This window comes from Hemiscyllium ocellatum, chromosome 2 (assembly GCF_020745735.1).
Source record: "Hemiscyllium ocellatum isolate sHemOce1 chromosome 2, sHemOce1.pat.X.cur, whole genome shotgun sequence".
NCBI lineage: Eukaryota > Metazoa > Chordata > Chondrichthyes > Orectolobiformes > Hemiscylliidae > Hemiscyllium > Hemiscyllium ocellatum.
The window spans coordinates 7495395-7567483 of NC_083402.1; the positions used below are offsets into that span (position 1 = coordinate 7495395).

The following is a 72089-nucleotide window of genomic DNA, read 5'->3' on the forward strand; positions in this document are numbered from 1 at the left end:
CCAGATTGTTTTGTATATAAATTCCACCATTCCCTGTGGAATGATTCAATTCTAGTTCCCCAGAACATTACCTGGTTCTCTGGATTAACCATCCAGCCAATTTGCCATGATGCCCTCACATCCTCTTTTCCCTCATTCTCTTCCTGACCGGGATAAACATACTGGGAGAGACAAACTGTTGACCGACGGTCAAGTACCATCTAATAGGATAGGGGAGAATCTGTTTGCCTTCTGATTGGTGCAGAAAACCAACACCCCAATGAAGATGGGCAGGTTGGCAGACCAATGCTAGAGCACTGGGATGAGGAGGTGGGGCTTGGAAGTCATGGGATCAACCCCCAGTGATCTGACTGAACAGCATTAGAGATGCCAGGAACAAGGAACTATATCACACAGCCCCAACTGGTTCTATCCAATACATGGGAGAGTGGGATCCTGGAGCCTGGGAGCAGGTGGAGTGTCAGAGAAAAAGGGAGAGGAAATTAGAACTGGTGTTGAAATGAAAGACTGATTCACTCACGTCTGAATAAGCAACTCAGAGAGTCTTGCTGTTTGAACTGAAGGAGAATTGTTGTTATTGAGGAGGATTACTTTTAAACATTTAGATTCATCACAAAATGGAATAGTATATAAAATATGCTGAAGAACAATTATCGTCACTTACCATTTTCTGCTCCTGTGCCTTCCCTTTCCAGCCTGTTCAGTGTGAGGAGAAATACAGTTACCCCAACATCCTTCCCTTCAGTATGAGGGTAATTACTATGAGAGGAGCATTTACCCCAACATCCTTCCCTTCGGTGTGAGAGTAATTACTGGGAGGAGAGCATTTGCTCCAACATCCTTCCCTGCAGTGTGGTGGTGATTACTGTGAGGGGAGTATTTACCCCAACGTCCTTCCCTTCAGTGTGAGGGTAATTACTCTGAGGGGAGCATTTACCCCATCATCAACCCCTTTCACTCTGAGGGTAATTATAGAAAAGAGGAACATTAAATGCAATGTTCTGGGACAAAATTAACTGGTACTTAGGGTCACAGAGTCATACAGCACAGAAACAGACCCTTTAGCCTAACATGGAGAAAGTGAGGACTGCAGATGCTGGAGATCAGAGCTAAATAATGTGTTGCTGCGCTTTTCCAGCAACACATTTTTCAGCTTGAGCCTAACATGTCCATTCCAGTAAGTTTTCCCCAACTGAACCAGTCCCATTTTCCTGTGTTTGACCCATATCTCTCTCACCCTCTCCGAACCATGTACCGGTCCAAAATGTCTTTTAATTTGGTGGCTGTGAGGTGGGTCTTTCATCAGAGTGAACCCACTGGTGCGTCAATAGTGAGTGAATCCACTCCAACACTCTGAGCAAGTGAATGGTCTCTCCCCATTATGAACATGTTGGTGTGCAGTGAGGTGAGATGATTGCCTGAACCCTGTCCCACAGTGAGACCACCAGAGCAGTCTCTCCCCAGTGCGAACGTGGTGATGGATCATCCGATGGTGAATACATTTATTGCTTTTCCCACAGTCTGAACTTTTAAAAGCTTCTTAATGTAGTGAATGTGCTGGTGTCTCAGCAGCTGGGATGATTGAGTGTATCCCTTGCCATACTCTGTGTGGGTGAACGGCCTCTCCCCAGTGTGAACTCACTGATGTACAGTCAGCTGGGATGATCGCCTGAACCCAGTTCCACAGTGAGAACACTTGAATGGTCTCCTGAATCATCCCCATCAGTGAACACACATTAATGGGACATCAGTTCTCCAGGAGGTTTACAGCATTGCCTCCATCCTGAATATTTATAAGGTCTCTCCCCGTGTGAACTCTCCGGTGCCTCCAGACAGACATATACAAAATGTTGAATAAAGTCTTCAGTGCTTGATGTGATGTAGATTTAATGAGTGATTTGTGTGAATGAGAGGGTTTTTATATGGTGAAGCCGACAACAGATACTTTGAGTTTTATTTTATTTCATCTCAGCGTGGCTCTTGAAGGCCAGTTGTGATGGAGCTGAGTGAGTTGTTCAGGAAGAAGACCATACGACACAGGAACTGAAGTGGGCTATTCATCCCATCAGGGTCTCGCAGGTACAGTGCTGCTGTGACTGAGGGGTTGGGAGGATATGAAATGGGAACCATTCACAAACAGGAAACTCCGAACAGACATGTGGCTGTCACTCCTTTTACCAGGATACGAATATCGATGTCCTTCCCCTGTGGAAGCAAATGCTTTCCTTTTTGTCTGAGAGAAAAGATGTCAGATGTTGGTGTGACTGTGTGTGTTCCAAAGTATTCACTAACCAGATTAGACCATCCTGGAGCATGTGCTGACTCTGTGTCCCCCACCTGCAGAAGGTGCTGGGCTGGGTTTCACCAGCAATTTCTGTTTTTGTTTCTGATTTCCAGCATCCACCGCTCTTTGTCATTTTTCGATTCCCTGCGGCGAGTGTTTGTATTTCAGACTGGAGGGACGTGTGCTGAAACAAGGCTCTTTTTGAGCTGTGTGTATGACCTGGACTCAAGTGGACAGGACAGAATTTCAGTACTTGCAGGAAATATGAAGATCCAAAGTGTAGTGTAATGGACCAGATCAAACCACCTCAAAACATATCAAGGAGATAGCTTTGATCCTAACTTTTTTCTTGTTTAAATGCAAGTTCAAGGCATTGCACTCGAGATGTGATTCCATTGGTCAAACTATTCACCTTTAAACAAAACTCAATTTATTCTGACACCACAATTTAAATACAAATGAGAAAAAGAATTGGCATTACTTTACCTTTCATAAAATACTTAACAAAATAATATATTATTTAACAACTGCTCATCAACTGCTCCAATACAGCAGCATCACATAAGCACACACTTGGCAAAGGTAACGTCAACAAAGCAGACCTCCTACACTTGCAGAGATGAGATTGGAGCAGGTGGGATATTGGTTACGAGGGGAGGGTCAAAGGGAAATAAGGGTAGAGAGAGTGAAGTGAAGCAGGGCCAGGTGTTAGAGGGTGCAGGGACTGAGCAGAGAGTGAGAACAGATAAGGTAGATTTTTAAAATTCAATCAAGGCATGTGGGTCTCGCTGGCAAGGCCAGTATTTGTTCCCCATCCCTAACTGTCCTTGAACTGAGAGGCTTGCTTGGCCATTTCAGAGACAAGGACAGAGTCAGACACATTGCATTCAATCTGTCCTCAAAGGTCACACTGAAGTTTGAAGTGGGATCTGAAGTCACCTGGAGGGCAGATGAGGGAAAGATGGTGGATTTGTTTCCCTGAAGGACATTAGTGAAACAGGGTTTTTTTTGAGCAAGAAATGATGATAATTCAGATGGCCACCATCAGGAAGAACAAGGCTTCAATCCCAGATTTATTAATTAAATTCCACATCTTGCCATGGTGAGGATTGAACCCCATTTCCCCAGAGCATAAACCTGATCTTCAGGGTCCCCTCAACAGCCCAGCTATGGGAGTCATTTGGGATGTGTGACTGGACTCTTTTCCTTGATCCATACAGACCGGCCATAAACAGTTCGAAACAGCAAGGAACGGGCCTGACGATTCAGAAAATCAGAAATGGTTATTGTTCAAGAATCCATCTAGAGCCAGTGACTGAGGAAAGGAGTTTTAATCTTCATTGCTCAGATAATAATCTAAAGAAACCAATCAGATCCCTTTCTGGAATGTTATGAAACAGGGATAACAAGCCAAACCAAACCCACCTCACTATCACTGGATACACAACACAATGAAAAGAAAACAGTCAATGATCCTCAAAATTCCTGAATGATTCTGACTGAGACATAACAAAGAACACATCTTGGACACCAAGTCTACAATTTTAATGAAAATTAACAATTCATTCTGAAGAACAAAACTGAGCACAGATAAACTAAAAGGCAATAGCATGTTTTGAGTCAATTTGTAGTTCAGGTTGAGGTTCTGGATGTAGATTTGTTATCTGAGCAAACCAATACCCAAACTATAAGGTAATCTAATTAATATCTACCACCTAAGCCCAATCTTCATTGATTATAAACATCCAATCAGACATCTGTCACAAATATGTGTGCGCACATACACACACATGCGGAGTTAAGATAAATGAGAAAAATAAAAGAATTGTGATTTTCCAGTTTGATGACCATTTTACTGATAAACGTCAGGCCTTCATGAAATCCTTGGATGATGAGTTCTCTTACAGGAACATTGGTGTACGTCTTGCTTGAATTCCAGAGTCACTGGTCAATACAGACCGCTTCTGCAGATAGAGCTATAGATTCATGGAGTCCTAAAGCACGGGGACAGGACCTTTGCCCCAAAATGGTCCATGCCCACCAAAATGTCTGTCCACACTCACCCCATTTCCCCTCACTTGGCCCATATCCTTCTAACCCTTTCCTGGACACGTATTTACCCAAATGCCTTTTAAATGTTGATAATGTATCCAGCTCAACTACTTCCGCTGGCAATTCATTGCAGATAACACTAAGATTGGTGGAGTAGCAAATAGTGAAAGGGACTGTCAGAGAATTCAGCAGAATATAAATAAATTTGAGAGTTGAGCAGAGAAATGGCAGGTGGAGTTTAATCGACGCAAATGTGAGGTGATGCATTTTGGAAGATCCAATTCAAGAGCAAACATTATGGTAAATGGACAAGCCCTGCTGAAAATTAATGCACAGAGAGATCTGGGTGTTCAGATCCATTGATCCCTGAAGGTTACAATGCAGTTCGATAGAGTGCTCGAGAAGGTATACAGCATGGTTTCCTTTATCAGGCGGGGTATTGAGTACAGGAGTTGGTAGGTCATGTTATGGTTGTATAAGATTTTGGTTCCGCCATGTTTGAAATCTTATGTACCCATCTGGTCACCACGTAACCAAAAGGATGTGGATGCTTTGGAGAGGGTGCAAATGAGGTTCACCAGGATATTGTCTGGTATAATGGGATGCTGGCTATGAAAAGAGGTTGAGCAGATTAGGATTATTTTCATTAGGAAGACAGAGGTTGAGGGGCACCTGATTGAGGTCTACAAAATCATGAGAGGTAAGACAGGGTGGATAGCAAGAAGCTTTTTCCCGGAGTGGGGTCTCAGTTACGAGGGGTCATGAGTTCAAAGTGACAGGGGAAAGGTTTTTTTGTTGGAAATTGATGAGACTCACAGTTGGTGTGTTCCTCCCAGATGCCAGGGTCCATGATGTCTTGGATCGTATCTTTGGGGTCCTGAAGGGAGAGGGTGACCAGCCGCAAGTCGTGGTCCATGTAGGTACCGACAACATAGGTAGAAAGAGAGATAGGGATGTAAGGCAGGATTTCAGGGAGCTAGGGTGGAAGCTGAGAGCTAGAACAAACAGAGTTGTTATCTCTGGTTTGTTTCCCGTGCCACATGATAGCGAGGCAAGGAATACAGAGAGATATCAGTTGAACATAGATGGTGTAGGAGGGAGGGTTTCAGGTACTTGGACAATTGGGGCTCATTCTGGGGAAGGTGCGACTTGCACAAACAGGATGGTCTTCACTTGAACCAGAGGGGTACTAATATCCCAGGTGGAAAATTTGCTGGTGCTAATCGGGTGGGTTTAAACAGAGGGATGGGAACCTGAGGTGTAGTTCCAGTAGACAGGAGGATGAGAGTAGGGAGGACAGGGACAGGATTTCATGGTCACAGGAGTGTGCTGGCAGACATCAAGCTGGTTTGAAGTGTGTCTACTTCAATGCCAGGAGTATGCGGAATACAGTAGGTGAGCTTGCAGCATTGATGAGTACCTGGGATTTCGATGTTGTGGCCCTTTTGGATACATGGATAGACCAGGGTGAGGAATGGATATTGCAGGTTTTCAGGATTCAGATCATTCATTAAGAACAGGCAAGGCGGTAAAAGAGGGGGAGGTGTAGCCTTGTTCATCAAGGAAAGTATAATGGTAGCTGAAAGAACTTTTGACACCATACTACTCCTGAGGTAGTTTGGGCTGAGGTTAGAAACAGGAGAGGAGAGGTCACACTGCTGGGAGTTTTTTTTATAGGCCTCTGCAGAGATCCAGGGAGGTGGAGGAGAGGATTGGCAAAATGATTCTGAGTAGGAGTGAAAGGAACAGGATGATCATTATGGGGACTTTAATTTCCCCAACATTGACTGGAAATGCTATAACTCTAGTACTTCGGTTGGATCAGCTTTTGTCCAATGTGTACAGCAGGGTTTCCTGACACAGTATGTCGAGGGGCCGACAAGAGGGGAGGCCACACTGGATCTGGTGCTTGGTAATGAACCAGGCCAGGTGTTTGATTTAGTTGTAAGTGAGCACTTTGGAGAGAGTGACCATAATTCAGTTATGCTTAGTTTAACGATGGAAAGGGATAGGTACATGCCACAAGTCAAGGGGCAAGGGCAATAAGAACACGATTAGTCAAGAATTAGGATGCAGAGAATGGGTTATCAAAATGCAGGGGATGGGGACAATGGAAATATGGAACTGGTTTAAGGATCAGATATTGCGTGTCCTTGATAGGTATGTCCCTGTCAGGCAGGGAGGAAGTTGTAAGGTAAGGGAACCGTGGTTTACTGCGGAAATTGCATCTCTTGTTAAGTGTAAAAAGGAAGTTTATATGTTGATGAGACAAGATGGTTCAGATGAAGCGATGGTGAGATTAGCTAGGAAGGATTCAAAGAGAATTAAGAAGAGCAAAGAGGGGACATGAGCAGTTTTTAGCAGGTAGAATAAAGGAAAACCCTAAATCTTTCTATAGATGTGTGAGGAATAAAAGGATGACTAGGGTAGGAATAGGACCAGTCAAAGACAGAAGTGGGAAGTTGAGTGTGGACACTGTGAAGATCAGAGATGTGCTAAATGAACATTTCTCATCGGTTTTCACTCAGGAAAAGGAGAACATTGTAGAGGAGATGAATGAGATACAAGATCAATTCTAGACAAGTCCCCCTGGGCTGGATGGAATTCTCTGGGAAGTTATGGAGGAGATAGCAGAAGCTTTGGCTTTGATATTCAAGTCATCATTGTCAACAGGTTTAGTACCAGAGGACTGGAGGATTGCAAATGTTGTGCCCTTGTTCAAGGAGGGCAAGAGGGATGACCAGGTAATTATGGACCAGTGAGTCTCACTTCTGTTGTAGGAAAGGTTTTGGAAAAGATTATAAAAGATAAGATTTATAATCATCTAGCTAGCAACAATTTGATTTCAGATCGTCAACATAGTTTTGTCAAGGGCAGGTCGTGTCTCACATTGAGTGTTTTGAGAAGGTGACCAAGCATGCAGGTGAGGGTAGGGCAGTTGACGTGGTATACATGGACTTCAGTAAATCCTTTGATAAGGGCTGTTGGAGAAAATGCAGAGGCATGGGATTGAGGGTGATTTAGCAGTTTGAATTAGAAACTAGCTTTCTGAAAGGAGGCAATGAGTGATGGTTGATGGAAAATATTTAGCCTGGCGTCCAGTTACTCGTAGTGTGCCCCAATGATCTGTTTTGGGACCACTGCTGTTTGTCATTTTTATAATTTGGAGATGCCGGTGTTGGACTGGGGTGTACAAAGTTAAAAATCACACAACACCAGGTTATAGTCCAACAGGTTTAATTGGAAGTCATTTTTATAAATGACTTGGATGCAGGCATAGGTGGATGGGTGAGTAAGTTTACAGATGAAGTTGGTGGAGTGGTGAACAGTGTGGAAGAATGCTACAGGTTGCAGGGGGACTTGGATAAACTGCAGAACTGGGCTGACAGGTGACAAATGGGGTTCAATGCAGCAAAATGTGAGGTGATTCACATAGGGAAGAATAACAAGAGGGCAGAGTACTGAGTCAATGGAAAGATTCTTGGTAGTGTGGATGTGCAGAGGGATCTTGGAGTCCATGTACATAGATCCCTGAAAGTTGCCACCCAGATTGATTGTGCTGTTAAGAAGGCATTCCGTGTGTTAGGTTTCATTGGTAGAGGGATTGAGTTCTGGAGCTGCAATGTCATGTTGCAACTATACAAAATGCTAGTGCAGCTGCACTTGGAATATTGTGTACAGTTCTGGTCGCCCCATTACAGGAAGGATGTGGAAGCATTGGAAAAGAAGCAGAGGAAATTTACCAGGATGTTGCCTGGTCTGGAGGGAAGGTCTTATGAGGAAAGGCTGAGAGACTTCAGTCTGTTCTCATTGGAAAGAAGAAGGCTAAGAGGGGATTTGATAGAGACATACAAGATGATCAGAGGATGAGATAGAGTAGAAAGTGAGCGCCTTTTTCCTCAGATAATGACATCAGCTTGTACGAGGGGGCATAACTACAAATTGAGGGGTGATATATTTAAGACAGATTTTAGAGGCAGGTTCTTTACTCAGAGTGATAAGGGTGTGGAATGCCCGACCTGCTAATGTAGTTAACTCAGCCACATTAGGGAGATTCAAACAATCCTTGGATAAGCACATGGATAATGATGTGATAGTGTAGGCAGATGGGCTTAGAATATTTTACAGGTCAGCACAACATTGAGGGCTGCAGGGCCTGTTCTGTGCTGTACTGTTCGATGCTCTATGTTCTAAGATTAAGGGAGATATGTGTGGAAGGTTGTTTACGCAGATTGGTGGTGAGTGCCTGGAACGGGTTGCCAGTGGAGGTGGTAGAGGTGGGCACGATACATTTAAGATGTATCCAGACAGAGACATGAATGGGCGAGAGCAGAGGGGTACAGATCCTTAGAAAATAGGTGACAGGTTTAGACAAAGGATCTGGAGCAGTACAGGCTTGGAGGGCTGAAGGGCCTGTTCCTGTGCTGTAATTTTCTTTGTTCTTTGTTCCACATCTGGGAAACACCCAACAAATATGTGGTTGAAGATGTGGCTCCAGGATTCACACAAGGACCCACAGAACCCATGAAAAGGGACACAAATTTCCTCAGTAGATGATAACACTCATGAGTGAGTTATCACCGATGATAATGACAATGACCTTGAATTAACCTGCGTTAGTTTTCCAGACCATATTCCAACAGCAAATGCTTCCCTTTTCTTCTCTCATCTTTCGTCAAACAACCTATTTTTCAAACTTTAATTCTCAACTTTAAAATCACAGTTCCAAACCAAAAGTGAGGAAACCAAAAGAAAAGTCGTGATGCTCTCACTGGGTCACACTGAATGGGAAGAGAGTTAGTCCAAAGTGGTCAGGCTGTACAGTGAGGGTGGTACTCTGTCACTGCAGGTCTGTCCACTGTGTTGATGCTTCACACACTCGATGTTACAGTGTCTGAAATGGATGGTGATTGGTCAGTTCGAGTACAGCCAGTACCTGAGGTCAACGGCTGCTGGGCCTGATGAGGCTCAGGAATGCTGGATGACCCTGGATCATTCCTGAAATACATACAAGGAACATTAATATTCAGAGGAAGCTAATGGCATAATCCCCAGGTCACAGTAACAAGAATCCTATCTTTTTGCTTATCCCCTCACAGGTCATGGGTCGGGCTGGCTGCTCCTAGCTGTCCATGAGAAGGTGGTGGGGAACTGTTGCTGGATCAAAATCCTGGAAATCCCTCCCTAAGGGCTCTGTGGCTCTTACCTCCAGAACACCGACTGGAGCAGTTCATGAAGGCAGCTCACCCCCACCTTCTCAAGGGCAACTGTGGACAGGTAGTCAATGCTGGCCCAATCAGAGATGCTCACGACCGGCAAATGAATAAACAAAATGTTCAGATTTAGACACAACTCACCCATGTCACCCTTGAAGAATTCACCACCAGAAACAGTTCTGCCTTGGTACCAGAATGTACCAAAGCACCCAAGGGTCAGCTTTGAGCAACTGGTTACAAGGCAGGGAGGGAGGGTGTTGGAGATGTGGGGAAAATTCCTGCAAGGGCTTCCCATCTGCTGTAACTTTGGAGGATGCTACAGAACATGGAAATCTTGGAAAGTGGGGGATGATCAGGAAACCACGTTCCCACCCAGTGAAAATTCAGCTGCTCGGAGGGCAAGGGAGAAATAGTAGGATTCACAAAAAAGGTCCTTTTTATCCTCAGCACTCACTGCAAGTGATAACATTCCAATCTTTCCCTCCATGAAACAGCCATGACAACTCAAAGTGACCACTGTGAGAAAAATGGGGAACACTTTCGTTTTATACAAGGATGAATTGTAGATTGATTTGCAGAATAGAGCTCTCAGATTAACCTGGAGCTGAAAACTTACAAACAGCCAGAAATTGACCAATTCTGTTCAGAATTTATTTCTCTGTCATTTACCTCTCATTTTCCCAGTGAGTGTTTGAGCAACTTGTAAGCAGGAAAATAACACATTCGGAGATCATTAGCAGGAGGCTGCATTCTGTCTCTGAAAAGGAGATATTCAATACAACCCTGAACTAGAGCAAAAGTGAGAGCTTCCTGATGAAGAGCTTTTGCCCGAAACATCGATTCTCCTGCTCCTCGGAAGCTGCCTGACCTGCTGTGCTTTTCCAACACCACACTCTCGACTCAGAGAATTTCTACCGCTACTCTCGTGTCAGTCACTGACTACCTTACCTTTTCAAAGGTGTCGTTCTCTTGATTTGCTGTGAACACCCTGAAGAGAAAAAAAAGTTTCATAAATATTTTGTAAAATTATGAACAAATTTGTCACATTGTCTCCACAATTGGAAATGTTTTCCCCCCATACACTTTCATCCCTTTATCCTCAAGAACTCTAACGCCTTCTTAAAAACATTCTTTGCTTTGGCCTCAACTGCTTTCTGTGACAGAGAACTCCACAGGATCACAGTAACTCCAAAGGGACTACTCTCCATGTCAATCCTGAATGGTCTACCCCATATCCTTTGACAGTGACCATTGGTTTTTGTCTCCCCGGTCACTGGAAACATCTTTCCTACATTTACCTCGTCGAGTTTTACTGAAATTTCACACATTTCCCTGAGATCCCCCTCATTTTTCCAAACTCCAGTGAATACCACCCGAACCGATCCAATCTCTCTTCATACATCAGCCCTGAAATCCCAGGAGTCTGTCTGAGAAACCTTCATTGCACTCTGTCCAATGCCAGAACATCCTTCCTCCCATAAGGGGACCAGAACCTCACCCAGTCCTCCAGGTGTGGTTTCTCCAAGACCTTGTACAATTACAGCAAGACATTCCTGCTCCTGTATCAAAACTTCTCTCTATGAAGCCAAAATGCAACTGACAAAGAAACGGAGGGAGAGGCCATGAAGATAAGGATCTGAATTTAAACGTCTCAAGGTCTTCAGCACTGACATAACTGAGCTCAGGATTCTGAGGCCTTCAATATTCCTCAGACATCCTGCCTGTTCAATTTGTTCAGCCAGAGCAAAGACAAGTAATGAGGGCAGTCCCAAAACAGATCAGTGCCTGAACATTGCACTCACTGCACAGGCCAGAAGAGGAGTCCATGTTACCATTCCTCCCCAAATATAGCTCTGTTACTCAGACTATCTGAGCCACCGTGTCTATGCCTTTATCCAGCAAACTCTCAAAAGCCACTTGAACAATAAATCACATAAGAATAATGTGGTGAACTGCAACTTCCTTTCTGTTCTGTTTGAGAGTCTGTACAAAGTGGGAATGAATGCAAAAGATGTGGGTTGTTGTGATTCTGTCAAATGGGAGTGAATGAAAAGATATTTTAGCGCATTGAGATTCAACAGTGATGGGAGGAGAATGGGGATTGATCCATCAGAGTTCAATGGAATGGGTTTAAATGGATCTCCTTGTGAAACAGCCTCAATGTTAAATCACTCACAACAAGGCTCCATCCCAGGCAACATCCTGGTGAATCTCCTGTGCACCCCTCCCTCTTGTTATGACAGAACCATACTGTTTTATCAAACCTCATTCTCCATGAACCCACCTCCTTTGTTGCTGAAGTTGATGAAGATTATGAAGCAGATGGGCAGGATGAGAAGTGTTGGAATGACTGGCAGATATACAGTGGTGGGCTCAGTCCTGTTCACTGTAAAACAGCAAGAACAGCATTATTCAGGAATCCCTCCATGTTGCTGCAGTGAAACTTGTAGCAGGGTTACAGAGCAAGAGGTTAAATGTACAAACAGGATGTTCTGTAATGGGGCAAACCAGTTCAACACTCTCACCTGCTGTTTCCCACAGACCAGGAATGTGCTCCCCTCCAAATACTTACCCAATTATCGCCTGAAAGATCACTCTATTAAATCTATTTCCATTGGCCTTTCAGGCAGTGCATTGCAGTTCAGAACAACTCCTGAAGGAGGCAACTGCTTAATTCTGTGATACAGAATATAAGGTTAGATGGATACTTTAAAACATTCTGCAGGGTATTTCCTGGACCCAGTCTTGACTCACCAACACAAGGGCACCCATTACTGAGCACTGATCTACCATCCCACCCTGTCCTGTGTCCTACATGTAGGCCAGACCAAGTAAGGAAGGCAGATTTCATACTGTAAAGGACCTGACTGATTCAAATGAACTTTCCCAACTGTCAACAGTGGTCACATGTGACCATAAGGTTACTTTTTCATTTAAATTCCAAATGTTTAAAATTTCATTTATCTTTCACCTTCCGCCGTGGTAGGATTTGAACTCATGGCCCCAGACATGAGTGTCTGGATTAGTTGCCCAGTGACAGCAGCAGTATACCACTATCTCCTTTTATAACCCATGTGTGAATGCAGGGCTAGGATAGGTCCCATGTGGCTGTGATGCCTCACACAGTCAGACAGAAACTGGGGGAATGTACTTGCACTGATGGAACTATTCCCGATGAAGGTGTGAACACATTACTCTGCAGCACCTTCCTGCTCGAGGAGATGATCCCATTGTCAGTTTAACTTTGGATCGTTTGAAGATTGAACTGAATATTCTGAGTGTGTCAATGCCTTTCAATACTGACATCAGAATGTACCTAAAAGGATCAACACATCAAATTACATTAAATGTTTAAAAAGTCAAATTTCAAACACAAAAGCAAAATACTGCAGATGTTGGAAATTTGAAATAAAAATCAAAATGCTGTAAATACTCAGCAGGCCAGACCCCACCTATGGAGAGAAACAGGGTTAATATTTTAGTTTCAATGACCAAATCATTAAAAATTCACAGAACCTGCTGCACTCTCACTGTACACCCTCTACAGACGGAATACTTCTTCATATTCATTAAATTACAGGATGAGAAGGACATTGGGTAGGGCAGCATTGATTACTCATCCCTATTAGTTAAGAATAAACCACATTGCTGTGTGTCTGGAGTCACAAGTAGGCCAGGCCAGGTTAGGATGACAGTTCCCTTCACGAAAGATCATTAGTGAACCAGATGGGTTTTTACAACAATAAACAGTGGTCACATAGTCAGCTTTTGACTCTTACTTTGAGAATTTTATTAATTTCAAATTCCACCATCTGCCATGGTAGGATTTGAATCCTACTCCCAGAACATTACCTGGGTGTTGGATTAACCATCCAACGATTATATGATCAATTGTTGTCTCCCATCCAGAATGATTTCTTACCATAAACCCACACCCGTGTCTCTTTCTAGATCAGATACTGAGAATCAGTTTGAGGTGTTTCCCTCCTCTGGGTTCCCGATGAGCTCGTACCGATTTCCACCGTGTCCAGTTGTCCAAGTTCCTTGTGATTGGGCTGTAAATGTAATGAAGTGTTGGGAGGCCTCCTTCCTCATCCAGGTAACAGTGGTCAGGGGCGTGGGAGTCCCAGCTCCTGAAGATACAGGATAAAGTAACTGAATCTTCCTCTGTCCCACTCACTACTGAGACATTTCCTTGAGCAGCTGAGGAAGGACGAACATCAAAATGGTAAAAATTCTGGGAAGCATCAAGAGAGATAAGTGTCCAGGGCCGGATCAGATATATCCAAGGTTACTATGGGAAGCGAGGAATGAGATTGCTGCTCCTCTGGTGATGATCTCTGAATCCTCACTCTCCATGGGAGTAGTAATGGATGATTGGAGGGAGGCGAGTGTTATTCCTCTGTTCGAGAAAAGGAATAGAAAAATCTCTGGGAATTACAAACCTGTCAGTCTGATGTCTGTGGTAAGCAACTTCCTGGAAAGGATTTATGACTATTTGGAAGAACATAGTTTGATTAAAGATTGTCAGCGTGGCTTTGTGAGGGTCAGGTGATGCCTCACAAGCCTGATTGGGTTGTTTGAGGATGTGATGAGATAAATTGTGGAAGGTTGAGCATTGGGTATGGTTTTTATGGATTTCAATAAGGCATTTGATAGTCAATTAATTCAGACAGTTAGTAGGTATGAGACACAGGGAAATGTGGCTGTCTGGATACAAAATTGGCTTGCTGAATGAAGACAGCAAGTGATAGTGAATGGAAAGTATTCCACCGAGAAGTCAGTGACCAGTGATGTTCCACAGGGATCTGTTCTTGGGCCTCTGCTCTTTGTAGTTATTATAAATGACATGAATGAAGACCTGTCAGGGTTGGTTAGTAAGTTTGCCGATGCCGGTGGTGTTGTAGTGAGTGTAGAGTCCTGTTGGAGGCTACAACAAGCCATTGGCAGATGCAGATCTGGGCTGAGAAATGGCAGATGGAGTTCAACCTGGATAAATGTGAAGTGGAGCATTTTGGAAGGTCGACTTTGAATGCTGAATACAAGGTTAAAGACAGGATTCTTGACAGTGTGGAGAAACAGAGGATCTTGGGGTCCATGTACATCGATCCCTCAATGTTGTCACCCAAGTGGATAGCATTGTGAAGAAGGCGGATGGTGTTTGGTTTTCATTAACAGGTGGAATTGAGTTTAAGAGCCGCGAGGTTTTGCTTCAGCTCTATAAAATCCTGGTTAGACCACACTTGGAATATTATGTCCAGTTCTGGGTTGTCCCATTACTGGAAGGATGTAGATGCTTTAGAGAGGGTTCAGAGGATATTTGCCAGGATACTCACAGGATTGGACGACTTGTCTTATGAAGAGAGGTTGAGTGAGTGAGGGCTTTTTGCACTGGAGAGAAGCAGGAAGAGAGGTGACTTGATAGAGGTATACAAGGTAATGAGAGGCATAGACAGAGTAGATAGCCAGAGACTCTTCCTAAGGCAGAAATGACTGTCACAAGGAGTCATCATTTTAAGGTGATTGGAGGAAGGTATTGGGGAGATGTCAGAGGTAGTTTATTTATGCAGAGACTGGTGGATATGTGGAAGGCAGTGGTAGTAAAGTCAGAAACATTAGGGATATTCAAACGACTGTTGGACAAACACAAGAATGGCAGAAGATTGAGGGTGTGGAGGATATTTTGATCTAAGGTTAAGATAAATGGTCAGCACAACATCGTGGGCTGTAGGGTCTATACTGTGCTGTACTGTTCTGTGTTCTATGTAACATACAAGGCTATGGACCAAATGCTGGAAGGTTGGACAGGTGCAGACTGACAGTGATGTTTTTGTTGGTGTAGACTGTATGGCTCAAGGGCCTCTTCCATCCTGTCTAATTCTATAATTGTATGGATCAGCCTTCCTTATGGTTCCTTCCATAAGGAACAAAAACGGAAATAAGATGTTGTGGGAGTAAACCATGGGTCCCATAGCAGTAGCTAAATGGTGGGTGTCATGGACCAGGCCACACCCCCTCAAAACACTTCAGGAAATTCGCCCAGACCCTAACTTATTGAGTTGTTTTATGCAAATGTCGATTGGATAATCCAGGAGAGATGCATATGGCCCAACCACTCACTTTTAAACAAAACAGTATTTATTCACACATGAACAAAAGAAAAACACATTTGAATCCCAGAACTATTTAAAAACCCAATCGCCTCGATTGCAACTTAATGATGCTGTTCCAAATGCTTGGAACGTCCCCATAAACACTCTCTTGGCAAAAAAGCTACAGTCAAACCCTGGTTCACACAGGAGAGATGTCAGAGAGAGAGAGGATCAACATGGAGCTGTTTCTTTGACCAGCAACCTCCAAAAACTGACTGCTTGCTGAACCAAACCAAACCAGAAAAAGTTAAGCTGGGTTAACTGGCCACTTCCCTTTCATTGCATAATTCTTTTCTGTTTTAATTTGAAAGCCTATTTCCTGAGGCAGTATCTGTTATCTATAATCAAATAGGCCCTAAAACTTCTCTGTTTACAACCCCTCTCAATAAACCAAGAACAGAATATCCTTGTCAAAGGAGCAGTATTGTCACAGTGGGGAAGGGAATAAATCAGCAGATAGTAAAGGCATGTAACAGAGGCAGTTCATTAATCATGGGTGACTTGAATCTTCGTGCACATTGGGATAGTCAGATTAGCAGAGGGAGCCATGAGGAAGAATTCAGAGACATATTGAAGGCAGTCTCTGAGAACAATGTGATGTGGATCCAACCAGGGATCAGGCTAGTTTGGGTTTGGTGATGTGTCATGATTCAGGCTTAATAACTGATGACAGAGTGAAAGATACCCTGGAATCTGTCACCATAACACGATAGCATTGAATATTCAGTTTGAGGGGGAGGAGCTTGGGTTGGCAGCTACTGTGCTTAGCTTACCAAAGGGAATGAGAGCAGAACTGGCTGGAGTGAGCTGCAGAAACAGTTTAGCAGCAAAAACAGATGAGGAACAATAGCAGACTTGTAACAAGATAGATTATGGCTCCACAGCTCCAAACCAAAGGGGTTGCCATGGACACCCGCATGGGCCCCAGCTATGCCTGTCTCTTCGTAGGATATGTGGAACAGTCCATCTTCCGCAACTACACTGGCACCACCCACCACCTTTTCCTCCACAACATCGATGACCGTATCGGCGCTGCCTCATGCTCCCACGAGGAGGTTGAACAGTTCATCCACTTTACCAACACCTTCCACCCTGACCTCAAATTCACCTGGACCGTCTCAGACTCCTCCCTCCCCTTCCTAGACCTCTCCATTTCTATCTCGGGCGACCGAATCAACACGGACATCTACTATAAACCGACTGACTCCCACAGCTACCTAGATTACACCTCAGTTCTGTTGGTTACACAAACTGATAGAAAACAGAGAGTTGGGATAAGGTGGGAGTGATATCCAGCCAGCAAACTGTAATTAGTGGTGTATCACAGGATCTGAGATGGGGCCACATTTATTATAATATACATTAATGATTTGGATGAGGTCAGTGTAGCTGTAGAGAGATGTTGACAGGTTAAATAAGTGAGAAAAACTTAGCAATTGGAATATAATGTGGAAAATGTAAGGTCATACATTTGGCACAAAGAATAGAGAGGCTGAATATTCGTGAAACAGAGAAAGCCTGCAGAAAGTTCCAGAACAGAAGAACATGCAAATTTCACAAAAACATTCAGCAGAGAGTAGGGAAGGTCAATGAAATGCTCACCTTTATTTCAAATGGAATCGAATTTTAAAGTGGGGAGGTTTTACCAGACACTAGTTAGTTCACAGCTGGAATATTGTGGATAGGTTTGGTCCCTTATCAAAGGAAAGTGAAACTGGCATTGGAGGCAGGCCAGAGAAGATTCAATTGGTTGATGCCAGGTCGGGAGGGGCTGTCTTATGGGCAGCGTTTGACAAGATTGAGCCTGTGCTTGATGGATTACAGAAGAATGACAAGTGACCAAATTGAGACATTAAAGATGCTTCGAGTGCTTGATAAGGTGGATGCAGCGTGGTTGTCCCCCTTTGTCAGGAACAGAGGGCATCAGCTCAGAATGAGGGGTTACACATTTCAGATGAGAGGAATGTTTTCTCTAAGAGGGTAGTGAATCTCTGGACTACTTTACCACAGAGAGCAGTTAATGTTGGGTCATTGAGAATAGTCAAGGCTGAGACAGACAAATTTTTAATCATTCACGGAATCAGGGATTGTGAAGATAAAGCAAGAATGGGGAATTGACGTTTATCATCTCAGTCATGATTTCACTGAATGTGGAACAGACTCAATGGGCTGAATGGCCTTCCTCTGTTCCTATATCTTATGGGCTACCTGCCTCAGTTCTCAACACCTCCATTTCTGAAACCTGTAAATCCCATTTCCTTTTCCAACCACATTCTTAACATGTCCTGACATCTTCAAAAACAAATTAGGGAGTTGATGGGATACCATGGGGAGTTTCAGACACGGTGATGGAATGGTCCATAAATCCCAGCCTCATCTCTCTCTCTCTCCTTCTCACTGCCTCCTGCCTGAGACCAACTGAAAGAGCCCAAGAGAAGGAGCCAACCCGAGAGCTCCCGGTCCAGGTGGAGTCTGTTCCCATTGAGCTATCGGGGCAGTGACACCATCCTAACATTGTTCCTTACCTTCAACTTCCAGCGTTGTTGGAGACTTTGTTTGAAAATTCTCAATATTGAGCTCTACACAATAGGGACCAGCATCCTCCTGGCTCAGTCCCTTCATCATTATTGAGACATTGTGGTTGGTGAGACCCCCCACGAATCTGAATCGATTCCCACCCTCGTGCTGTATCACATTCTCACACAGCTCACCCTGGGAATGGTCTGGACCAGGATATGTACACTTAAAGAAAAAACCCATGTTTCCGCCTTGTACCATAAGATGGAGCCGGTGAGTGTGAGGTGAGTGTCAGGGTGGGTGAAGCTGCAGGGTAAGACAGCGGAGCCTCCTTCCTCAGCCCTCACTCCATCCGCGACTGTCATTGACCAACCATTAACAGAAACCACTGTGAGGGAAGAGGGAGAGAGAGAGAGGGAGATAGTGTCTGAACACAGACATCAGTGTGTGGAAGTGAAACTTGGAGACTCTATTCTGAGTATGGTATTTAGTGAGAACAGGTTAAACAGCTATAATGAGAGGGAGTGAACAAATAGTAATGTAAATTCATGAGCAATCCAATACACTGGGGACAGAGTTTCTGTTCCCACCATGGCAGCTGCTGGAAATTCAAATCAGTTATTACATCAGGAATTAAACACCAATCTAATGGGAACCATGAAACCATGATCAATTGTTGGAAAAAATCCATCTGGTTCACTGATGTTCTTTAGAAAAGGGAAATACCGTCCTTACCCAGTCTGACCTGCATGTGACTCCAGTCCCACAGCAACAGATTCAACTCTAAAACTCCCACATCAATGGCAAAGGGAGACCCTGAGTTGGACAAAACCAGTATAAAGTGTGAAAGGGAAGTTACAGAGATGTGCAGCACCGAAACAGACCCTTCAGTCCAACTTGCCCATGCCCATCAGATATCCTGAATAAATCTTGTCCCATTTGCCATATTTGGCCAATACCCCTCAGATCCCTTCCTATTAATATACCATCCAGATGCCTTTTAAATGTTATAATTATACCAGCCTCTACCACATCCCCTGGCAGTTCATTTCATTCTCACACCACACTCTGCATGAAAACGGTGTCCCTTCGGTCCCTTTTAAATCTTGCCCCTCCCACCTTAAACCTGTGCCCTCTAGTTTTGGACGCCCGTACCCTGGAGAAAAGACCTTGACTATTTATCATGTTTAAATTACGATTTGATGAACACCTTTAAGGTCACCCGTCAGCCACCAACACTCCAGGGAATCTTGCCCCAGCTTATTCAGCTTCGCCCACAACTCAAGCCTTTCAGGCCTGGTATCATTCTCCTCAATCTTTTCTGAACTCTTTTGAGTTTCACAGCATCTTTGCTATAGCAGGGAGGCCAGAAATGAATGCAGTATTCCAAAAGTGGGCCAACCAACATCCTGTACAGCCATGACAAGACCTCCTCATTCCTGTACTCAATGCATTGATCAATAAAGGTGAGTTTATCAAATGCTTCCTTCATTAACCAGTCTACCCTTTGACTCCACTTTCAAAGAACAATGAACCTGCACTCCAAGGTCTCTTTGTTTGGCAACACTCCCCAGTACCTTACCAGGAAGTGTATAAGTCCTGCCCTGATTTGCCTTAACAAAATGCAACACCTCAAAATTATCTAAGTTAAACTCCATCTGCCACTCCTCAGCCCATTGGCCCATCTGATCAAAGTCCCATTGTTCTCTGTGATAACCTTCTTTGCTGTTCACTACACCTCCAATTTTGGTGTCATCTGGAAACTTACTGACCATTTCTCTGATATTCACATCTGAGCCATTTATATAAATGATAAGAAGCAGTGGATCCAGCACCGATCCTTGCAGCACACCGCTGGGTACAGGCCTCCAGTCTAAAAAGCAATCCTGCACCACCACACTCTGTGTCCTATCTTCAAGCCAGTTAGGTATCTATATGGCTAGTTCCCCCTGTATTCCATGTGATCTAACCTTGTTAACCAGTCTATCATGCAGAACCTGGTCAAATACCTTGCTGAAGTCCATTTAGGCCATGTCCACCACTCTCCATTCATCAATCATCTTCATCACTCCTTACTAAACTCAATGATTCATGTTATGGCTGAACATGTCCTACTGATCCACACATTATCAGGAGCTACACAAATGTACAAGAATCCCAATAGGATGACCCCAACACCCAAAGTGCCTGACAGACTGTTACTCAGGACAGAACTGAGCAACACCAGGATTCTTCAGTAACAGTTAAATAATTCCATGAATGAATAATTCCAGTAATAAGAGCAGTGAAAGAAATGGATACCTAATTAATGCTCCTAAACAGCATCCCTTCAAAGCCACGTACACACACACACACACACACACACACTTAAGACAGAGAAAAGATAGACGATTTATATGAGTGACAAAAGAATGTAGACAGGGTAACAGGGTAAACAAAACTCTGAAAATAAAAGTCCTGACCACAAGATGGAAGGATCGTTCTCTCTCACAGTTCTTGTGTTTTTTGTAGCAGGAATGAGATGCTGTGTTCCGGACAGTGATGGTTATGCTTCAAATTCAACGGCCATTCAGGAGAACTTAGAACTTTTCACATGTGACTTCTTTCTTTCCAGATTACTTGTGTTTTCTCTGCTTTTCTCTCCAGTGATGGGGGAGAGGCAGAGCTGGCTGCTTTCTCTCTGTAGGCCCCAGATACTTTCCACTTTCAGAGACTCCAGGAATATATAACTTTGTAACAGCACAGTTCAACCAATCAGACAGCAGTTGCTGAGCAGAATTTTCTGAACTCGAAACATTATCATGAAGTCCGATGACATCAGGTCAAACATGAGCAAGGGAATCTCCGGATGACTACCCACTGCCACATTCCCCCCACTCCCAGGCTTCTGATCATGTTTATCACCACTTGGAGGAAGCACTGAGGTCAACACTGGCACAGAATGTACTCTGGGTGGGAGACGTCACTGTCCAACACCAAGACAGACTCAGCAGCTTTACTACTGCCTGAGCTGGTGGAATCTGAAATGACATAGCTCTTGGACTGGGTCTGTGGCGGGTGGTGAGGGAACCAACAAGAGAGAAAAGCTTGACCTTGTCCTCAGTCGTCTATCTGCCTATTATAGAATTGGGAGGAGTAACTATCACACAGTCCCGTGGAGACAAATTCCCATCTTCACACTGAGGTACATCCCCATCATGTATGGCACTAGGCCTGTGTTAAATGGGACAGACTTTGAACAGATCGAGCAAGTCAAGACTGGGATCCCTGAGACACTGTGGGCCATCAGTACAGCAGAGTGAGCTGTAACACAATCTGTAAGCTCATGGCATGTAATTCTCCCCCACTCAGCCATTACAATCAAGTCAGAACATCAATTCTGGTTCAATGAACAATGCAGGAGGTGATGCCAGGAACATCACCAGCAAACCTGAAAATGAGATGACAGCTCTAAAACTACTTCTGTGTCAAACAGCATAAACCACAATTGATGCTCTGGGGGAAGTGATTCCACTGTCAGTGCATCAGATATAAGCTCAGCAGACCTGTCACATGCAGTTATGAATGGGTGAGGACAATTAAGCAACTAACAGGAATATGAGTCTCCACAAATATCCCCATCCTCAATGAGGGGGGGCCCTGCTCATCAGTGCAAATAATAGGGCTGTGGCATTCACACCTAACTTGACCCAGAAGATGTCCCCAGCATCATAGAAGATTCCTTACCCAGCGGCAAATATAATTCAGTGGGTCAGCATTCACGTGTAGATAGGGCTAGGGACAGAAATCATGGGATCTAGTGCTGTTCCTCACACAGCCCCTGGCCCAACCTCCAGGACATACACTCACTTCCACTGACCTGACACAGTGAACACCCTTCTTCAATCCTGATGTACTGTCCACCCCTGTCCTGGAGAGACCTGACCAAGTAAGGATGGCAGAGACAAAAACAGAAATTGTGGGAAAAACTCAGCAGGTATGGTGACATCTGTGGAGAGAAAGTAAAGTTAATGTTTTGGGTCCAGTGACACTTCTTCAGAAATAAAATGATTGAAAACAGTGGACTGAGAGGAGTGTGGGTCTTGCAGCTGCTCCTGAGATTCAGATTTATTTTCAAATTTACTTCCAGCTTTCTTACATTTATTACATTTCAGTCAGAAAAGCTTTTTGTTTGATTCACTTTTAGTTATTTTATATTCAATAACACAAAAGAAATTCCCAAAATGGACAGGCACAATTTATTTTATCAAACAGAGTCCTATCAATGGACTTTTTGGATAGGCCCACATGTGGGCTGTGGGAAGTTTTGCTGATGGAAAATCATTGCTGAGGGAAGTTTTGTTTCAAACCAAGTTGTGGTCACAGAGCTCTTGGACAGGTTAACACGTGGTTGGCTCTGGAGTGGGATTTTATTTTTAATCAGAACATTGATAGCTGTCTGCTGACCACTTGTGCTTAATATTAGCTCTTTTGATAAAGAAATGTAGTTTATTTTAGAGTTAAAATGTCAGTGTAAGTTGCTTCTTTTTTGACTTAATGACATTGAGGACATACAAGAGACACAGAGTTAGATGGCCAGTAGATTTCGAGAGGTGATAACACAGCAGGATCAGTCAGATAGGATGACTGTCAGGAAAGGTAAGAAGGTAGTTCAGAAATCTCTCGGACTGTTGAAAGGATAATCTCTCAGAGGAAATTAGAAGGGACAGTCAGATCTCGGGCGCTAAAAATGAACCTTATGTTCAAAGGGATTTGACAACATTTAAAAGAATAATTGTTGTAGGTGATTCTCCTGTCAAGGCGACAGACAGGAGGTTCTGCAGCAGTGAGCATGGATCTAGGATATTAGACTGTTTTCTTGGTGCTAGGATTAAGGACATTGCAAAATGTTTGAAGCATACTGTTAAAGGGAATAATGAGAAACCAGAAGTTTTTGTACACATTGATGGGAATGACATAGTTAGGGAAAGGATTAAGTCTTCACAAAGTAATATCAAAGGTTAGGTCGAAGATTAAAAAACAGACCCACAAAAGTAATAATCTCTGGTTTACTCCCAAAGCCAAGCTCAGATGAGGGAACAAAAGGATAAAGGAGACAAATCAATGGCTGAAGAGGGATTCAGATTCTTGGATCACTGTGTCCTCTTCTGAGACAGAAAAGACCATTCACAAAGGACGGTTTCAACTGTACTGCTTTCGGGAACAATGTGTGAACAAAGGGATTGAGTTTCCAGTCAGGGATAGGAGAGAATCGTACACTAAATATAAACAACTGGATCCAAATGGATCTCTTGCACCATATAATGAGTGTCGGGGCATTCATACGAGGGCGATCAGGAAGTCAAAGAAAGGACATGAGATAGCCTCAGCAAATAAGGTTAAGGATAATCCAAAGGGATTCTATAAATACATTAAGACCAAGACAGCAACAAGAGACAGAGTATAGGGCAAAGAGATTGCCTTTGTATTCAACCTCAAGAGCTGGAAGAGATCTTAAGTGAATATTTGTTGTCAGTTTTTACTGTGGAGAGAGAAGTGGAGGTGAGAGAACGCTGAGAAATAAATATTGATGTTTTGAAAACCGTTTGCATTACAGAAGAGGAAGGGCTGGAGGTCTTTGAAAATATAAATCTCTGAGCCCTGATCTCATGAATCCCAGGACTTTGTCAGAAGTTAAGATGAAATTGCTGGGCACCTTGCAGAAACATTTGTATCATCTATAAATACGAGTGAGACGCTGAGTGAGTGGAGAGTGACTAATGTTCAAGAAGGGATGTCAGGGGAAGCCTGGGAACTTCAGACCTGTGTGTCTGACTTCAGTGGTGGATAAGTTGTTGAAAATAATTCTGAAATTTGGGATTTATATGCATTTGGAGAGGCAAGGAATGAATAGGGATAGTCAACATGGGAGACTGATCAACAAGATTAGATCTCATGGAATACAGGGAGAACCAGTTATTTGGATACAGAACTGGCTCAAAGGGAGAGGACAGTGGGTGGTGGTGGAGGGATGTTTTTCAGACTGGAGGCCTGTGACCAGTGGAGTGCCACAAGGACTGGTGCTGGGTCCTCTACTTTTTGTCATATACATAAATGATTTGGATGTGAGCATAAGAGGTACAGTTAGTAAGTTTTCAGATGACACCAAAAGTGAAGGTGTAGTGGACAGCAAAGAAGGTTACCTCAGATTACAACAGGATCTTGACCAGATGGGGCAATGGGCTGAGAAGTGGCAGATGGAACTTAATTCAGATAAATGCGAGGTGCTGCATTTTGGGAAAGCAAATCTTAACAGGACTTATACACTTAATGGTAAGGTCCTAGGGAGTGTTGCTGAACAAAGAGACCTTGGAGTGCAGGTTCATAGCTCCTTGAAAGTGGAGTCGCAGTTAGATAGGATAGTGAAGTAGGCATTTGGTATGCTTTCCTTTATTGATCAGAGTATTGAATACAGGAGCCGGGGGGGGGGGGGGTCATGTTGCAGCTGTACAGGACATTGGTTAGGCCACTGTTGGAAGATTGTGTGCAATTCTGGTCTCCTTCCTACTGGAAAGAAGTTGTGAAACTTGACAGGGTTCAGAAAGGATTTACAAGGATGTTGCCAAGATTGGATGATTTGAGCTAAATGGAGAGGCTGAACAGACTGGGGCTATTTTCCCTGGAGCATCAGAGGCTGAGGGGTGACCTTACAGAGGCTTACAAAATTATGAAGGGTATGGATAGGATAAATAGGCAAAGTCTTTTCCCTGGGGTCGGGGAGTCCAGAACTAGAGGGCATAGGTTTAGGATGAGGGGGAAAGATATAAAGCAGATCTAAGGAGCAAATGTTTCACACAGAGAGTGGTACATGTATGGAATGAGCTGCTGGAGGAAGTGGTGGAGGCTGGTACAATTGCAACATTTAAGAGGCATTTGGATGGGTACATGAATAGGAAGGGTTTGGCGGGATATGGGCCGGGTGCTGGCAGGTGGGACTCGAGTGGGTTGGGATATCTGGTCAGCATGGATGGGTTGGACTGAAGGGTCTGTTTCCATGCTATACATCTCTATGGCTCTATGACTCTAGAGATAGTCAGCATGGTTTTGTGCAAGTGATATTGTGTCTCACAAACTTGATTGAGATTTTTGAAGAGGTAAACAAGAAAATTGATGAGGGCAGAGGGGTTAACATTGTTTACTTAGACTTTGGTAAATCCTTTGACAAGGTTCCGCATTGTAGACTAATTAGTGAAGTTAGATCCCATGGGATTCCGGGTGAGCTTGGCAAGTGGATGCACAATTGGCTGAAAGGCAGAAGACAGAGAGTGACGGTGGAGGGAGGGTTTTGTTTCGGAGGCCTGTGACCAGCAGGGTTCCACGGGGATCGGGGCTGGGCCCACTTTTGTCAGTCATTTGTTTTAAAAATTTAGATAAGAACACAGAAAGAATGTTTTACAAGTTTGCGGTTGACACCAACATTGATGGTACATTGAACAATGAAAGAAGGTTATCTTAGAATACAAAGAGATCGTCATCAAATGGGTTAATGGGCTGAAGAGCGACAGATGGAGTTTAAGATAAGTGTGAGGTATTGCACTTTGTGAAAACAAACAAAGGCAAGACTTATACAATTAAAATTAGGGCCTTGGGTAGTGCTGTAGAACAGAGACCTTGGGATTCAGGCATCATCTATATATACAGTGGTTCAGCAGCAGTTGGGATATTATGTTCAGGGTGGACAGGATGCTGGTGAGTCCTCTATAGTGTCCAGTTCTGGTCACCCTGTTATTGCAAGGATATCATTTAGCTGGAGAGGGTTCAGAAGAGATTTACCAGGAAGTTGCTGAGAAAGTAGGCCTTGAGTTACCGGAAGAGGCTGGAGCGACTGGGACTTTTCTCACTGGAGTGTACAAGGTTGAGAGGTGACCTTATCAAGATCGATAAAAGCCTGAGGAATATAGATAAGGTGAATGGCAGGTGTCTTTTTGCTCAGGTGGGAGATTTCAAGACTGGGGCATATCTTTAAGGTGAGAGGAGAAAGGTTTTAAAAAGACATAAGGGGCAGTTTTTATTTTACACAGAGAGTGGTTCATGTGGAATGAGCTTCCAGAGGAAATGGTGGATGTGGGTACAGTTACAATGCTTAAAAGACATTTAGATAATTTCATGAAAAAGAAATGTTTGGAGGGATACAGGCCAAGTGCAGGCAGGTGGGAGTACTTTAGTTTGGGATTATGGTCAGTGTGGACTAGTTGAACTGAAAGGTCTGCTCCTGTGCTGTATGACTCTATAACTGATTATAGCTGGGAAAAGGTTGGTATAGATGCTGAAGATGGGGAGGTGGGTGAGGGGGCAGGAGTAAAAACTCAGTGGGAAGGGACCCCAGACAGAGAGAAAAACAATTGGACAGACAAACGAAAGGGGAAAGGTCGGCCTGGGAGAATGAACAGCTGCTGATGGGGACCATGCGTCACTGACAATGGATTGTTTTGGTCGTAGCCCATGTGATGACAAGGCCTGGTGTGTGGGGGTTGGGGGAAGGAGATAGGAGAAGGTGCTGAGGCACTAAAATTATTGACCTCAATATTGAGTCCAGAAGGTCACTGGGTCCCCAAAAGCTGGTGTGTCAATCTGGCAGGCAACTGGATGTTCAGCCTCATTTTTGTGGACGAACATTTCTGTTCTGCAAAGTAATCACCCAGTCTGTGTTTTGTTTACCCAATACAGAGTTTGAAGTGGACTGTGCAGAGTTGGTGGATTATGAGCAGCCCCGAGCCTGCGTGAGGTGGTGCTGATGGAGAGAGAGGGCTCAATATTGTGCGTATGGCAACAAATGACACTGAGTATGAATGGCAGATTTCATTCTCTAAATCAAGTCACCGTATTCCTACCAGACCATGGGCTGCTTTCTCTTGAGAGAGAGAGAGAAATGTTGGTGGTTTAACCTGAGGGCCACCGCACCTCAGTGAGGGGAGAGTTGAGAAGGAGGGTCCCTCATGGTCACCTGAGCCAATGTGGGGATTGAACCCACACGATTGGCATCACACTGCTTAGCAAGCCGACCGCCCAGCTAACTGAACCAAACTCCAGATTCCCTGAAGTGTACAACTGAATCAGATCAGATTTTCCAAATCTCAGCCATGAGGTTAGCTTTACTTTCAAATTCCAGATTTTAAAAAACATTTATTCACAGTTCACCTTCTGTTGTGATGGGATTTGAACCCATAGCCACAGACTTGCGTGTCTGGATTAGTCAACCAGCAACAGTAACAAATGTGTTGCTGGTCAAAGCACAGCAGGCCAGGCAGCATCTCAGGAATAGAGAATTCGACGTTTCGAGCATAAGCCCTTCATCAGGAATCCCCTGCTCCTGCCCCACCGAACTCATCTCCCAATACCTCGACACGGTCCTGTCCCCTTTAGTCCAAGAACTCCCCACCTACATTCGGGACACCACCCACGCCCTCCACCTCCTCCAGGACTTTCGCTTCCCCGGTCCCCAACGCCTTATTTTCACTATGGACATCCAGTCCCTGTACACCTCCATCCCCCATCACGAAGGACTCAAAGCCCTCCGCTTCTTCCTTTCCCGCCGCACCAACCAGTACCCTTCCACTGACACCCTCCTTCGACTGACTGAACTGGTCCTCACCCTGAATAACTTCTCTTTTCAATCCTCCCACTTCCTCCAAACCAAAGGAGTTGCCATGGGCACCCGCATGGGCCCCAGCTATGCCTGCCTCTTCGTAGGATATGTGGAACAGTCCATCTTCCGCAACTACACTGGCACCACCCCCCACCTTTTCCTCCGCTACATCGATGACTGTATCGGCGCTGCCTCGTGCTCCCACGAGGAGGTTGAACAGTTCATCAACTTTACTAACACCTTCCATCCCGACCTGAAATTCACCTGGACCATCTCAGACTCCTCCCTCCCCTTCCTAGACCTCTCCATTTCTATCTCGGGCGACCGACTCAACACAGACATCTATTATAAACCGACTGACTCCCACAAGCTTATTCCTGATGAAGGGCTTATGCTCGAAATGTCGAATTCTCTATTCCTGAGATGCTGCCTGGCCTGCTGTGCTTTGACCAGCAACACATTTGCAGCTGTGATCTCCAGCATCTGCAGACCTCATTTTTTTACTACAACAACAGTAACAGTATACCACCACCTTCCTTTATAACCCATGGGTGAATGCAGGGCGCGGATAAGTCCCACATGGCTGTGATGCCTCACACAGTCAGATGGACACTGTGGGAATGTAGTTGCACTGATGGAACTATTCCTGATGAAGGTTGTAACCAAGAGGGACACATCAGACAGTTGCACCTTCCTGTTCAAGGAGATGATCTCAATGTCAGTTTAACTTTGGGGCTTTTGGAGATATAACTGAATGTTCTGAGTCTGTCAATGTCTTTCAATACTGACATCAGAATGCACCTAAAAATGTCAGGACAGCATAGTACATTAAATATGGACTAAAATTAAATTTGAAACCCAAAGCTAAAACTCTACAGATGGTGGAAATTTTTAATAAACATCAAAATGCTGCAAATACTCAGCAGGGCAGAGAATACCTGTGGAAAGAAACAGGGTTAATGTTTTAGTTCCATGTCCTTTCACCAGAAAATCAAATCGCAAAACATTCACAGAATCTGTTCCACTCTCACTGTGCACCTTCTACAGGCTGAAGAATGTGGGAACGGTTTCTTACCATGTACCTGCAACCGTGTCTCTTTCTGGATCAGATACTGAGAATCAGGGTCTGACCTGTATTCCACCAGACACAGGTAAGTGTGATTGTCCCTCACACTCAGCTGGTTTATCCTGGTCGAGGCGTTTCCCTCCTCTGGGTTCCCGATGAGCTCGTACCGATTTCCACCGTGTCCAGTTGTCCAAGTTCCCTGTGATTGGGCTGTAAATGTAACGATGTGTTGGCAGGGCTCCTTCCTCATCCAGGTAACAGTGGACAGGGGAGGGTAGTACCAGCGACTGAAGATACAGGGTAAAGTAACTGAATCTCCCTCTGTCCCACTCACCACTGAGACATTTCCTTGAGCAGCTGAGGAAAGGACAAACATCAGAATGGATGAGGTCAGTGTGCAGAAGTTCTTATTTCAATATGTTACATTCCTTTCAACTTCACAATAAAATGAACAATTAAAGACTCCACTCACATCTCTAACAGGTCTGTCCTAGACATTCCCCAACAAGAGTCACCCTGATCAAAATGTCTCCTCGTCACTCAATTTGAAAACCTTGATTACAAGATACTTCCATGATGTGGGGGTGCCAGTGTTGCACTGAGGTGGACAAAGTCAGAAGTCACACTGCACCAGGACTTCACCTGATTCAGGAGCAGTGCTCTGAACCTTGTTATTTCAAATAAACCTGTTGGCCTATAACCTGGTGCCGTGTGACCGCTGAAGGTACTTACAGATCGGATCCATTGAACCCTCCTGAATTCATTCATGCAGAACCCTCCGCCCGATGCTCAATACTAATATTCTTTAAACAAGGTCAAGGATTTTACAGCCTCCCCCTCACTCTGTTGCTCAAACACATTCAAAGTATTGACCACACTCTGTGTGAAGGAGAGCCCCCTGGTGTCATTCCTAATGTAACCATTCACCAGCTCTGACCTGTGACCTTTGAAGTGAGCACAGGCTAATTTAAACTCAGAGTCCAGATTACATTTTCCTACACTGAGTAAAATATTTGGGTGCAGGAGGAGGGGGATAACCAGCCATGTGCCTCTTTGCTGCATGAACTTAAAAGAGGAGCTATGAGATTAAATGTTCTCTCATTCTTATTTAAATCAGTAATCTGTTATTTTGTAATTGTTCCCCTGTTTGACTTCTGTTCACAAGAGCAAATATCCTCTCAGAATCTGCATTGTCAAGCTCCTCAGGATCTTGAGGAAGGGTCACTCAGCCTGAAACATTAACTCTGATTTCTCTCCACAGGTGCTGCCAGACCTGCTGAGCTTTTCCAACAGTTTCCATTTTTGTTTCTGATTTGCAGCATCTGCAGTTTTTTGTTTGTATTTTCCTCAGGATGTTCGCTGTTTCATTAATTTCTACTTTTGTTTTATTTGGTCATGGGTGTCACTGGCCCAGATGATGAGCATTTATTGTCCATCTTGATTGCCCAGGAGAAGCTGCCTTCTTCAACTGCTGCAGCCCTGAGGTGTCGGGTTTGTCCAGATTAATTTAAGGGATTGAGTTTCAGGACTTTGACCCAGCAACAGTGAAGGAATGCCAATAGACTACAAGTAGACTCAGACTACACTGCATTGACCAAGGCCCCAATAACAGTGAGAACAGTCCCAGCCCTGTCAACCCTGCAAAGGCCTCCTCAGTAACATCTAGGAGCTAGTGCACAGACGGGTCGACTAACAGCCTCACATGGTCAAACTCACAGAACCATAACTTACAATATTACAGACACCACGATGACTGTCCCTGGACACAGCCTGACCCACCACCAGGACTAACCCAGCAGAGGTGGAGGCACAGTGGTATACCATCAGGTGGGAGTTGCCCAGGGACTCCCCAGTATGAAGTTCCCAAGTTAAAGACTACATTGTAAGCCCATTGAACTTCAATCTGTAACCTCACAATCCACATTAACACCCCCCACACCAACATTCCCCTCAGGCTGGGAGATCAATGAAGAGACACATGATTTTGCTGCATGCAATACCAGGTAAAAGTGAGGGCTGCAGATCCTGGAGATCAGAGTCAGGATTAGAGTGGTGCTGGAAAAGCACAGTAGGTCAGGCAGTATCCAAGAGCAGGAAAATCACCTTTTCGGGCCGGAGCCCTTCATCAGCTACATTCCTGATGAAGGGCTTCTGCCCGAAACATTGATTTTCCTGCTCCTCAGATGCTGCCTGACCTGCTGTGCTTTTCCAGCACCACTCTAACCTTGACTGTGTACAACACCAGGCAAATTCAAATGTGTGAGGCCAACACACTGAATCTACAACATCCCCAGGACTACTTGCTCATCAAACGACAGAAACAGCACACAACAGAGCCACCCCATAACCAATGGGTCAGATGGCTCTGCAGTCCTGCTATAGACAGACTTCAGTCAAGCCTTTGACAAGATCCCTCACTGCAGACTGGTAAAAATGTGAAGTCACATGGTATCGGGGTGAGCTGGCAATGTGGACACCGAACTGACTTAGTCATAGGAGACAGAGGGTAACAATGGAATGGAGGGTTGTAACAAGTGATGTTCCACAGGGATCAGTGCTGGGACGTCTGCTGTTCATGGCCTATCCAATGATTTGGAGGAAAATGTGTCTGATCTAATTTGTAATTTTGCAGGCGATGTAAAGATTGGTGGAATTAAGGATAATGAGAAGGATTATCAGAAGATTCAGCAGGATACAGATCAGTTCGATAGCAGATGGAGTTTAATCCAGACAAATGTGACTGATGTATTTTGGAATGTCAAGTGCAGGTGGAAATTAAACACTGAATGGCAGAACCCTGAGGAGGATTAATATGCAGAGGGATCTGGGTGTGCAGGTCTACAGCTCACTGGAGGTGACAACGCAGACAGATAAGGGAGTGAAAAAGGCCCACAGCATCATTGCCTTCATTGGAAGGAGCATTGAGTATAACGACAGACAAAGTTATGCTGCAGCTTTAAAGAACTTTAATTCGGCCACACTTGGAATATTAGGTGCAGTTTTAGTCACCACACTACCAGAAGGATATGGATGCTTTGGAGAGAGTACAGAAATGGTTTACCAGGATATTGTCTTGAATGGGGGATTTTAGCTGTGAAGAACGGGTGGATAGACTGGTTTTTTTTTCACTGGAACACAGGAGGTTGAGGGGTGACCTCATCGAAGTTTATAAGATTGTGAATGGCAGGGATAAAGTGGAATATATGAGGCTTTTTCCCCCTAGTAGAGGGGTCAATTACTAGAGGACATGGGTTTAAGATATGGGGCTGGGGTTTGGAGAGGGTTGGGGGGAGGGTGGTGCTGGTGGTATTAAGAGATGTACAAGGCAGGTTTCTCACACAAAGGGTGGGTGAGTGGCTGGAACGCACTGCCAGTGGAGGTGGTGGAAGCAGACACTATAGCAGCATTCCAGAAGCACCTGGATGAATACATGAATAGGAAAGGATGCTGATCCTGTAAGTGAAGACAATTTTAGTATGGAAAGTCAAAATGTGTCAGCGCTGGTTTGGGGGATGGAAGGGCATGTTCCTGTGCTGTATTGTTATTTGTTCTTCTAATTATGACACTGGCATCTACCCAACAATACCCAGGTATACCCTGTCCACAAAAAGCAAGGTGGGTCTGACCAGACCAATTAAACTGATTGAAGGTGTCAGTGACTGCCTTTAACATCAAGGCTGTATTTGAGCGAGTGTAGCATCAAGGAACCTGAGCCAGTGGGAAGCCGAGGGGAGAAACCTCCATGGGTTTCAGTCAGACCTGGCACAGAGGAAGATGGTTCATAGAATCCTTTCATTGTGGAAGCAGGCCATTTGGCCCTACAAGTCCACACCAACCGTCTGAAGAGAGTGATCCACCCAGGCCCATTCCCAATCCGAACCTATTACTCTACATTTACCCTGAACTGATACACCTAACCTGTATATCCATGAACACTATGAGCAATTTAGCATGGCTAACTCACCTGACCTGTACATCTTTGGATTGTAAGAGAAAACCAGAGTACCCAGAGGAAACCCACACAGACACATGGAGAATGTGTAAACTCCACACAGACTGTTACCTCAGACTGGAATCAAACCCAGATTGTTGTGGTTGTTGGAGGAGAAAGTGGGGACTGCAGATGCTGGAGATCAGAGCTGAAAATGTGTTGCTGGAAAAGCGTAGCAGGTCAGGCAGCATCCAAGGAGCAGGAGAATCGATGTTTCGGGCATGAGCCCTTCTTCAGGAATGAGGAAAGTGTGTCCAGCAGGCTAAGATAAAAGGTAGGGAGGAGGGACTTGGGGGAGGGGTGTTGGAAGTGCGATAGGTGGAAGGAAGTCAAGGTGAGGGTGATAGGCCGGAGTTGGGGTGAGGGCCGAGAGGTCAGGAAGAAGTTTGCAGGTTAGGAAGGCGGTGCTGAGTTCGAGGGATTTGACTGAGACAAGGTGGAGGGACGGGAAATGAGGAAATTGGAGAAATCTGCGTTCATCCCTTGTGGTTGGAGGGTTCCTAGGCGGAAGATGAGGTGCTCTTCCTCCAGCCGTCGTGTTGCTATGGTTTGGCGATGTAGGAGTCCAAGGACCTGCATGTCCTTGGTGGAGTGGGAAGAAGAGTTGAAGTTTTGAGCCACGGGGTGGTTGGGTTGGTTGGTCCGGGTGCCCCAGAGGTGTTCTCTGAAACGTTCTGCAAGTAGGCGGCCTGTCTCCCCAATATAGAGGAGGCCACATCGGGTGCAGCAGATGCAGTAAATGATGTGTGTGGAGGTGCAGGTGAATTTGTGGCAGATATGGAAGGATCCCTTGGGGCCTTGGAGAAAAGTAAGGGGGGAGGTGTGGGCGCAAGTTTTGCATTTCTTGCAGTTGCAGGGGAAGGTGCCGGGAGTGGAGGTTGGGTTGGTGGGGGGTGTGGATCTGATGAGGGAGTGGTCTTTTTGGAATGCTGATAGGGGAGGGGAGGGAAATATATCCCTAGTGGTGGGGTAAGTTTGGAAGTGGCGGAAATGACGACGGATGATACGATGTATATGGAGGTTGGTGGGGTGGTAGGTGAGGACCAGTGGGGTTCTGTCCTGGTGGCGATTGGAGGGGCAGGGCTCAAGGGCAGAGGAGCGGGAAGTGGAGGAGATGCAGAGGAGGGCATCGTCGATTATGTCTGGGGGAAATTGCGGACTTTGAAGAAGGAGACTATCTAGCTTGTACGGTATTGGAACTGGTCCTCCTGGGAGCAGATGCGGCGGAGACAAAGAAATTGGGAGTATGGGATGGCGTTTTTACAGGGGGCAGAGTGGGAGGAGGTGTAGGCTAGGTAGCTGTGGGAATCGGTCAGTTATTAGCAAATATCCGTGTTCATTCGGTCGCCCGAGATAGAAATGGAAAGGTCTAGGAAGGGGAGGGAGGAGTCTGAGATGGTCCAGATAAATTTGAGGTCGGGCTGGAAGGTGTTAGTAAAGTCCATGAACTGTTCAACCTCCTCATGGGAGCACGAGGCAGCACCGATACAGTCATCGATGTAATGGAGGAAAAGGTGGGGGTGATGCCAGTGCAGCTGCAGAAGATGGACTGTTCCACATATCCTACGAAGAGGCAGGCATAGCTGGGGCCCATGCGGGTGCCCATGGCTACTCCTTTGGTTTGGAGGAAGTGGGAGGATTGGAACGATACGTTGTTCAGGGTGAGGACCAGTTCAGTCAGTCAAAGGAGGGTGTCAGTGGAAGGGTACTGGTTGGTATGGAGGGAAACGAAGAAGCAGAGGGCTTTGAGTCCTTCGCGATGGAGGATGGAGGTGTACAGGGACTGGATGTCCATTGTGAAGATAAGGCGTTGGGGACCGGGGAAGTAAAAATCATGGAGGAGGTGGAGGGCGTGGGTGGTGTTCCAAACATAGGTGGGGAGATCTTGGACTAAGGGGGACAGGATCATGTCGAGGTAAGGAGAGATGAGTTCTGTGTAAGCAGGAGCAGGCTCAGACAATGGGTCGGCCGGGGCAATCAGGTTTGTGGATTTTGGGCAGGAGGAAGAAACGGGCGGTGTGGGGTTGTGGGATTATGCGGTTGGAGGTGGTGGATGGGCGATCCTCTGAGGTGATGAGGTTGTGGATGGTCGGGGAAATGATAGTTTGGTGGTGGGAAGTTTTTTCTGTGGGGCAGGAGCAGGCTGAGACAATGGGTCGGCCAGAGCAGTCAGGTTTGTGGATTTTGGACAGGAGGTAGAAACGGGCGGTGTGGGGTTGTGGGACTATGATTGTGGTTGTTGGTCAGTCATCTCTGCTCCAGAACATCCCTGCAGGAGTTCCTCAGGGTAGTGTTCTTGGCCTAACCATCTCCTGCTGTATCATCAATGACTTTCCCTCCACTATATACATGAGAACATCACCACCTACAAGCTTCACTCCAATACACTCACCATCTTGATTTGGGAATATTTCATCATTACTTCAGTGTGACTGGGACAAACCCCTTGGAATCCTTAACCAACCTTATCGGGAATGTCCCTGCAGCTGAGGGGATGCAGCAGATCAAGAAGGCAGCTTACCATTCCCTTCTCCAGGGCAATTAGGGATGGCCAATATAGGCTGACCGAGCATGTGACACCCACGTCCCCTTGAACAATGAAAAGATAACTATACTTCCCAGTCAGGATGGTCTGTATCTGATGCCATTTTTTACACTGAGGTCATAGAGGTCACTACTTTGGAAGGTGCTGGTGGAGGAAGTGTTGCTGCCTTGCTGCAGTGTATTTTATTGTTATTTTTATTGTTACAATACTGTTGGGGTGGGGGAGTTCCAGGATTTTGACCCAGTGACAGTGACAGGGCAGCAATATATTTTCCTGCACTCTTCCAGACAAGTGGGGAGTATTCCATCACACTTCGAACTGGTCAATATGCTTTGGAGTCAGGAGGTGTGTTAATTTACAGGATCTCCAGCCTGTGACCTACTCTTGAAACCACAATTCCATTTACACTCCTGGGTTCACTCCTTGTCCACAACAGAGTGAGTCATTCAGGGGGCAGTTAAGAGTCAACCTCATTACAGTGGGTATGGGGCCGCATGTAGGTCAGACCAATAAGGATACAGATTTCCCTCCCTAAAGGACATGAGTGAACCAGGTTTTTTTTTGTCAGAGGTGTCTACATGGTCTTTATTAAACTGGCTTTTCAGTCTAGATTCCTTTCAAATTCAAATTTCACAATCTGCCATGGATTGGAAAGTATTCCCCAGGACATTAGCCTCTGCAGAGTCCTTCTCCCCCCATCCATCTATTTTCTGCTCAGCCAATAGAAAGTGAAGATAGAAACAGTGAGGTTTTCAGCCAATGTGAGCTGAGGATTCCCTCACTCTGAGATGTGCTCATCCAATGAGGGCTCGGAATTTATGGATCTCTTTTTCTCACCCAATGCCGATAGAGCAGGACTGTCATTGGGAAGGGGGTCTTGGAGCTTGAATCTTTGATGATGTTGTGTCTGTTCCCTGCCCCCAAAAAACTGAAGCCGGTCTGACCACAGCAAATGAGTGACTGTGGGAGGTTTCAGAGTCGGAAATGGATTGGTCTGTAAATCCCAGCCAGGTCTCTCCCTCTCTCTCTCTCCTTCTCACTGCCTCCTGCCTGAGACCAAATGGAAGAGCCCAGGAGAAGGAGCCAACCCGAGAGCTCCCAGACCTGGTGGAGCCTGTCCCCATTGAGCTGTCAGGGCAGTGACACCATCAGAACATTGTTCCTCACCTTCCACTTCCAGGCGTGTTCCATACCATGTTTGAAAGTTGCCGATATTGAGCTCCACACGACACCGATAGAAACCAACATCCTCCCGGCTCAGTCCCTCCATCATTACTGAGGCATCTTTGTTGGTGAGACTCCCCACGAATCTGAATCGATTCCCACCGTCCCGCTGTCTCACATTCTCACACAGCTCACCCTGGGAATGGTCTGGACCAGAATATGTACACTTAAAGATAAAAGACCGTGATTCCTCCTTGCACCATAAGATAGAGCCGGTGAGTGTGAGGTGAGTGTCAGGGTGGGTGAAGCTGCAGGGTAAGACAGCGGAGCCTCCTTCCTCAGCCCTCACTTCATCTGCGATTGTCATTGACCAACCATTAGCAGAATCCGCTGTGAGGGGAGAGAGAGAGAGAGGATATGAACACAGCACAGACACCAAACAGTGAGGTAAAACACTGAATCTGTTGTATGATGAGAAAATATATAACATTGTTCAGTTGTGGTTTATAAACTAACCTGGGACAGTGTGGAATGAGCTACAGGCTGGAGCACAACAGAAGGTTTCAGGGGGTTTGTGTTCGACTGTGGGTGTTTGTTGCTGTTGGTTGATGAGAGTTTTTGGTGCCTGAGAGTTTCCAGGAGTCCCAGAGTGATCTGAAGAGCAGGACTCAGGGCCCACCCTGCAGAACCTTTTCTATTTCCCATCACCTTCTACTCTATTACCGAGCCAGCCTTCAGCAACCTGGCTCATTCATCAGGCGTAGCAGAGGGATGGGGTACACAGTGAAAGTATTGCAGAGGGTGAAGGCGATACACAGAGACATGAAGAAGGAGAACTGAAGTAAAAAAATAAATCAGTCATAATCCCAGAGAACTGCTGTCTCATTAGAGAGAGGTGACTGATGGTGATTTAACCTGAGGGCCACTCTGCCTCAGACAGGGACACGGTTGAGAAGCTGAGACCTTCATGGTCCCCACAGGCAGGATGGGAATTAAACCCACATTGTTGGCATTACTCGCAAACCAACTGTCCAGCCAGTTGAGCTAACTGATCCAACAAGACGATGCAAGGAAATCCAGAAGGCAGTGTGAATATCATCAAGGGAGGGCATAAGGGAGTGTGGCATGGCTGGATGGCATTTACTTGTGAGTAAGGCAGATGAGCTGAGGGTGTAGATTAACACATTGGTATGTGATTTAGTTCAACAGATAAAAACAGATGCTGGAAACCAGAGTCGAGATTAGAGTGGTGCTGGAAAAGCACAGCAGGTCAGGCAGCATCCAAGGAGCAGGAAAATCAATGTTTCGAGCAAAAGCCCTTCATCAGGAGTGGGGAGACAAATGAGAGGGGGGTGGGGGTGGTGATAAGCTAGCATAGAGTACAATAAGTGAATGGGGGTGGGGATGGAGATGCTAGGTCAGAGAGGAGGGTGGGGGAAGGTAGCAAAGAGTACAATGGGTGAATGGGGGGGTGGAGAAGAAGGTGATTGGTCAGAGAGGAGGGTGGAGTGGATAGGTGGAAAGGAAGATTAGCAGATAGGACAATTCATGAGGGCAGTGCTGAGCTGGAAGGTTGGAGTTGGGGTGAGGTGGGTGAAGGAGAAATGAGGAAACTGGTGAAGTCCACATTGATGTCATGGGGTTGAAGTGTTCCGAGGCAGAAGATGAGGCACTCTTCCTGTGAGGATGTGGTGGTGGAGGAGGCCCAGGACCTGCATACCCTTGGCAGAGTGGGAGGGGGAGTTGAAATGTTGGACCACAGTGCGATGGGGTTGATTGGTGCGGGTGTCCTGGAGATGTTCCCTAAAGCTCTCTGCTAGGAGGCGTCCAGTCTCCCCAATGTAGAGGAGACCGCATTGGGAGCAACGGATTCAATAAATGATATTGGTGGATGTGCAGGTAATACTTTGATGGATGTGGAAGCCTCTTTAGGGTGGGACAAGATTGACAGTAGAGCTGAAAATGTGTTGCTGGAAAACGCAGCAGATCAGGCAGCATCCAAGGAGCAGGAGAGTCGACATTTCGGGCATGAGCCCTTCTTCAGGAATGAGGAGAGTGTGCCAAGCAGGCTAAGATAAAAGGTAGGAGGGAGGGACTTGGGGGAGTAGCGTTGGAAGTGCAATAGGTGGAAGGAGGTCCAGGTGAGGGTGATAGGTCGGAGTGGGGGTGGGGGCGGAGAGGTCGGGAAGAAGATTGCAGGTTAGGAATGTGGTGCTGAGTTTGTGTGTTGGGACTGAGACATGGTGGGGGGAGGGGAAATGCGGATACTGGAGAAATCTGAGTTTATCCCTTGTGGTTGGAAGGTTCCTAGGCGGAAGATGAGGCGCTCTTCCTCCAGCCATCGTGTTGCTATGGTCTGGCGATGGAGGAGTCCAAGTTCCTTGGTGGAGTGAGACGGGGGAGTTGAAGTGTTGAGCCACAGGTTGGTTTGGTTGGTTGGTCCGGATTTCTCAGAGGTTTTCTCTGAAACATTCCGCAAGTAGGTGGCCTGTCTCCCCAATATAGAGGAGGCCACATCGGGTGCAGCGGATGCAGTAAATGATGTGTGTGGAGGTGCAGGTGAATTAGTGACAGATATGGAAGGATCCCTTGAGGCCTTGGAGAGAAGTAAGGGGGGAGGTGTGCATGCAAGTTTTGCATTTCTTGCGGTTGCAGGGGAAGGTACCGGGAGTGGAGGTTGGGTTAGTGGGGATTTTGGACCTGACGAGGGAGTCACGGAGGGAGTGGTCTTTTCGGAACGCTGATAGGGAAGGGGAGGGAAATATATCCCTGGTGGCGGAAATGACGATAGATGATATGATATATGTGGAGGTTGTTGGGGTGGTAGGTGAGGACCAGTAGGGTTCTGTCCTGGTGGCGATTGGAGGGGCGGGGCTCAAGGGTGGAGGAGCAGGAAGTGGAGGAGATGCGGTGGAGGGAATCGTCCATCACATCTGGGGGGAAATTGCGGTCTTTGAAGAAGGAGGCCATCTGAGTTGTTCGGTATTGGAACGGTCCTCCTGGGAGCAGATGCGGTGGAGACAAAGGAATTGGGAGTGTGGGATGGCGTTTTTACAGGGGGCAGAGTGGGAGGAGGTGTAGTCTAGGTAGCTGTGGGAATCGGTCGGTTTATAATAAATGTCCGTGTTGATTCGGTCGTCCGAGATAGAAATGGAGAGGTCTAGGAAGGGAGGGAGGAGTCTGAGATGGTCCAGATAAATTTGAGGTCGGGGTGGAAGGTGTTGGTAAAGTGGATGAACTGTTCAACCTCCTCATGGGAGCACGAGGCAGCACCGATACAGTCATCGATGTAGCGGAGGAAAAGGTGGGTTGTGGTGCCAGTGTAGCTGCAGAAGATGGACTGTTCCACATATCCTACGAAGAGGCAGGCATAGCTGGGGCCCATGCGGGTGCCCATGGCTACTCCTTTGGTTTGGAGAAAGTGGGAAGATTGGAAAGAGAAGTTGTTCAGAGTGAGGACCAGTTCAGTCAGTTGAAGGAGGGTGTCAGTGGAAGGGTACTGGTGGGTACAGCGGGAAAGGAAGAAGCGGAGGGCTTTGAGTCCTTCGTGATGGGGGTTGGAGGTGTACAGGGACTGTCTGTCGTTGGTGAAGATAAGAAGGGGACCGGGTAAGAGAAAATCATGGAGGAGGTGAAGGGCGTGGGTGGTGTCCCGAATGTAGGTGGGGAGTTCTTGGACGAAGAGGGACAGGACCGTGTCAAGGTATTGGGAGATGAGTTCGGTGGGGCAGGAGCAGGCTGAGACAATGGGTCGGCCGGGGCAGTCAGATTTGTGGATTTTGGGCAGGAGGTAGAAACGGACGGTGCAGGGTTGTGGGACTATGAAGTTGGAGGTGGTGGATGGGAGATCCCCTGAGGTGATGGAGTTATGGATGGTCTGGGAGATGATGGTTTGGTGGTGGGAGGTGGGGTCATGGTCAAGGGGGCAGTAGGAGGAGGTATCCGCGAGCTGGCATTTAGCCTCAGCGGTGTAAAGGTCAATGCGCCAAACTACTACTGCGCCTCCCTCGTCTGCCGGTTTGATAGTGAGGTTGGGTTGGAGGGGAGGGAGTGGAGGGCTGCACGTTCCGAGGGTGAGAGGTTGGAGTGGGTGAGAGGGGTGGAGACTTTGAAGCGATTAATGTCACGGCAGCAGTTGGCAATGAAGAGATCGAGGGCGGGTAAGAGGCCAGCACGGGGTGTCCAGGTGGATGGGGTGTGTTGGAAGCGGGAGAAGGGGTTGTCAGAGGGTGGGCGAGAATCCTGTTTGAAGAAGTAGGCACGGAGGCGAAGGCGGTGGAAGAATTGTTCAATATCTCGCTGCGTGTTGAACTCGTTAATCCGAGAGCGTAGGGGAATGAAGGTGAGGCCTCTGCCGAGGACCGATCGTTCATCCTCAGAGAGGGGGAGGTCTGGAGGGATGGTGAACACACAGCAGGGCTGGGAGCGAGGAGCTGGAGTGGGGCTGGAGTAGGGAGTTCGGGCGGGGTTAGGCGTGGGGGCGGGAATCGGGGCGGAGACGGAGATCAGGGCAGGGGTGGGGTTCGGCGTGGGGGCGGGGTTAGGCTTGCGAACGGGGATCGGTGTGGGGGCATCTGCAGTCCTGACTTTCTCCTACTAGATTGACAGCACAATGTCCCGGGTAGAGAACCATCAGATGAGACATGTGGGGGAAGGGGAATGTAAAAGAGGAGGGGGTATTGCAACACTGATCAAGGAGTCAATTGCTGTAATAAGATGGATGATATCTTAGAATATTCTTCAAATGAGGCCACATGGTACAATGTAAAAACAAAACCCCATCACCACCCTCTGTCTCCTACCATCACGTCAATTTTGTTTCCAATTCACATTCTTCCCTTGAATCCCATGTGATCTGACTTTACTGACTGGTCTACCATGCGGAACCTTGTCAAAGGCTTTGCAAAATGACCAAGTCAATAACATCTCCCATCTTGTCCTCATCAATCTTTCTGGTTACATCATCAAAAAAATTAAATCAAGTTTGTGAGACATGATTTCCCCTGCACACAGCAGTGCTGACTATCCCTTATCCCTGGTGTTGGGTGAAGTTTTTAAACTTTGTCCACCCCAGTCCAACACCGGCACCTCCACATTATATTCCTTAACAGTCCTCTCTTCTTCACATGCCTGTAAATCCTATTTCCCAGGCATCTCCTTGCAGCCTTTCTACAATAAAGGCATAATGTTAGACAACCTCCAGTCCTCCAGCACCTTACCTTTGGATGCAGATGATGCAAATATCTCTACTAGAGGCCCCATAATTTCTTCCCTAACGTCCCATGATGCCCTGGGATACACATGACCATGTCCTGATGATTTATTCACCTTTACGTTTTCAGGAACTCCAGCATTTCCTCTTCTGAAATGTAGGCAGCTTTCAAGTCATCAATAATTATTTTCCCAAGTTCCCTCGCCTTCATTTCTTTCTCCACAATAAACACAAATGTAAAGTGTTCATTTAGTAACCCTCCCATCTCCTGTGGTTCCAAACAGTGATGACTTCATTGATCTTTAAGGGGCACTGTTCTTTCCCCAGTTGCTCTTTGGATTATCTGTATTGAACAGTTTCTGCCATGGCTATCTCATATGCACTTTCCTCCCTCCTGATATCCCTCTTTAGAATGCACCTACACTCCGCAATAACTCCACAGAGACCAGTATCCCCTCACCAAGTCGCCCCTTATTTACACAGGGAGAGTCCTGACCCTGATACAGCTCCCTCGCAGCAAGCTCTCAGAGTGAGCAGAATCTCTGACATTCCTGTTCTTAAATTAACAGCCCCAGTCAGGGAACTCATATCCTATGAGGTCCACCCGGCTGACATCTTCATTTTGGAAACCCCTGGATGACCTTGACTCGGGGCAGACACTCTTGCTCCACATGATAATCTACCATCCTCTCCTGTGGTTAAGAAAGGTTTCACTTCTGGTTGTGATGACCCTTTGGTTTCCCCCAGCACACCAGCTATTTCAGGTTGGCCAAGTTTGGATCTGTCTCCATCCAAAGTCTGATATTGTCGGCTGTGACTGGAAGTGTGTCCAGAAAATTTAAAACCATTACAGAAATTTCCAGTGGTGGTACCATCGGTGGTGTATCTGCCAGTTGGAGGTGGCTCAATGTATCCACATTTGTTACTTGGGCTCCCGGACAGTGTCCAAATTGTAATTAAACCCACTTCATATTCAAGCTCTTTGCTGAATCCGGCCTGAAGGTATGGGCAGCACTGCCTTATCCTCTTTAGGAAGACGTAACAGAGGTTTGTAGTCTGTGATTATTAGAAATTTGCTTTCATGTAGGTATTAACAGAATGTGCTGACTCCAAAAATCAACACCAGGATGGACGTCAGGTTATGTATGAACTTCCTGTAATAGATCACCAGCCCCCGGAATGACCCAAGCTGTGGTACTGATGTGGGAATTAGGGTCACCTCTGCCTGCCCTCACCCAATGGGTGTTACCCAGTCTTATTGACTCTGTCGTTTAAGTAGGATACTCAGGGTGCCTGGATTCTACATTTACCCCTCACTCATTCACCTAACCTGCACATCTTTTGGATTGTGGGAGGAAACTGGAGCACTCAGAGGAAACCAACGCAGACACAGGGAGAATGTGCAAACATTGCATAGACAGTCACCCAAGGCTGGAATTGAATGCAGGCCCCTGGTGCAGTGAGGCAGCAGTGCGAAACACTGAGCCAAAGTGTCGCTCTAAACCTTTCTGATTCATGTCCCTATACAAATTTCTTATAAATGTTGTAACTGTACCTACATCTAGCATTTTATTTCTGGCAGTCCATTTCACATACAAACCCCCCCTCTGTGTGAATACTTGCCCATCATGTCCCTCTTCATTCTTTCTCCACTCACCTTAAAAATATGCCCCTTGCTTTGAACTCCCCCCACCCTGAGACAAAGACCTTTGTTATTCACTGTCTGTGTTCTCCTCACGATGTTATTAACCTCGGGGATGATCACCTTGATGGGATTGCTCTATCTGCCCTCAATAGACAGATGGAAATTGAGGAACAAAAATGTCGAGATCTCAGCTCTATGTAAGAATAATAGGGTTGTAATAAAAGGCAATTTTAACTTTCCAGATAGAGACTGGGACTGCCATAGTGTTCAGTGCTTGGACAAGTGAGGAAATTGTTAAATGTGTTCAAGAAACTTTTCTGTCTCAATCTGTAGCTGTCCCTGTCAGAGAGGAAGAAAATTTGACATTCTCTTGGAAAGTAAGGCAAGCGACTGAAACGTTTGGGAGCAGTGATCATCATTCTGTTAGTTTTAGATTAGTTATGAAAATGTATGGGCATTGTAAAGTAGAATATAATTAGAGTCAGGCAAATCTTGATGGCATGGGACAGGAACTTTCAAACTTGATTGGAGTAAACTGTTCACAGGTAAAGGGACGACTGGCAATTGGAGTTTGCAAAACTGAGATAATGAGAGTTCAGAGACATGATGTTCCTGTTACAGTGAAGAGTAAGGCTGGTCGGCTGGGATAATGGATGAACAAAGATATTGAGGCTATGCTCAAGAATAATAAGGAATCTTTTATGAGGTATAAACAACTGGGATCAAGCGAATCTCTTGAAAATTATCAGGAGTGTTTAGTGGCTGTAACAAGATCAACCAGGTGGTCCTCACAGAATTTGAGTTCCCTAACTGATGCAGGTAATCTGGTCCTATCAGGGGGTCCTGGCTGACAGAGAAGAACTGGAGTGTTAGATATCCTGTTCACTCTGAGGGAGGTGGATCAATGCCAAGGAGTCTCCACATGTAAATAAGGGTTGACTTGGTGATGAAATACAAGCCTTTTTGGAGTTATTTCAGTGACAACAGGGGTGGGATTAATAATGTAACCATGCAAAAGTGCCTACTAGCTTCAAACAAGCAGTACAACTGGCTTTACCAATGGAAAATGCAGCAAGTGGAGCCGATGAGTAGTAGGATATTCCCCTGGAAGTGGGCACCCGCACCAGACCGACTGAGCTGAGGGAACCACCACCTGAGTGAAGGCAATTGCACAGCCTCACTCAGGACATATCCTGAACAGAGGGACTCCAGGTCAGCCCAGAGCAAAACCCCCAAAACAAAGCCAAGCTTCAACCAAATAGTGACAACTTTCTTCAGGATCCAGGCCGGCACAGCATTGTCATTGCTGCAGGAATCAGGACTCGAGACAGTAAAAGAGTCTCACTCGACCTAAACTGAGTAAGAGAACTCATCAGTCAGTGTCCAGGAAAGTCCATCTACATCTGGTGTAGAATCATTAATTTGTTTCACAACACCGAAATCACAATCAATCAAAATTGGAGTCTGGTTAAATGATGACCTATTCTAGTTGAGGTCAATACCAGAATGATCGTTGCAGTGATCATACAACCCGTCTTTAACAAAATTTGCCCTGGACTCCAACCCTTAGGTTTGTACAAGACCTCAGAGAAATTGAGAACCTCATACCGGGAAACCTTTCCAAATTAAGGATACAACTTCGGTTCCAGTCTCTTATGAGAAGCAGCTGGTTCAGTGATCACTGATTGTAGTAAAGGGTTTGGACCCGAGCTTGATCAGGTGAGGTTGGTTGAGAAAGATTCACCTTGCTTCATCAACATTTTTGAATAGAAAATGGCTGCCTGAATGAATACTCAATGAGTATTTATATGATTAACCATTTGCTTAAAATCTCCACAAAGATGAACCAACTCATTGGGTTTCACAACTGGTACGATAGGATCAAAAAACAGGAAATGTGGAGGATCCTGAAACTATGAACCATAAATACAATAGTCAGCACCAAATCACCAGGGGATTCAGAAAAAGCTTCTCTGCAGGGAGTGGTTAGAATGTGGAACCTGCTCATACACCAAGTGGTTGACACAGTGACCATTGTTGTACTGAAGGGGAAGCTTGATTGACACTTGAGGGAGGAAGCAAGAGAGGGAAGTGCTGTCAAAGTGAGAAAAAGAAGGGTGGGGGGGGAACTTGTGCAGAACATGATCACCGGCAAAAACCAACTGCACAGATAGCTTGATTCTGTAAGTCCCAAAAGCCTGGGCCTCCATTTGCTGTTCAGACGACTTCACAGGCACTGCTGATTTTTTTAGTCATTCATGGGATGAGGGTGTCACAAGTGAGGCCAGCATTTCTTGTCTGTTCCTAACTGCCCTTGAGAAAGTACTGGTGAGCTGTCTCCTTGAAATGTTGCAGCCAATGATGTTAGAATCCTTGGTGACTTTTAATGATTTTTATTTTGTTTTATCAATCTTTGCTTCGAGTTGTGAACTGAGGACTGTTACCCGAGGAAGACAAACAAGTTTGGCTTCATTTATGAGGCCAGACATGGAAGTTATTTGCATGTTGATTCTGATCAAAACAATTCCATAGATTCTTCAACACTGGGGAAGAGCAGTGCATGTAAACAGACAGACGTTGGTCATTAATAAAGACAGTCCCTGGGAACTGGTTCCACCAAGTCTGGGAGAGACCGAATGCTCAAGGAGGACCGAATGCTCAATATGTTCACTGGGAACTGGGACATTGCAGTGAGCTGGTCAGTCTGTCAGGGAGAGGCCACAGTTTTGAACTGGGTTTTGGGGAGGAGTCTGGCTGTTGAAGTAACAACATGAAGATCTGAAAGCTCCTTTCCTAACCGTCCATTGACAGCCAATGAAATGACAGAGATAATGAGGTCCCTTGGCATTTGGATCTTATATTAGGAAAGCAGCTACATCCTTAACTAACTTGGTCCAACAATAAATGAAAATGGAATGGGCTACAGAATGTTGCCAGGCAGCCATTGCAAAACTGGAAGTAATTTTAACAAATAAATGTGTATTAACTGCACCGAACTTTAATAAACCATTTCAATTAGAAGGAGATGTTTGTGATTTGGGGATTGGAACAGTTCTCCTACAGGACAACGAGGCTGGGATGGAGAAACTTGTGGCTTATTTTTCAAAAAAGGTCGAACCAACATCAGAAAACCGACTTGCCGATAGAAAAGGAAGTTAGCAGCTTTTCAACACTTTGGATTATATACTCAACATGGAGACAATGAGACTGTCTCTTTTACTGATCATAATCCACTGACCTTTAGAGTTGGAGTTTAGATCTACAGCTGGAGAAGTGTGATTGGACTGGAGGAAAGCTCATGTGGCACCTTAATTTAAAAATTGAGCAAGGGATAAACCAGGTAGCTCCAGGCCAGTGAGTCTGAGCTCAGTGGTGGGGAATTCATTGGAAGCAATTTAAAGGGACAGAATTAATCTACACTTGAGGAGGCAGGGATTAATCAGAAACAGACAGCATGGCTCTGTTAAGGAGAGGGAAGCAGAAGATGGGAAATTATCTGCTTTTCGTCTGGCCTCAGTTGTTTGTAAGATTTTAGTGAACATTATTATGAATGAGATTGCAGAGAACTTGGAAGTGCAGGATAAAATACAGTTGAGTCAGTATGGCTTCATCAAAGGCAGGTCATGCCTGAAATAAATCTGTTAGAAATCTTTGAGGAGGAAATAGGCAAGTTAGATAAAAGAGAACAAAGTTGGTCATTAATGAGGACATGACCTACTTGGATTTCCAGATGATCTTTGACAAGGTGTTTCAGTGGAAGCTGCTAAATAAGATAAAAGCCCATGGTGTTAGGGATTAGTGTGGTTTGACAATACTCAGACTTTCAGAGGTATATTTTGTTCTGGTATTTATTTTTTCATGAAAAGAGGTTGAGATAGAAGTGAAAAAAAGGCTGTTTCAAAACATTAAAGTGAACAGCTTGTGAGGCCTTGGGTGTTTTTTTTACAAGTTGAAACAATAGAAGCACTCTGAACGAGTGGGGTTAAGCTCCTACATAACCAGGATTTCAGTTTAACTTTGGGAAGCTGCTGGGGTTTGGAAGCTGCTATACATTGTTTCCTGAAGGCAAATGGAATATTATCCTTCATTGTAAGAGGGATGGAGTTTAAAAAGATGGAGGTTATGCTGCAGCTGTATAGGGGGCTGGTGAGACCACACCTGCAGTATTGTCTCCTTAATTCCGAAAGGATGCACTGGGACTGGAGATAGTGCAGAGGAGGTTCACTTGGTTGATTCCAGAATTGAGGGGCTTGGCTTATGAGGGAAGATTGAGTCGGCTGAGACTACATTCATTGGGATTTAGAAGAATGATGGGGGAATATGATAAAAATATGTAAAATTATGAAGGAAATGGATAAGGTAGAAGCAGGGAGGTTGTTTCCACTGGTGGGTGAAACTAGAACTAGGGGGCATCAGCCTTTTGTTATAAAGCCTCAAATTATCTTGAGAATGTGACTTAAATAAAGTTCTGGGTAATACACATTAATGAATCAAAACCAGCAAATCCATTCTAAAAGATGAAAGGCTGGATAATCAAGGTTTGTTCAATGTATCATTGTATCACTGTAATCTATTGCCAGAAATTATGTGTCTTATGGTCCTGTTTCACACCACCTGATGAAGGAGCAGTGCTCAGAAAGCTAGTGCTTCCAAATAAACCTGTTGGACTATAACCTGGTGTTGTTTGATTTTTAACTTTGTCCACCCCAGTCCAACATCGGCTCCTCCACATCTTGTAAATGAACTCTGTTTTGTTGAAAAATAAAAGGTTTGACCAGCCAATTCTCTCCTGCAATATCCACTTTACACCTGTTTAAAACAACGAGCAAAGTTAAGGTCTAGGCTCCCTTCTTAAAGGGTTTGAGGGATCTGGCCTGGTCCATAACAGAATGGGGACTCTTTACAGGATTTGTTGTTTAGTTGCAAACTGGGATTCGAGTTGTTGGACTTGAAGGCAGCGAATGGTAAGTGTTAGTGTCTGTTGTTGTGGATGTTGGTTTTGGTTGGTGTTGCTTGGTGTAGTCAGGGCTCTTTCAGTCAGCAAAAGTTTTCTGGGGGTGGAGGAAGTGACCTTGGGGGTTTTACAAAAAGGTGGTTAAAGCCAAGCTGTGGGAATGAGCAAACAAGCTGGAGTTGGAGCTGCTTCCTTCCGTGAGGAAACGACAGATACTTACAGCAGGAGCTCAACATTTACATTTGTTGGAAACTCCATCAGAATCTTTAGAGAGGCTAAAGTTCAGTTGAAAATGAAACAGCTTGGGTTAGAGTAAAAAAAAACCAAGGACAACCGAACCTTGTTAAAGGAGCAGCTTCTTCACAAAAGGAATTTCAGGTTATGGTCAGCAAGTGGGTAAGGACAGCGGAGTCCATGGAAAGGTCACCCATGGTCTTATTGGATGGTGGGGCAGGCTCAATGGGAAAACAGGCTCAAGGTAAGAAATAAAGGGTGAGAGGAGAGTTGAGGAGAGATACATTTTCATACAGAGGGATTTAAGAGTTTGGCACTCACTGTCTGAAAGAGTGTTAGAGTTAGAAACGCGAGTAACATTTAAGCAGTATTTTGGGATTTAGTAGACTTCCCATTTGCCTCTTCAGTAGCCTGCATCTCTGCTGTCTTACTTCTTTTTGATATTTTAAACTTCTGTCTAATTGACTTCCACCTCCCACCTCTACCCATCCCCCAATAATTAGTTTAAAATCCTCAAAACTGTTGGTTAAAAAGGCACAAAGATCAAGAGCTGTATTCTGGGGGAAGTATAGTCAGATTTTTGTTAACTCACACTCAAACGATGGTCCAAATGCCCTCTTTCTATGCAGTAAATGTCTAAGAGTCCATGAATCGATAATGAAACCTGAAAGTAATGAATCTTCACATGAGGAATAGTTAATTGTCTCTGGCCGACAGTAATTAACACTCATCAGATTGACAGAAGAGCTTTGAGGCTGAAACAGACAAGATGGAACTTTCTACCAGAGAAAGGTTGTCACTGCACATCATTCAGGAAATCTCAATGGTCAACCAACTGCAGGGTTTAGTTACAGCAAGTGGAACATTTTGACTTTCTGTGTTCTGTATTTGTAGTATTATTTGTAAGAAATTAAGGCAAACACTTTTGTCTCATCATTGTCTCTTGTCAATCAGTTCTGTCCCAGTATCTGTCTGAAACCTGGGTGTGTCTGCAGTGTTCTGTATCTCCCCTCACTCTCTGGAAGTGTTAGAAAGTACTTACTGTGACCCTGCACTGAGACTGACAGGAGGACTGCAGAAAGACAAATGTAGAGGGACTTCATCATCAATTCTTCACTTGCTCACTCTTCTCCTTCTCCAGAAAAATATGAAGTTACTTGACGTCCTGTGCACCAATGAAGAAATGTTGATCAGTGTAAACGATCTGAAGCAGGAGGAGGAAGTCTGTATGTGGTCAGGAAGAGCCAAGAGGATGACAAAACTGTTGTAAAACTGAGGGCACCAACCACAGCAACTGTTGAGAAAACAGGATGTTGCATCAGCTTCCAATACATTCCTCAAAATCCTTAACGTCAACGTCAAAAACTCTGAGAGCTTGGGCTGCACAGTGTTAACGACAAACTAAAGCTCACATCTCCATGAAAAAACAAACTTCCAGGACAGGGACAGTTAGAGAGAGAGTGAATTTTCTCAACTCTTTTCAACTGAAATTAATGTTCCCTCAACAGCGTCTGCACCAAATCCTCATCGGGCACGAACAGCACAGGGTAGGACACTCAGGACACTCAGTACAGACCACTCTATGCTGTCTCCATCAAATACTGTCAGGACACAAACAGTTCAATTCTAACTACAGAGTAAAGCTCTCTCGACACCATCCCTGTCAATCACTCCCAGTACAGTGACGGTCTGGGGTTGAATATGGAGTAAACATTCCTCTCAAAGACATCCAGGGCAGGGAGACCACATGGCCAGATTCAGAGTAAAGCTGTTCCCATCAAACACTCTGAGACAGTAACTGCACAGGATCAGATAAAGAGTTTAGCTCCTTCTCTCTGGTAACCCAGATCCCCCTGTATCACTGAAGGGAGAGGGACTGGAGCCACAGATTCAGGCTGCTATCCTAGACCTTCCGTCCTGAACACACACCCTGGGGATAAGGGGTGAGCCAGGATCACAGATCACTGACTAGTTAAACACTAATCCATGTGTAGACAGATGCAGATTCAGTGAGACTGGATTGAATTGACATAGCAGACTCACACAGACAATTATTTTTAGTGCCATTAAAACCAACCACAGGGTTTAACAGGACAACAAATTCTGTTGTGGCTGCTGAAGACAGAGCATGGTTTGAATGTTATTTCTGCAGTTCCCACAATTTCTTTCTCTGAGCCCTGACGCATTGGGCTGGACTTTCATTTGTTTTTGTTCAAGATGCACCAAGTGTTTTTAAGCATTTTTACCTTACTCATTCTGACTCCATTACAAAAAGGCAAGGCTCACTGGGAGCACCCAGGGATATTGTTAGGGTGAGAATTGCAGGGGTTTGACCGAGTTACACTAAAGGAATGACAGGATGTTTCCAAGCCAGAGCAGTGGGTGGCTTGGAGGGTAACGGTAATCCAATGTATGTCCTACCCTTATCCTTCCAGATGGTCATGGGTTTGGAAGGTTCTGTCTCAGAGTTTCTGGTAACTTTCTGCAGTGCACCTTGTAGACAATACACACTGCTGCATTTGAGTCTCGGTGGTGGTTGGAGTGGATGCTTGTGGATGTGGTGACATATAAGTGGGCTTATCTGTCCTGGACGGCGTCCTGTATCTTGAGTGCTGGTAAAGCTGCACCCATCCAGGCAAGTGGGCAGTATTCCAACACACTCCTGACTTCTGCCTTGTAGATGGTGGAAAGGCTTTTGGGAGTCAGGAAATGAGTTACCCATTGCAGTTTTCCGTGACTCAGATCTGCTCTTGTAGCCATTGTGTTTATGTGGCAAGTTCAGCTGAATCTTTGGTCAATGCTAATCCCAAGGATGTTGACAGTGGGAGATTCAGTGATGGTAACACCATGAAATGTCAAGTGGCAGACTCTTATTGGAGATACTCATTGCCTGGTATTTGTGTGGCACAACTATTACTTGTCAACACAAACCTGATATTGACACATTCTTGTTGCATTTAAAGTATCAGAGAAGTTGTGAATGGTGCTGAACATTATGCATCATTGGCAAACATCCTCACTTCTGACCTTCTGATGGAGGGAAGGTCATTGATGAAGCAGCTGAAGATGGTTAGGCCAAGGAGACTACACCACACTAATGTCCTGAAGCTCAGATGATGGACCTCCAAAAACCAGAAACATTTTTTTGTGCAAGGATGACTCCGAACAGTGGAAGGTGGCCCCAATCCTCAAACACTCTCATTTTGCTCGGGCTCCTTGATGACACACTCAAAACAATGTGGGCTTGATGTCAAGGGCAGTCATTCCCAACCCCCTCATGGAAGTCAGATCTTTTGTCCATATTGTCCAGGAGATGCCAGTGTTTTAACTGGATGGGCTTGACTCAGGAAGTGGCAAACAGAGGGGCACAAGCTTTTAGCACGATTACTAGAAAGTTCTCAGGCCTTAGCACTGTCCAGTGCCTCCAGCCATTTCTTGTGGAGTTTTCATGTGGAATAAATCCAATTGGCTGAAGTCTAGTATCAGTATTGCTGTGAATCACTGGAGGAGGCCAGGATGGGTCACTCACTTGGCACTTTGAAGATTGCTACAAATGCTTCAGCCTTATCTTTTGCACTGATATATTGGGCTCTTCCATCATTGAAGACAGGGATAGTTCTGGAGACACCTCTTCCATGACTGAGTGTGGCAGGACTGTATAAATTAGATCTGACTGTTGGTTGTGGAATCACTGAGCTATCATTTGCTCCTCATGCTCTTTGGCACGCAAGTCCGCCTGTTTGATTGCTTCTCCAGACCGACACCTCAGTTATTGGTGTGCCTGTTGTTGCTCCTGGCATGCCGTCCTGCACACTCTATTGAACCTGGAGTAATCCCCTGGCTGAATGGTAATCCTTGAGTGAGGGAGCTGTCACACTCTAAGGTTACAGATGTGCTGGAGTGCAATTTTGCTGCTGTTGATGGCCCACAGTGTCCCATGGATGTGCAGGCAGGAGTTGCTAGATCTGTTCAAACTCTATCCCTTTTGACATGGTGATAGTGCCCCACAACATGGTGGAGGAGACCTTTTGTCAGGAAACAAACACGCACACACACACACTCATACACACACTCATACACACACTCTCATAAACTAAACATTGATCTTTGGGTGGGGGGATGCCCCATAAAACAGTTTCAATGGTCCCCTGTACACAAGACCTGCTGAGATGCTTTTTGTGCTGATCAGAATGGTGCTCCTTGGTCTTCCTGCTCCTGGTCAGTTATATCTGCAATAAAAAAAATTAAAAATGTCTGCAATAAACAGAAATCAGAGCAGCTCAGAATTATAATTTTTGTTTGAGGGGAATTACATGAAAGGGGAACATTTCCCCCAACAATTGTACATTTATTTTATTCATTGATAGGATGGGTGTATTACTGGTAGAAAGTGAGGACTGCAGATGCTGGAGATCAGAGCTGAAAAATGTGTTGCTGGAAAAGCACAGCAGGTCAGGCAGCATCCAAGGAGCAGGAGAATCGATGTATCGTGCATAAGCCCTTCTACTGGCCAGGCCAGCATTTATTGCCCATCCCTAGTTGCCCAGAGAGCAACCAAAACCCAACCATACTGTGGTGGGTCTGGGGTCAGGTATAGGCCGGTCCCTGTAATGATGGCATTTTCTGTCCATAAGGACATGACTGACCCAGATGGATATTTCCTGACAAGCGGTGATGGGTTTGTAGTCACTATTAGACTCTTAATTACAAAATGTTTTGTATTTAAGTTCTACCAACCCTTATGGTATAATTCAAATCCAGACCACCAGAACATTACCTGGTTCGCTTCATTAACTGTCCAGCAATTTATCATGATGCTCTCACATCCCCTTTTCCCTCATTCTCTTCCTGACCGGGATAAATTCACTGGGAGAGACAAACTGTTGACTGACGGTCAGGTACCACCCAATAGGAACGTGGAGAATCTGTTTGTTTTCTGTTTGGTGCATAAAAGCAACACCCCAATGAAGCTGGGCAGGTTGGCAGACCAGTGGCAGAGCATTGGAGGGAGGAGGTGAGGTTTGAAAGTCGTGGGATCAAACCCCCATGATCTGACTGGACAGCATTAGAGATACCAGGAACAAGGAAATGGGTTACAACCTCTGTTTTCTTATTCCGTGGGGCCAACAGTCCATGTCCGATAACATGGCCCCGGAACTTGACTTGAGCTTTTCCGAATTCACTCTTAGCCAGGTTAATTACAGGGTCAGTCTCCAAATGTCAGTCAAATAATTCCAATCAATAAATGTTCCTTCCATGTGTAATTAAATATCACAAGGTCATCAATGTATACCGCAAAATTCAGTTATTCAGAAATGATTTATTGGTTAGTCTTTGAAATGTGGCAGGAGCATTTTTCATCACAATTGCCATGCCTTTAAATTGGTATTGTCCAATTGGTCGGGGAAAGTCAGGACTGCAGATGCTGGAGATCAGTGTCAAAAAGTGTGGTACTGGAAAAGCACAGCGGTCAGACAGCATCTAAGGAGCAGGAGAGTCGGAGATTCGAGCATAAGCTGAATACTTCCCAGTTTATTCTCAAATATCGCTCCATGCGATAGTAATAACTCTCTCAGGTCATTTAAATTTTCCTCTGGAAGTTAACTCAATAGTTTATCCCAAATTTTGAGATCTTCCTCATTATCCAAATTAATTTGAGAGATGTCCAATTCAGAATCCTCTGAACTTGCTTCTTCACTCTGTGTTGTAACCAGTAACACCTTCTCCTTTTGCTTTCATTGCATATTGAAATACCTTGTGCGCATAATCACCTGATACATTCTGTGAAATTTATTTTCTAACTGGAACCCTTATCAAATAATTCACCTCACTCAATCTCCTTTTGATTTGTTAAGATCCACTAAACCTTGCTTTTAAAGGTTCACCTCTCACTGGAAAAACGCTGACACTATCTCTTTGAGTAAAATTGCAACTTTTTGGTTTTCTTGTCTCCTTCCTGTTTCATCACATGCTGTGCTATTTTAACTGCTGTTGAGCCTACTCTCTTGCTTTATTTAACTGTTCACTAAAACTTTGACACACAGATACAGTCTGCCGTTAAGTGAGAATTGGGCAACATGATCTCTGATAAGGCATGACAAGAGATGGCAAAGAAAACTGCAGATGGATATGGGTTCAAGATTGAGACATGGAGCAACATGTGAGGGCCTTTGGATCAGCGGGCGGGAGTACGTGAGGGATGGCACACAGGCACAGCATCAGAAACAAATTCTGATGAAACAGACTCACTCCCAAATATGGTTAACATTGAAGACCATATGACACAGGAACCGAAGTGGGCCATTCATCCCATCAGGGTCTCGCAGGTACAGTGCTGCTGTGACAGAGGGGTTGGGAGCATATGAAATGGGAACCATTCGCAAACAGGAAACTCCAAACAGACATGTGACTGTCACTCCTTTTACCAGGATATGAATATCATTGTCCTTTCTCTGTGGAAATAAATGCTTTTCTTTCTGTCTGAGAGAAAAGATGTCAGGTGTTGGTGTGACTGTATGTGTTCCAAGATATTCACAATCCTGAGTAGACCATCCTGGAGTATGTGGTCATTCTGTGTACCCCACCTGCAGAAGGATGACCTGTACTGGGCTGAGTCGGAGTACAGAGCAGGTTTATTGAAATGGTAGTTTGTCTCCATGTGTTAAAAGATCAGAACAGGTTAAAGAGAGAAAAAGAGCTTCATTGTGGTACAGAAAAAGACCATTCAGCCCATCAAGTCCAAATGGACTATCTGCCACATTATCCCATGTGTGCCATTCACTGCTCTATCTCCAAAGCACTGCAAATTTATTTCCCTCAGTTTCTAGTCTCATTTTTTTCATCAATAATTGATCATCTTCACTTGCACCAACCGAATAGGCAGCATGTTCTGCACATTTCCAGTCAATGCATCAACAGAACCACTTGCCCATCTACATTTTCTCAAACTTTTAAACCTGATCCGAATTCTTGTACCATCACCTACTGGACAGAGTTCCTTTTTATTTGTCTGCCTTATCTCAATCTGTTATAATCTTGTACAGCTCTATCAAAATGATTCTCAACCTGTATTCTTCAAGGAAAATAGCCATTTCTCCAAAACAATCCTCTGACTATATTTTCTGTGTCTCTGAGCCATTCTGGTACAAGTGCGCTCCACCCCTCAGGAGCTCTCACACCCTTCCTGACCAGAACTCTGGTGACTAGAATTGGATGCAACACTTGACTGTCTCATAACCAGAGCTGAATCAAAGGTTAGCATCTTCTCCATGAGATTGTTCTCTTTAACAATAATAATAAAGCCCAAGATCCCATATATGGTGCTTTCTGATTAGGTCCTGTCACCTTTAAAGATAGATGGACATTAACCTCCTGCTCCCTCTGTCCTTGCATACTCTCGCCATCTGTGTCATTCAAGTATACACTCCCTCTCTGCATTGCTTCTCTCAAAATGCATCAACTCACTGTGTTTGAAAGAAGAGACATATTCAATTTAAAATGCTAACTCTGGCTGTACAATTTTCTTTCCACTCAGGTTTCCTGGGTTATTTATAAGAAATAAAACTCCATGGACTCACCACATCCTGGGTGAAGAAATCCCCATGGGCATCTGTAGAGTGAATGCAGAGTTAATGTTGTGTGTCTAATCCAGTTATGTCTTCTGAAGAACGGTCACTGGACTCCAAACATGAAGTCTGCTTTCTCTCCACTGAAGCTGCCAGACCTGTTGAGTTTCACCAGCAGTTTCTGTTTTTGTTTCTGATTTCCAGAATCCACAGTTCTTTGTCATTTTTTTGATTCGCTGTGGTGAGTGTTTGTCTTTCAGATTGGAGGGAAGTGTGCTGTCCTGTTAAAACAATTCTCTTTTTGAACGATGTGTTTGACCTGGAAAAACAGAGAGAGACGGAGAGAGACAGAGAGAGAGACAGAGAGAGCAAAACAAAAACAAATTAGCGCCAGTGGGAGGCTTAGAAAACAAAGTGCTAACCCCCACCCCGTCCTGCCACCCCCCAATACAACTCCCAAACCGTCCCTGACACAAACCATACCCCCACCTCCAATGCATCCACCCCAATGTGTCCACTCAACCAGATTCCACCCCAGCCACCCCATCCCTCCACCCCATACACCCCCAACCCATCCCGCAACCTGTCCCCCGTAAACAGCCCTCTAACCCAGCCCCCACCCATCCCACCCCCATTCGATTCCTCGACTCCAAACCTATCCCCAAACCCATCCCAACCTGTGCCACACACTGCCCACCCTCTCCCACACCCCCAAACCATCCCCCACCCCATCCCCCACCACCACAACTGCTTCCCCACCCCATCCCCCCAACCAAAACACCCTCACACCCCAAACTGTGCCCCACTCCCCAACCTATGCCCCATCACCACAACACCACCACCCCCACCCCTCCACCCCACACCTGGTTCCCCCTGTCCAAAACCCAGTGAGAGTCAGCTCACTCTGGTTCTAACCTTTACTTTCAACATTCTCTGTGTGTGGCAGGCCAGCAAACAGTCCTTCAATGATGAACCAATTCAACACACAGCCAACTGCCAGTTCCGAGGCAGAGCAACATTTCAGTTCATCCACAGTGTCTTTCCAGCTGGAATTCACCTGCTGTTCACTCCTTCAAGGATGCTGACACCTGTCCCTCCAGCTGATGTGGAAAGGCTGCCTCAGTGTTGATGGGACTTATCAAGGATCACATGGTCAAGGAATCATTTCAAAAATGACCAAAAGGCTTACCTCAATAATCCAACATTGATGTAAATGCGTGGGAGAACCTCATTCAAATGAAAGTGAGTTGAAGGAAACTCCTGTGTGAAGGGACACAATTGTTTGTGAACACCCATCAGCAGACGAAGCATGGAAAAGGAACCACAGAATGGTCTTTTAATGACCTCCAGACCAAGGACCAATCTCACCTGTGGGGAAACACCCATCAAATATGTGGTTGGAGATGTGGCTCCAGGATCAGGCTCATCAGCCACACATGGACCCACAGACCCCATGGCCAGTGGCACGGAATTTCCTCAGTGGATGATCCCACTCATCAGTGAGTAATGACGATGACAATGAATTAACCTGCTTTGTCTTTCCAAGCCAGATTCCAACAACATTTGTTCCGTTTTTATCTTCTCATCTTTTGTAAATGATGAACTGAGAGCACGGATCAGTCCTTGGAGCTACAATGTTGTGTCCATTATGGAGACTTGGATACCACAGGGGCAGGAATGGTTGTTGGACGTTCTGGGGTTTGAGCAGATTGGGAGGCAGATTTTGTAAAGGTGCAGAAGTAACAGGGTTGTTGTCATGGGTGACTTTAACTTCCCTACTATTAACTGGAATCTCCTTACTCCAAATAGTTTGAAAGGAGCAGGATTTGTCAGGTGTGTCCAGGAAGGATTCAGACTCAATATGTAGATAGGCCGACTAGAAGGGAGGCCATATTCCATTTGGTTCTTGGCAATGAACCAGGTCAGGTGTTAGATCTCGTGGTGGGATTGCATTTCACTGATAGTAATCACAACTGCTTGACCTTGACTGTAATCAGGTAAAGAAAGTATTTAATTGGGGGAGGGGGAATTACAATGCTATTAGGCAGGAACTGCGGACCACAATTTGGGAACAGATATACTTAGGGAAATCCACGACAGAAATATGGAGGTTGTTCAGGGAGCACTTGCTGATAGTGCTGGACAGGTTTGCCCCACTGAGGTAAGGAAGGGATGGCAGGGTGAATGAACCTTGGATGACAAGGGATGTAGCACATCTAGTCAAGAGGAAGAAGGAAGATTACTTAAGGTAGAGGAAGCAAGGATCAGGCAGGGCTCTGAAGGGCTACAAGGTAGCCAGGAAGGAACTGAGAAATGGAGTGAGAAGAGATGGAAGGGGACATGATAAAACCTTGGTGGGTAGGATTAAGGAAAACACCAAGGGGCATTCTACACTGATGTGAGGAACAAGAGGATGGCCCGAGTGAGGATAGGGCTGCTCAGGGATAGTGGAGGGAACTTGTCCTTGGAGTTGGAGGAGGTAAGAGAGATCATTAATGAATGTTTTGCTTCAGTATTCAATAGAAAGAGGGTCCTTGCCGTTTGTGAGGACAGTGTGAAGCAGGCTGATATACTTGAACAGATTGATGTTAAGAAGGAGGATGTGCTGGAAATTTTTCAAAATGTGAGGATGGATAAATCCACTCAGCCAGAGAGGATGTACCCAAGGTTACGGCGGGAAGCGAGGGAACAGATTGCTGTGCCTTTGGCGATAATCTTTGTGTCCTCAGTGTCCACTGGATTTATACCAAATGGATGGAGGGTGTCACGTGTTATTGCCTTGTTCAAGAAAGAAAATGTGGATAATCCTGGGAATTAGAGACCAGTCAGTATTTTATGGTGAGACAGGATTTATGATTACTTGGAAAATCATAGCTCATAGTACAGTGGCTCAGTAGTTAGCACACCTGCCTCACAGTTCGATTCCCGCCTTGGGTAACTGTCTGTGTGGAGTTTGCACAATCTCCCTGTGTCTGCGTGGGTTTCCTCCGGGTGCTCCGGTTTCCTCCCACAATCCAAAGATGTGCAGGTTAGGTGAATTGGCCATTCTAAATTGCCCATAGTGTTAGGTGCATTAGTCAAGGGTAAATATAGTGTAAGGGAATGGGACTGGGTGGGTTACTCTTCAGAAGGTTGGTGGAGACTTGTTGGGCCAAAGGTCCTGTTTCCATACTGTAGGAATCTAATCTAATCGTGATTTGTGTGGGGCGGGTCACGTTTAATAAGTCTTGTTGAATTCTTTGAGGGTGTAACAAAACACACTGATGAAGGTACAGCGGTGGATGTGGAGTACATGGATTTTAGCAAGGCGCTTGATGAAGCTCCACATGATAGGATCATTCTGAAAGTAAGGAGGCTTGGGATTCAGGGATATTTGGCTGTGTGGATATAGAATTGGATGGCCCAAAGAAGACAGAAGGTGCTAGTTGATGGAATGTATTCAGCCTGGAGCTCGGTGACCAATGGTGTCCTGCAGGAATCTGTTCTGGGACTTTTGCTCTTTGTGATTGTTATAAATGACTTGGAAGAGGAAATGCAAGGGTGGGTTAGTAAGTTTGCTGCTGACATGAAGGTTAGTGGAGTTGTGGATGGTGTGGACGGCTGTTGTAATTTGCAATGGGACACTGACTGGATGCAGAGCCCAGCTGAGAAGTGGCAGATGGAGTTCAACCTGTAAAAGTGTGAAGTGATTCATTTTAGATGGTCGAATTTGAACACAGATTACAGGGTGAAAGGCAGGATTCTTGGCAGTGTGGAGGAGCAGGGGCATCTTGGGGTCCACATCCATCGATGCGTAAAAGTTGGTACCCAAGTTGACAGAATCGTTAAGAAGGCAGATAAAGTGAGGACTGGTGTATTGTTATGAAGATATGGATGTACTGTATCTTTAAGAGAGTTAAAAGCTAGTAGTCATGGCATTAAGTGTTCACAGTAAGATACAATATAACATGTGATCCAGCTATTGGGGTAGCTAGGGTAGCTGGTTGCCTGAAGACAAAAAGATTTGAATTAGGCCAAATTATACACCAAATAAAACAAACTGCAATCCAGTTTGAATTTCGTATATGGACATTCTGAAAAGCTAATGATACAATCTGATGCTTTGATGGGAAAAGACCATGGAATATTGAACAGTTTAGAGAAGAACTGCCAAGCCAATCACTTCTGCAAACTGCCCAAAGAATAGCTTTCTTCAAGGTACCTTTATCGATCTGTAACCTGTGGAGCAGAATCCCACTGTGTTGATGCTTCACACTCTCTCTGTTACAGTGTCTGAAATGGATGGTGATTGGTCAGTTCGAGTATAGGCAGTACCTGGAGCAGACACTTGCTGGGCCTGATTCGTCCTGGGAATACTGGATGGCCCTGGATCATTCCTGAAAAACACACAAGGAACAAAAGTATTCAGAGCAAACTAATGACATAATCCCAGTAACAAAAATCCTATCTTTTGGCTTATTCCCTCACAGGTCATGGGTCTGGCTGGCTGCTCCTAGCTGTCCATGAGAAGGTGGTGGGGAACTGTTGCTGGATCAAAACCCTGGAGTTCCCTCCCTTCTGTGGCTCAAACTATAACACACGGACTGCAGTGGTTCATAAAGGCAGCTGACCATCAACTTCTCAAGGGCAACTAAGGATAAATGCTGACCCAACAAGAGATGCTCACATCTAGAAATTAAATTTAAAAGATTTTCAAATCACCCATGTCAGCCTTGAAAAAGTGGTCACCATAAACAGCCTTGCCTTGCCTACCCAGGTGTAGTCAGCAGCTGTAACACAGGGAGGGCTGTGCAGATACTGTCAGGAATCACAGTGACAGATCATTCCAGGCAGCTCTGGGTCAGCTTGGAGCAATTAGTCACAGGGCAGGGAGGGAGGGTGTTGGAGATGAGGGGAAAGTTCCTGCAGGGCCCTCCCATCTGCTGTAACTTTGTAGGAAGTTACAAGGCTTGGAAATCTTGGAAAGTGGAGGATGCTGCACAAATCACATCCACACCCAATGGAAATTCGGCTGCTTGGAGAGCAAAAGAGGAAGTAATAGGTTTCACAAAAACTTCCATTTTATACTCAGTACTTACTGCAAATTATAATATTTCAATTATTCCCTTCATAAAACATTAATTACAATTCAAAGTATGCATGGTAATAAAAATGAGCAATGGTTTAGTTTTCCACGGAGGTGAATTGCAGGTTAATTTGGGGAAGGGAGATCACAGGTGAATCTGGAGCTAGAGATTTGCATACAGCTAGAAATTAACAAATTCTGTTGAGAATTTATTAACCTGTCATGGTTTATGGAGATCACTTTCCCACTCTGCGTGTTTGAGCAGTTTCCTAAAAGGACAAAACAGATTCGCAGCTCATCAGCAGGAAACTGCATTCAGTAAGAGATATTCAATTCATCCCTGAACCAGGGCCTCTCTAGCACTCCCCTTGTATCAATCACTAATTACTCGACCTTTTCAAAGGTGGAGTGTGCTCGATTTGCCTGTGAACACCCTAAAGAGACAAAAATGATCAGTAAATATTTTCGTAAGTGATGAACAAATCTGTTACATTCTCTCCACAACTGGAAGTGTCTCAAATGAAGCTGTCCCTTATCAACAATATCTACATATCGCACAGTCAGACACAAAGATCTCCAGAATCTAATGTGGTACCTAAACCCTTCACTCAAGAATATCCTACACAGCTCAGTCGCAGATCAGTAATTGACCAAGTCAGATTGCAGTGTTTTAAAATAATTACTGGGGTGAGGCGTCAAATGTAGGAAGATGTGTTCAGTAAAAGAGCAGAGACAAATTAAGATAGAAAGGTATTAATATTGTTATAATCCCAGCTGATGTTATTACTGACAAATTAGATCCCAGACGTGGAACCTGGCTTGCTAGATCATATTTAGATTATTCTTGGTTTCCAATGAAATGTTCTCTCTGTGAAAGATTAGCACATAATGCTGCATGTATTGCTTTAATAATAAAACACAAGTTTATTCAGAATCAAAATGACAAAATAAAATAAACAAAACTGTCTACTTCTGACACAAACCCAAAGACTTTTAAAAAGTATGCTACAAGTATAATTCCATTTATGTCAAAACACTCATTTACAAATTAAATTCAATGAAAAGGTTTTTCATCATACCCAAAGCTTTTCACTGGTACAGTGACGAAACACTTAAAAAACAAAATTGCAAACTGGGAATGAATAATATTAAATACTCCGAGTTGGGCGAGAGGGTAAACTATGAAGAGGATACAGATACTTTAGTGCAATTTGGATCAGTTCAGTGAGTATGCAAATATATTGTAGTTGAAGTATAATGTGGTTAAGTATGAGATCATCCACTGTGGTAGCAAAAACAGGAACAAGACAAAATGCAATCGCAAAACAAGTCCTCCACAGCCATTCATGCACAAGATATTTTCAACCAACTTGAAGGCAGCTCTTGTATGAAGGGATACAATTCTTTTAAAATACTGATAGAAAAGAGGAAGTATGGAAAAAGGAACCAGAAAATGGAATACCAGTGACCCCGTGGCCAAGGATAAATTCCAAAAGTGTGGAAGGATTAGCGGTTGCAGGATTGTGCTCATCAGCCACACAATGACCCACAAAACCCACAAGCAATGACAAGGAATTTCCAAATGCAGAAACCCAGATAAATGTAGATGGGTAAAGGTAGTCTAGATGAGGAGTACTTTGAATATGTTTGGTATCATTTTTTACAAACAGCACATTCTGGAGCCAAAAGTATATCAGACCCTTCACGACTTGTTATTCTGCAATAAGATAAAATCAATTAATAAAATGAAAACAGAGATACCCCGAGGTAGCAATGATACTAATATGACTGAATTTAACAGTTTTAGGGAGGAAACCATGGATCCAAGACTGTTACGTTAAACTAAAATAAGGATAATAGTGAGAGTATGAAAGCAGAACGAGTTGAATTGAACTGATAAATGAGGTGAAGGGAATGATCAATGGATATAGTGGCAGATATTAAAGGGGGTAAATATTCCAATGAGAAAGAGAAATGGCAAGGGGCAGGACCCAGCATTTGGAGGGAAACGCAAAAAGAAATGAAGTATTAAAATGAAAGGAAAAGGAAATAATTACACAAAGCAAAGGAACAGGTCTGAAGATTGAACAGAATATAAAAGGCACAGGAATCAATGGCTCCAAGATGTACAAAGAGGGAAAAATTAATGTACGAGAGAAAATCATGTCAAAATCTGTATTTCTATGAAGACTTTAGAAACAAGTACAACATGAGTCAGTCTGCAGAATTAATCATGGAAATGGCAGATGAATTCAAATAATTTTTGCATTTGCAAGAAAATTACAATCCCCAGAGAAATGACACTGAGTTAATCATTGAAGCTGTGGGCTGGCAACTTCCCGGGTCCCTGCTGGAGGGGATCTTGGGTCTTTAAGGTGTCACTGCTGGGAAAGTTGACCAATTGCTTTAAATTCCCAAAGTTCTCGAGGTTCAGGGGATGTCCCATTCCTTTCAAGAATAGTGAATGTAAGTCATTTATTCAAAAAGGGAAGAAGGCAGAAAGTAGAAAACAACATGTCAGTTTGTTTATCTATCAGAGTGAAAATGCTAGAAATTAATATTGAAGACGTTATAGCAGGTCACTTTGTGAAAATGAAATGTACTGCAGATAAAGGACAACATGTGAATACATTGAGCTTATATTTCCAGAAGGCGTTTGTTAACATAGAAAATAGGAGCTGGAGGAGGCCATTCAGCCCTTAAGCATGTTTCACCTTTCAATCTGATCGTTACTGATTGTCCAACTCAGGACCTTGTTCTGGTTTTCTTTAACATCTTTAATCTGAAGAACTCGATCTAACTCCTTCTTAAAGTATTCAATGTTTTGGCCTCAACTGTTTTCTGTTTAGATTCCTTACAGTCGGGTCACCTGGAGGAAATCCACGCAGACACAGGGAGAATGTGCAAACTCCACACAGATAGTGGCCCGAGATGGGAATTGAACCCGGGTCCCTGGCGCTGTGAGGCAGCAGTGCTAACCACTGAGCCACTGTGCCACCTGTAGTAATGTATTCTTTATGCTTTTCGTGAGGAAATGAATTTCTCCTTCATCTCTGTCCTAAATGACCTACCCCATATCCTTATCCAGTGACCCCTTGGTTCTTGACTCCTCAGTCGTCGGGAACATCTTTCTTGCATTTACCGTGTCTAGTCTTTGCTAAAATTTCATATGTTTTCCTGTGATCCCTCATACTTAATCACAAGTTTCACTTTCCCATACTAAGCAAAGGGGCTTTGATCTCATGACACTTCATGTGTTCATCCAAATACTTTATAAAGCCTGTGAGGCTTCCTGCATCTAGTAAAGTCCCAGGCAATGCATTCCAGAATCCCACCACCCTCTGAGTGAAAGCATTTTGCCTGAAACTCCCTCTGAACCTCCTACCGTTCAGATTAAAGTTATGCCATTTTGTTATTGTGAAGTTCGTAATTCACTGGGAACCAGGAATTCCACATTAGGGAGGCAGAGGTAAAATTCTGGACAGGAACACTTCATTGATGATGCTCACCCCTCCACAACTGTCTCCTTACTGAGCCCCTGGCACCACACCCTGCAAGGGAAATACAATGGCTGCAGATGCTGGAAACCAGATTCTGGAGTAGAGTGGTGCTGGAAAAGCACAGCAGTTCAGGCAGCATCCGATGAGCAGGGAAATCGACATTTCGGGCAAAAGCCCTTCATCAGGAATACAGGCAGAGTGCCTGAAGTTTGGAGAGATAAATGAGAGGAGGGTGTGGGTGGGGAGAATGTAGCATAGAGTACAATAGGTGAATGGGGATGGGGATGAGGGTGATAGGTCAGCGAGGAGCGCAGGGTAAGGTAGCAAAGGGCACAATGGGTGGATGGGGGTGGAATGAAGGTGATAGGTCAGTGAGGAGGGTGGAGTGGATAGGTGGTAAATAAGATAGGTCGGTAGGACAGGTCATGGTGACAGTGCTGAGCTGGAAGTTTGGAACTGGGGTGAGGTGGGGGGAAGGGGAAATGACACCCTGCAAGTCACCTAACCAGCTTTCTTAAAGGGGAAGCATCAACCAAATACCTAACACCCCTCCCCCTTTGTTTTAACAAACCCCACCAAGGCTGGATTCAAACGAGTGTGGCAGGAAGGATCTCTGAATAAAAATGGAACCAAGGGGGGTCATGGGTCAAACTCTCCATAGGTTAGAGTTCTAAAGGAAGATGGTCGTGGTTATAGGACATGAGTTATCTCATCTCATTCTCCCAGGCCCAAACATCCCCAGCTGTTTCATCAATGACCTTCCCTCCATCGTAAGGTCAGAAGTGGGGATCTTACCCGATGATTATGCAATGTTTAGCATCATTTACAAATCCTCAATTTACTGAAGCAGTTCATGTTCAAATCCAACAAGATCTGGAGAATATCTGGGCTTGGGATGACAAGTGGCAAATAACATCCCAGCAGAATCTGCTGTGAGGGGGGAGAGAGAGAGAGAGAGAGAGAGAGAGAGAGAGGATATGAACACAGCACAGACACCAAACAGTGAGGTAAAACATTGAATCTGTTATATAGTGAGAAAAGATAAAACCGGACCTGAAACATTAACTCTGATTTCTCTTCACAGATGCTGCTAATTTCCAACATCCACAATTGTTTCAGTTTGTATTTAACATCAGAATCGAAAGGTGTGGTGCTGGAAAAGCACAGCCGGTCAGGCAGCATCCGAGCAGCAGGAGAATCGATGTTTTGGGAATTTGGAGAGGGAGAGGTGGGCTGAGAGATAAATTGGGTCGTGGAGATTCTGTATGAATCACTCAAAATGGGGAGGTGAAATGGTCCCATTCTATTATCACCAGGTTATTAATCTGGAGACCCAGGTAAGGTCCTGGGGAATGAAGTTCAAGTCCCACTATGTTGGGTGTTCCTTTTTGTCAGTCTGGATTAACAGACTCGTGATGGCCATGACCTATCGAGTAGAAAGTCTGTCATTATTCCCTGGTTGGTTCAAATATGATTCCAGACCCACAGCAATGCGAGTGACCTCCCAGTAGCCTCTGGGCAATTCGGGAGGGATAATGAATGCTGGCCCAGCCAGTGACAACTGGATGCCATGAATGAATCAAAACAAAGAGTCCATGGAAGGTGATGAAACCAAACCCATATTGTCCTCAGGATTCAGGAATTTCTGACAATGAGCAATGAGATTGACTGCTCTGAGTGTGAACATGGTCAGGAGGATTATGGAGAGGACAGCCCAGATTACAATTACGAGTCACAAAGCCAGGTCATGCAGCAGAGACAAGGAATAAAGTGTCTTGACACAACTATAAAAAAGCAAAATCAAACCACCAAGGGATTCAGGAAAACACAGGGAGTGATTAGAATGTGGAACCTGCTCATACACCAAGTGGTTGACACAGTGACCATTGTTGTACTGAAGGGGAAGCTTGATTGACACTTGAGGGAGGAAGCAAGAGAGGGAAGTGCTGTCAAAGTGAGAAAAAGAAGGGTGGGGGAGGTGAACTTGTGCAGAACATGATCACCATCGAAGACCAACAGAATTCTTTAAATTTCATTTGCATGAGCCTTAATTTACTGTTCCGATTACTTCATATAATTCTCAACATGCTGAACTTATATTCGTGAATGGGGTGTAGGTGTTGTGAGTGGGTGTTACCTGTCCCACATTATTGTCACAAAGGTACTAGCGAGCTGCTGCAGTTCATGATGTTATAACCCTCACTAATACTTCATTATTTTTATTTCATCAGTTTTACTTTGGAGCTGGGAATTAAAAAGATGTGAGCTGAAGGTGACAAACAAGTTTTGGTTTCTTTGTGAGGGCAGGCCTGGAAGTTATTTGCAGATTGCTTCTTGATCAGAACCATCGGAGTGAGCTGAAACTTTGGCCCTGATTGATATCTCCAGAAAGTCAAACCAAGAAACAATCATCTCTGCCTGTGGAACTAAAGTATCATGAGAACCGCTTGCATGATCTGGCCAGTTTTGTTATTGTATTTTATTTATCCCTTAACTGTGTTTTTTCATCCGTCAGTATTTTGTGTGATTGGGGCTGAAATGAATAAAAAATGAAAATAGACATCGTCGACTATATTGCTCTTTAATTTTGTTGAATTTTCACTCGTCTGCAGTCACTGTATTGTTCATAAATTGCTAAGTATTTTGTTTAAGTTACAAATCAGTGTCATTTGGGACAATTCTGAAGGTCTTTGAAGGCAAATGGAATTGAGAAAATTGGAGATGAGAATTCCAAAAGCAGAGAAAGAGATAGAAAGGGAGGAGAAAGAAAAAAGTTTCAAAGAGCATTAAAGCTTAAAAAATTGGAACGAGAGTGGCAAGAGAAAGAAAAGTAACAGAAATTGAAAGTGATGCCATTTCGGAGCAGTGGGTCAGTGGTTAGTACTGCTGCCTCACAGCATCAGCAACCCAGGTTTGATTGCACCCTTGGGACCGTCTGTGTGGGTTTGCTCCGGGTCATCTAGTCTCCTCCCACAGTCCAGAGATATGGGGGTTAGGTGGATTGGTCATGTTAAATTACCCATAGTGCCCAGGGATTTTAGGTTAGGTGGATTAGCCACAGGAAATGCAGGGTTACAGGGACGGGATGGAATCCTTGTTTTTAAACGTCAACGTGGATTTGATGGGCTGAATGGCCTGTTTCCATACATTAGGGATTCTATGCTACTCCATGCTAGGTAAGTTAAACCAAATGTTTGGAAGAGACTTAAAGAGGAAGGTTTGAGCCATAATTCACAGTTCAGTCAGGAGATTTTATAGATTGTGCAGGTGAAATGATTGCACAGAGGCCAGGATCCTGTCACCAAGACACATTTTATTTTCACGGTCTCTTACCAGCCAGCTCAGAACCAGTTCCGAAAAAGAGGAGACTTTCTGAATCTCCTGTTTATATCTGTCCCCCAGTGCCCCCTGGCCCAGGTAACAACCCAATCAAGAACCTTCTAAAAGGGGCAGCACGGTGGCTCAGTGGTTAGCACTGCTGCCTCACAGTGCCAGGGAACCAGGTTCAATTCCCATCTGAGGCAACTGTCTGTGTGGATTTTGCACATTCTCCCCGAGTCTGCTTGGGTTTCCTTCCAGTGCTCCGGTTTCCTCCCACAGTCCAAAGATGTGCAGGTTAGGTGAATTGGCCAGGCTAAATTGCCTGTCGTGTTCGGTGCATTAGTCAGAGTTAAATATAGGGGAATGTGTCGGGGTGGGTTGCTCTCCGGAGGATCGGTGTGGACTTGTTGGACCGAAGGGCCTGTTTCCACACTGTAGGGAATCTAATCTAATCAATGAGATCCACCGGGCCCACATTTCAATCACTACAGCAGGTTTTGTCAAAATTTGAAAAGAAGGAAATGGAAGCAATTTTCATGGTGTTTGAGAAGATAACAGATATAAGGTGGGCAAAAGCAGAACTGACCTTGCCCATGCAAAATAAATTAACTGGTAAAGTAGAAGAGATTTCTACATCCCTGTCACAGGAACAGTGCAGGGTTTACGATGAGCTGTTCAATGTGGATAGGAGTTGGTCCTGGGAACATCCAGCTGGAGGTTTTGGAACTTATGGAAACAGCCTGAACAAACAGATACTGAGTTTGGGAAATTTAAAATAATGTTCATTCATGGATAAGAGCATTTAAGCCTGTCAATACTTACAATGTTACAGAGAGAAATTATTCATACAATCCCAACAGTGTGGAAACAGGCCTTTTGACCCAACATGTCTACACTGAACCTCCCGAAGAGTATCCCACACAGACCCATTCCCTTACTACTGAACATTTCCCCTGACTAACCCACACATCCCAGAACACTATGGGCAATTTAGTATGGCCAATTCACTTAACCTGCACATCTTTGGACTGTGGGAGAAAACCAGAGCACCCAAAGGGAACCCACACAGACTCAGGGAGAATCCGCAAAGGGCAGCACGGTGGCTCAGTGGTTAGCACTGCTGCCTCACAGCACCAGGGTCCCAGGTTCGATTCCAGCCTTGGTGGACTGTCTGTGTGGAGTTTGCACATTCTCCTTGTGTCTGCGTGGGTTTCCTCCGGTTTCCTCCCACAGTCCAAAGATGTGTAGGTCAGGTGGATTGGACAGGTTAAATTGCCCACAGTGTTAGATGCATTAGTCAGAGGGAAATGGGTCTGGGTGATTTACTCTGCAGAGGGTCTCTGTGGACTGGTTAGGCCGAAGGACCTGTTCCACACCGCAGGGAATCTAATCTAAATCCACACAGACACTTACATGAGGCTGGAATCAAACCTGGGTCCCTGGCTCTGGGACGCAGTAGCACTAACCACTGGGCCACCCTGTTATTTTAAAAGTATTTAAGTCATCCTAATCTTCTGTAAACAGAACTCATGTCGAAAACTAAAGTGTACTCAGGGCAGGACAAGCCGCTGTAATGGCTGATGGATATGAACTGATCCTCTCATCTCTTTTTGTGTCAGGCCAGAAATGTGAGAAAAATATAAAGTGGTGAAGGAAAAGGGAGGTAGGTCACCAGGACGGACAGGATGGAATCCCCGAAAATTAACAAGGAAATTGCTGAGGGTGGAGGTTCGGTTCAGAAACTTCAATGTTTCTATTCGACTAAGTTGGGTCGTGTGCATTCGGAATGTTGGAAGGTGTGAGGAAAATCTATGGGACTTCTCGGAGTCAGCAAAGATGACAAGGGAGCACAATAAAGAGAATAACATGGAGCACGCTGTAGCTTTGACTATAACAAAAAGGCCAGAGGTGAACTCTGTCATGAGGACAGAAATGTGTAGATGAGAGATTCCTTTTGTCGAAAGGGAAAGTGACTCCTTTCCTTCAGGTGAGCTAGCTAAACCCGGGGAACAAGTGAATTTGCGAAAGCCAAGGTGATGTTGTGGGATGTGTGTGGGACAAGGACAAGTGTCACCCAGAACAGGAAAAACAAAAGCTTTCATTGGCTTTCACACAAAATGAGAGAAAATGAGATTTTTTGGCACGTGTGGATTTTATCAAAATTTTGATTTAAGTTTAGGACAATAGACGCACCCTTGATGTATTGATTGGAAGGAGGTCAGCCAGGTGGACATCATAAAATATGAGTTCCCTGATTGGGGCTGTTAATCTGGTCTAATCAAGGAGCCCTGGCTGACAGACATAAACAGGAGTGTCAAATATCCTGTTCATTCTGAAAGCTGGCTCTGAGGGAGGATCAATGTGAAGGACTTTCCACAAAGGGTGACTTGGTGAGGGGTGCCAGTCTCTGTGGAGTTATTTCAGTGGTGTTGAGAGGTAAGTATGCTCCTGAAAAAAAAATCACTTGTAACAGTCATCTTTGAGTTGGGGTAAACATTTCTGACATCATCCTGTTATTTCTGAAGATTGACTCATTTTATCCGACTATCAAAGACTAGGCCCAGGATGTGGAAAAAATGTGCTATTGATTCTGGCCAAATTACATTAGGGTGGTTGAAAAGCAATCAATAGTTCTCCTGACATCTTGTGGAGGCACAGCTTGTTTCGTTCTGAGGAGAGTGACTTTCCTTGAGGCATCAGATACTAAAACCTTTCAAGAGTTTGTGGATTTAGTTCAGAGAAATTAAGATCCCAAGTCTCCTCTAATTCTGAAGTGTTCCTGGTTTGGCAATTCAAGAACCAGGGGAATCCACATCAGGATTTTTTACTGGGCTAAGACAACTGGAAGTGGCATGTGACTTTGGTTTAACCCTTAAGGAGGGTTGAGAGACCATTTGGTATTTGGGATTAATGATGTGACCATGCACAAGCACCTACTAGCTCAAGCCCAACTGGACTTCAAAGTGCATGACAACTGGCTTTATCATGGAAAATGTGGCCAGTGGGGCAAACGAGTTGCAAAGCGTCCTGATGGAAATGAACCCCCTCACCAGGCCGATTGGGCTTAGGGAACAGTACTTGAGTGAAGGCAATTGCATAGCCTCACTCAGGACATACCCTGAACAGAGGGACTCGAGATCAGCCCACAGAAAAACCCCAGAACAAAGCCAGGCCTCAGCCAAACAATTAAAATTGTCTTCAGGATCCGGGCCAACAGGCCACTATTAGTTGCTGCCGGTGTGCAACTCGAAACAGCAAAAGAGTCCCACTGGACCTAAACTGAGTAAGAGAGCTCATAGTCCAGTATCCAGGAGAGTGCACACCTTGGGAAAATCCACTTACATCTGGTTTGGAACAGTTACGTTTATTGGCAACATCCAAATCAGAACCAATCAAAATAAACATCTGGTTAAACAGTCACCTGCTTCTAATGGAGCCCGATACTGGTGTGGGTGTTTCAGTGATGACAGAACCAGTGTTTAACATTAATCACTCTGGACTCCAAATCTTAAGTTTGTGCAAGACCTCAGCGAGACTAACAAGTTACACTGGGTAACCTGTACAGATTAAGGGCCTCTTATGAGAACCAGTTGGTTCAGTTGCCACTGACTATAGTATGCAGCAAGCTTGATGGGGCTAAAATTGGTTGAGAATGATTCACCGAGATTGGCTCAATATTCTCCAATTGGAAAATGGCTGCCTGAGTACTAATGAAACACCTGACATTTTTCAGGAAGCTCTCGGGACTATCAGGGGAGACAAGGCCACTGTGCATGTTGACCAGGAAGTAATTCCAGAAGGCTGCAAGGCCCAGCCAGTGCCATTTGCCTCAAATTGGAGGTAGAAATCAGACGGCTGGAATGCAAGGAAGCATCAGACCAGTGCAGTTTACAGAATAGGCAGCCCCGGTCATCCCAATTGTCAACCCCTTTGGTCAGTTTGCCATTTGTGGGTATTTTAAACAAATGGTAAACAGTTTTT

At 44.9% G+C, this 72089-nt stretch overlaps 1 protein-coding gene across 1 annotated transcript; it reads right to left on the bottom strand.

Annotated features, from left to right (window-relative positions):
• Window positions 1–9103: 9103 nt before the first annotated feature.
• LOC132821675 (uncharacterized) lies at window positions 9104–49808 on the bottom strand. The gene is made up of 6 exons (XM_060834387.1): window positions 49700–49808; window positions 36616–37002; window positions 28922–29269; window positions 11837–11938; window positions 10501–10540; window positions 9104–9334 (listed from the first exon to the last, which is right to left on the bottom strand). Exons 1-6 carry the CDS (start codon window positions 49761–49763, stop codon window positions 9208–9210), a joined length of 1068 nt encoding a protein of 355 aa, XP_060690370.1. The 5' UTR covers window positions 49764–49808; the 3' UTR covers window positions 9104–9207.
• Between the last annotated feature and the right edge of the window lie 22281 nt (window positions 49809–72089).

Excerpts from the sequence above, each read along its gene's own strand:
- LOC132821675 (XM_060834387.1), bottom strand. The coding sequence starts at position 49,763 with ATGATGAAGTCCCTCTACATTTGTCTTTCTGCAGTCCTCCTGTCAGTC. Across the intron at positions 10,541-11,836 it reads CAACTTCAGCAACAAAGGAG|GGTGTTCACAGCAAATCAAG; the intron begins GTGGGTTCATGG and ends TTTTCTCTTCAG. Across the intron at positions 9,335-10,500 it reads AGAACGACACCTTTGAAAAG|GAATGATCCAGGGTCATCCA; the intron begins GTAAGGTAGTCA and ends TATGTATTTCAG.